This window comes from Poecilia mexicana, unplaced genomic scaffold (genome assembly GCF_051168715.1).
Source record: "Poecilia mexicana isolate PSO_F unplaced genomic scaffold, ASM5116871v1 scaffold_13, whole genome shotgun sequence".
Lineage (NCBI taxonomy): Eukaryota > Metazoa > Chordata > Actinopteri > Cyprinodontiformes > Poeciliidae > Poecilia > Poecilia mexicana.
In genome coordinates, this window is record NW_028263382.1 from 15,216,312 (window position 1) to 15,287,855 (window position 71,544).

Here is a 71,544-nt window from a genome sequence, read left to right on the forward strand (position 1 = left end):
ACTGCCCTGTGTCTCTGTCTGGTTGACACTGTGAAATCAGCATAAGAAAATAAATACTGCATGTGTAATGCAGAGGTATTTGGAAATATTATGGTACATAAACTGATTAACATTTAAACCTACTGCCAAGTTGGAAAAAATGCATGAGAAGTGTCATCACTTCTTCCCATTCCTGCAACTTAAGATGTGAAATAAAGTCAGATGTAATTATTTTTTAATTGGCACCTGTGCAGCAGGTACACTGATTTATGAAGATGATCTGAGATGGTTTATAACCAGCATCGTTGATAGTTTAGTCTACAGTTATTAAGATCCTAGTTTTTCCTGTTCACATATTTCATGACAGAGATTTGTGCCATAACCCACAAATGCAAACCTATATCTTCACTTCATTAGAGTTTTGCAAGACATTTCTAACTATGGCTACTGGTGTCACGATCTGTGTTTCTGTGTGTTTATTTTTGAGTTTTTTCTGTGTTCAGTCCTGTTCCCTGTGAGTCTGTCTTCCCGTTGATTGTTTCCCAGGTGTGTCTCATTCCCTTAATTACCTCGTGTGTATTTAAACTAGGGGTCACCAACTCCAGTCCAGGGGTCACCAACTCCAGTCCTCGAGGGCTACCATCCTGTAACTTTTAGATGCGTCTCTGATCAAACACACCTGGATCAAATAAACTGCTTGTTTCCAGCCTATTGCAGAGAGGAATGAATGCTGGTGAGAGAATTCAGACATTTTGGAGCAGAGGTGAATCTAAAAGTTGCAGGATGGTAGCCCTTGAGGACTGGAGTTGGTGACCCCTGATTTAAACCCACCAGTTGTCTGTTCAACATGTTCCAGAAGGACATTTATAACATTGAGTTTGAGGAGGATTTCTGTCATCTACACAACATGTTTTGCACTGATCCATTCATGCTGGACTTGATTCAAGAAATGCACGAAGAATTCCTCATGATGAAAGCGTTCCTCACCGGTTCTTGGTCGGGTCCTTCTGGAACATGTTGAACAGACAACTGGTGGGTTTAAATACACACGGGGTAATTAAGGGAATGAGACACACCTGGGAAACAATCAACGGGGAAGACAGACTCACAGGGAACAGGACTGAACACAGAAAAAACTCAAAAATAAACACACAGAAACACAGATCATGACAACTGGAAGTACCAGCCTTTCAACAGAACAAAATCTATTGAATTTAAAGGTAAATCTGTTATTGTAGTTTGCTTCAGTTCAAGACCCAATTGCAAATGTTCTCATAAAGGAGTGTGTCTCCTGGAGTATTTCTGCTTGTACGAGGAATGTTCTTCCTGTGGGGTCCCTTTGGTCTAAAGATGGGACAGGTCGCACTCTTGGTTACTTGTCTCTGTGTGTCAGTTCTGAGTTTCACAGCTTGTCCAGGGTGTGTGTCAGCTGTCAGACTATGACAGCATCCCTCCAGTCCTTTGTGATTCCTAATGCCACAAGGTGATATGGTTGGAAACCAAGAACATATTCTGAGTACCTCCAAAAAGAAATATTCCCTTCGGTTAGCCTGGGTAAAAGAATAAAAATGTTTGACTTCTGACTGTGTTCTTGCCAAAATTAATAGACTTTTTTTTGTTTACTCATCATTAGGAAGGATTTTCATCTCTAGAGAAGAGCTTGGAGGAAAAAGGGGAGGAAAGGCCTCAATGTACTTGCCTACCCAGGGGGCATAGTGAGTGCCCTGTAGAATTACATAAAAACTGATGATTTATTGACAAATAATCACATGACAAGATTAATTTCTTTCTTTGCTCCAAAACCAAGGAGATACACTGTATCCTCTGAACACTGTTAATGAATGACTGGGCTGCCGTATATGTACAGGATTATAGTTAAATATACACAGACAGATGGAAGAATCCATAAGACTGGTGACATAGTGAAAGATAAACTGGTGAAAACCCATCCCTGGTATGCTTTGCTTCATATAGAGGGTTTGGATCTTTGGTTTTTGAAAAACAATTGCTTGTTGGAGGTTGTGAACTCTGTTGAAATCTTACATTTTACCCAGTTGCTAATGTTTGTCTGTGACAAATGTAATGCTGCAGCTCAATTAAACTTACCAAAACTTTGTGGGGAGTAGAGACACAGCACTGGCAGTTTCACAACTTGATTACACAACCTAACACAAACCCTCAAAGCAATCCCCATCAAACTCTTTCTGGTTCTGATGATGCAGTTTGAAGCATCTATGAGAAACCCACTAAACTCACTGTTTTAATTCTACGGTGGCTGTTATTAGAATCGGTGCCCGCTCCTTGTAAAAATATCTCACACCTGTAGCTGGTTTTCATGTACAAAAAATTAAGGGCAATATTATGTATTTCCCATGTACAGGTTACTATTTTATAGATGAAGTAACTATGTCATTTTCAGTTATAAATATATTCTACATATATCAAACATGACTTAAAAAAATTTTGAATTAGGAATTTGACAGGTTAGATTTGGGCCTCTGTCTCTTAAAGAAGCTCCTGCTCTTTCTGACACTCCACCTTCTGTACATCATCACAACAGCACTCCTCCATTATGCCATTTTTAACCGTTCTTTGTAGCGTTGGACTGAGAAGCAGTTTCTATGATAAGTTTAGCAGATGTGCAGTTCCACCAGGTGGCTGCTGCCACTAGTCTGAAGGAGCCGAGAGGGGTTGGGGTGCTCTATGAGGCAGAAGCTCAGCTGGAGACTACAGCTCCATGGAGGACCTTTGTGGAATTAGGCTCCGCTTTTTTAGAGCAAACGTTTAGACTTCTCTGAATGGCTCCCACAGGCAATTAAAGGATTTCTTAAACAGGCATGATTCTGATGAGGGAATAACATTGAAGCTCAAAAACGTCGATTTTTACATAATATACTCCTTTAAATCCAAATCCATAGCTATTCTTCTGGGTGCCCAACTATTTTTGACAGTGATTCTAAAAAAAAACTCAAAGCATCCCGAGATATCTTTGAAGTGCAGAAAATAACCCTATTTTTAGCAGGTACTTGAAAAGCATAACTCTTCAGATCTGAGTGCAGCACATGAAATCTTAAAGGTGAGCGTTTTTCTGGATATCATGTTCACCTCTAAATATCTGTAAATTGTCTAGTGAGTAAAACCAGAACTCCTGGTGTGGATGAGATGTAAAGCCTCTGACCCATGAAATAATGTTCCCTCTGTTTTATTATCATTATGTTGTAGTGATGAATGCTAAGCACACTGATTTAACCATGGTGTCATAGATTTGACAACCAGAGGGAGCAGACCAAGGTCGGCCATGATGCTTGCCATGGTAATGAGACCGACTAAAACTTCATGTTTATGAAGGAGGCAGATGATGACGTGTGTGTTTGTGTGTTTCCACAGTAGTGGGGGAAATGTGAAGTTAAAGGGGACAATGGCGATGGAGGAGAATATGAATCCCATGTATGTGCCTGTTTCAGGAAGTGACGCCACGCAGCCAGCCATCTGTCCGCAGATTAATCCTGGCTGTGCTTAGAGATATTACCGGCTGGCTTATCACCGTGGCAACAAGCCTTCAATCCTAGTCGAGCGGAGCCACCATGTGACCTCGCATGAGAGGGGTGGATGGGGTTTGGACACTCGCAGGTTTCGAAATGGGAAACACCTACATGCCGTGTGTTTTGTGAATGCACTCACATCGTAGCAGCTGTGTGAACTGTGTGTTCCTAAAAACGGGAGGTCACAAAAAGCACACGACTGCACACACAGATACGGTTCCTGTCCTCCCTTCAGTGGCACGGTGGAAAGGTTTTAATCCCGCTGAAACGTTTCAGAGTCACCTACTGAGTTCAGAAATGTCATTACGCCAACCAGCTGTGCTGCACACATCTCTCTGCAAGTACTGCTTTCTGTCTGCTATATTTAGACCTGTATTAATACAAGCTGATGTCACCTGACTCCGTTTCCTTTTACACCACTGGATCTTTTCATTCTTTTTTTGTTTTTTTTACTTTTTTTAATCACATCACTCCTACACACTCACATTCTCTTCATAATTGTTAGCATTGTGCAGGAATTACCACAATCTCAAACATACACTGGTATAAAAATAATGCGTACACTGCCAGCTTAGCTCACTGAATTCCTTAAATCAATTTTATTTTATTGCAGCTGCATAACCTCACAATTAAAATGAAGAAAAACACAATCTTTAACTTGAGTACACTTCTTTAGTAATTGTTTCCAACAAAATTACAGCTGGAATCAGTACTTTGCTAGGACAGAAATATTATATGAAGTCTAAGACAGCCCTTGGAAGAATGTTCATCCTAGAGAACTATTCCTTGACTCATTTGAGTTTGTGTTTCCTGCCAAAAAGATGAAATGGTGACACATTTTCACCAAGGGTGTTTTCACACCTCGTAGTCTGGTAGACTTGGTTCAATTGCAACATTTTTGTTACATTTTCAGCTGGTTCGCATTCACACGGCACTGAGACAAACGACCCAAGTTCACGATTGTAGCACCCTTATTTCTTACTCGGTTTCTATAAATATAGCTTAAATTAAAGCGTCACCCATTCAAATTGCCTTCAAACCGCATCAGAGTTCACTTCAACCGGACCGAGACCTAGGTTTTCAGGCGGGTCAGAGTTCGCGTTTTCAGTCCGCATTAGAATTCAAATTTCCATTCACAATCCCCAAACATGTCGGACTTTCTAGAAAAACGAATTAGATTAAAGTAGAATAAACAGCCCTGTTGTGAATGCACCCTAAAAATCCATCTAATTTTCCATCTAAATTTTCACATATTTCAAGGAGTCCCTGATGCCATGCAGGGACTCAAGGCAAAACCCATGCAATATTCTTACCACTTAAACTATTTAAATTGTGCTGCTGCAAGAAAACATGCATTTATTTTAATCCTTTTGGAGCATTTTTACAAAGAGTACTGATAAAACTGGTTGCCACGTAAAGGTCATAAATCAGTAGACACAAGTTCACCTCAGGCTTGAAATAACATTCAAGGTTTTATTCAGGCTTTCCATACAGTATACCAGTCAGAAATATACAGTGGACCTTTAACAAAGGTCCGTTGCTTACATTATCCAATCTGCAGTCATGAACGTTAAATCTTTTTAATGAAGGTCACGAAGCGTGAGAGTGTTTGAGTGTGCAGTACATCGTTTGTGTGTTCAGTCCAAGTTTTACATCCAAGCAGATGTCGCAGATAAATGTAATTTCCAAGGGTTGAAATCTATCTCTTCTTTCACATATCCTAAATATTCATCTATCAGGATGCCAAATATTGGCCACATTTCACTTTGCTCCCCGGCTCTGCTCACATGTAACCATTCAGGCCTTCATCCCGCCGATATTCACAGTGTGACACAAAGGTACCGTGCTCCGGGGTTTGTGATGTCATGGTCAAAAAAGGTGAGATTTGACCTGAGGAATATTTAGGATCAGTGTCTCAAAAAGTCTAACCATTTGATTTTACAGAGGGTAAAAGCTGGATGGTGAGATCTGGGCAATGATTTAAAGTGCGCTCTCACAGCCTCTGCAGTTAGTGTAAAAAGACAAAGTAATCACAATTCATATGATGGCAGATTAGCCCAGAGGGTGGATTCCTGAATGCTGAAAGGGTTACAATTGAGCCTGTGAGCATCAGTATGCAGCGCCTTGCAAATATATTCATATCCAGGTAACGTATTTAACCATTCGACCTGTTGAACTTTTGACAATTATGTGCTAAAAAGTAGCACATACAAGTTAAGTGGAAGGAAAATGATTGGTGGTTTCTTAAAATTTCTTAATCACAACTAAAAATGTAAAAATTGTGGCATAAAGATTTACAAAAGGGAACAAGTGATTGAACTTAAATCTGTTGCATTAATTAGTTACAAGTAGCCAAATTGAGTTTATCTAAGTTGATCATTAATGCAGTTACAGTAAATATGACAAACTTCATTCAATTACTTGAGTAAATTATCACATTTTTCTAAGCTGGAGCTCCATTCTAGTTTTTCAGTGCAGATGGAAGAATCCTGTTGACGGATGATTATTGATTTTGCACATTTATCAAGTAGAGAAAAAACACAGTTGAAAGAGAGCCATAAGAAAGCAGCAAACATGGAAGAAGATTTTCTGACCACAGGAGACACTCTGAAGACACCATCCACACACTGAAACATGGTAGTGGCAGCATCATGGTGTGGTTGGTGGGGGGAAACAAGAGGACTTACTAGACTGTGAAAGATTTGAGTCTGGGGTGGAGATTCACCTTCTAGCAAGAAAAGTGACCTCAACTCTGCAATGGGACGCTTCAGATCACAGCATTATTGTGTTTAAGCTGAAACAGATTTTTCAGATTTTTCTTTGCAAAAACCTGTTCAAAACATATTCTACTCCTTCCACTTAACAAATATGCACTACTTTTGTCAGTCTATTACATAAAATCCCAGTAAAATGTGGTTTAACATAATAAAATGTGAAAAAGTTCACAAGGTAAGGGTAGTTGTGCAAGGCGCTGCATGTCAGGGCTGTAGAGGGGAGGTGGGAGCTTTTTGTCTGACAATATGATGAAATATAAAGCTCAATGTTTGTATAAAGAAGCTTTTTAAATGACCTTTTTTTCCCCATTAATCAAAGCACATAATAAAGCTTTTCACGTTAAACAAGATATCTAATTTCCCATTTAAATACGAAGAACTTTTCAATGTCCAAGCACAAATGATTGTGATTAATCTTGACTCACATTGTGCTCTTTCAAAATAATGTGACGAGTCAAGTTTGATTTAAATTTTTTTAATATGGCTTTTTAGTTTGGAATGAATAAGAAGCCCTTTGACGTTTAATGACGGGCGTTTCTTTAAAACTTGCTGGGAGCCCTTAGGATTGGCTACATAATGTGATTACTAAATTAATCTAAGGTCCTCCTGGCGGCAGCTTAAAGAGTAACGTAGAGGGAGTAGTACAATCCGTGTTAATGAATGAGACAGCTCATTATGCCGCATTCCTGAGGATTCAAATGGTTTGCTACTGTGCTGCAGTATAAATTAACCGAAGAGATGGATGAAAATTACATTACCTGCTGCAGGCTATAATGCAATAAGCCCACTGGTTAGTAACAGTCAAAATGAAAAAGCCTGATTGCTCTGTGTTTTTTTGTTTTTTAAGGAGGCTTCCATTGCTACATGACCTATATATTTGGGCAGTACTTAGCTGGACTGAAGGAAATGTGTCTCAGTGGGTCCAAGATCAAAAAAGCACCAGTGAGCAAAAGCTCAGGCTAGAGGACAGTTTACATGTGTGGGCTTAGTGCAAGATATCGTGAGAAGTGGAAACAGCATTTTGACAGATTAATACTGTTTTCTTTCCTGAGTCTGCTGTCTGTGAACAGTACTCTAACAATTTGTCCTTAGGGTACTTCACTGAGGATTTATTCTTTAACTAAAACTCTACAAACTCTAGGTAAAAATGCAGATTGTGCTCAAAGCGAAACCTTGGAATGTTCTAGTGTCTGACATCTACCAGTGCCAGCCATTTACCTTTACACTGACTATATATTGGTATGTACCCTGTGTTTTTACAGTAAGTCATTTCAGCAACTGGTTTATGAATATAGAACATCTTCTACTACTCTTTTAAAGTTATATATATATATATATATATCTATATATATATTTATGTGCAAATTCCACAAAGTAGAACATTAACTGTATGAATAAGTTATCTATGTTTTGTGGGAAAGATAGCTTTAACATCACTGTTTTGGTATATTCTGCCTGACTCTGCGATCTGAACAATCGGATGTTTAAAGTACAGCTCAGAGTCAGTTCGTCCCCTCACCAGTTTGCACCGACATGTTGCCATTTCATACCCATAACAGGTGTTTATATTTCTTTATACTGAAGTACTTAAAGACTTTAAAACAGTCATAAAATCCTAAAATCTCATATATAATTAAACTAATTTGTGTATTATTTTCAGAAAACTTTGTATTTGCATTTATTCTGATCACTGGTCACCCCAAATCAAACCAAAGTATTTCCTGCGTGACCTCCTGCAGGTAGATGATAGTCACTGGATTCATATAATCTCTTACTCATAAGACTATGAGTTTAATCTTAAGAATTAGATAGCAACACTTTGAACCTGGAAAAGTTGGGTACGAAATGAACAAAATAGAGAAGGGATCAAACGACCTGGAGCCTTAAAATATGCACTTGGCATGAAGACATAACAGCCTTGCTCCATAACTTGGACTATAAAAGTTTTTCCTTAAAGGTTCTGTAGAAGAAAACATAGAAACATGCTTACAATAGCCTTCACACATGCAGTCAAAAAAAGATCTTTGTAAATGAACTAAACTTTGCATATCACTTTGGCAAGGGAGAAAATAAAACATCTTTTTCTGCTATTATATTTCAACTCTCTACCCTTGATTTTACACAATTTAAAAAAAAAAATTGTTCATTTACATAGATAAAAAATATCTTTTTTTTTTTTTTTGATATGCCACTGCACAAAAAGAGCAACAGACAACAAAATGAACCCACAAGTCAAAAAAAGAGAAGCAAATGAGAATAAAAAGGTTGCATAATTGAATTCACATTGACAAATAGAAAAGCAGAGTGTTGGAGAGTAGTAGACTGTTGACGGGGAACTGCTTTTACAGTGAGAGTGACAAACTCCGCGGCTGTGTAACCACAGGAGGCTGGAGTCACTAATGAACGCTGGATAAACGTAAACCGAAGAAAAGCAGGACACATTTATGGCCCTCTGTCTCCTCACTCTAAGGATATGTTTGTGTTTCGGACCTGAATGAAACCAGACATAACCACAGAACCCAAGAGCACAAGTGAACTCTGTCTGCCAGCTCTTACATTCATACATATATATCTATATTTATGATTTTGTTTTTTTTTCTCCCAGGAGAAGTGCATGTTGAGCATGTGCATGTGTGCCATTCAGTAAGAAAAAAAAAGGACTCAGACTAGCTCTGACCTGGAGTCTGTGGAGATTAGATCAGGGTGGTACTGTGAAGACACTCTGCATATAGCACAGGACATTGGCTCGGCTTTTAAGCTCGAGGTCACGACGTAGGCTTTCGTTAGAAGCACTGTAAGTAATAGGTAACCCAACCTCTATTATTAGACATTCCAGCATGTCATGTCAGAGAAATTGTCCTTTCCTATTGCACACAGAGAGGATTGTACCGATGGCACTGAGCCCCATAAACATCCTCGGAGGAAACTAAATCTGGAGATAATCACCTGTAAGAATCCGGGAGATTATGACAGTGGTGAGGAATGGAGAATAGAGTCAATGGGGGGTGGGGATATCTGCAGCTGAATATTGGCAGAAACCAACTGTTGTCTTTCTGATACATGTAGGGCTACTTTGTTAGCAACATAAAGGAGTAGATCCTGAGAAGGATCTGTGTTAGCTTGAGCATAAAATATATACTTCAAATTTTGATTTCTTATTTAAATGTGTGCTTTATATAAATTGTGCTCTGTTGCTTGATAAATGTAAAGCGGCGGTCCCGCTTTGAGTTTTGGCTAAAATGTTCAGAAAACACTGTAATTTAGAGATGCTACAATTCAGGCTTTATGGGTCCTGATGCACACAACATCGAGTCTTTCTTTTTCGTTCTGGTGCTTTTTATCCTGTTTGTACATAAATCCCACAGGCACTACTCTGCTGCATTTTATGTGCATAATTTCAGGTAAATTTTTATTTACAACATTAATAATTCTCAGATTTATCCTTTCATGTCCATATTAATATATACTTATGGTGCAGCTAACTCTGCGAATTGGATTGAAGGGATAAGGGCACATATCGGCACCCAACAGACTTTAGAACTGAATTAGTTGTTCTTGTTGACTCTGTGGCTTTTTGAGGGAAAAATACTTTAAAAAATGATTTACAAAACTGTATATGTCTAAATAATAAAATTAATACAAGAGTTTAGTATTTTAGTGAAAAGAAATTAAGAACAGTTGACTTTTTAAAAATCATTTTAGAAACTTTTATGAGCAGTTAGCACCATTAGCCATTAGCTAAATGTCACAGTAGTATTTCTTTAATGTAATCGAGCAAATTTTTACATCTTTTTATGTAAATGAAACATAGTTTTGACATAGAGCTATCATAACATTTAGGAAATTGTTTTACTTAGTATAGCTTTAATTAAAAAAAATTAAAATCTGCAAAAAAAAAAAAAAAAAAAAAATCTGCAGCAACACAAGATCATGGTGGTTTCACTTCGCAATCGCTTCCAGAATTATCGGCCATGACTACGTATTTCATATTTAAGTGTTCATTTTAACATTTTGTTTTAAGATTTAGCTGTTTACATCTGATATCACTCACTTTCATTTCAACATGTTGACTTCTTTATCAATATATATTATATCAGAAAAAAATGATCTTACCCTGTCCCTGCTTGTAAAAAGTCTCTAACATGTGTTGAACATATTTAAATTGTATATTTTAACCCAGGCTGTGATGTATCAAGTAACTAGTGGAAAGCAAAATTAAAACGTGTCTAGTATCTTACATTTCTAAAGCGTTTGTTGGACTTTAAACGCACCACCATTTGAAGGAAGTAGGTCACATTACATGTTGAAATGTGAGGCTAAAGGGTATCCGCTGTGTTAAGATGGGATGCCGAAGCTCCGAGGGGAGAAGGTGATGACTTGAGCATTTGATTGACTCAGTCAGCGAAGGCTCGACCCTGAAGAGTGATAGAAGCACACCGTCCTGGCTGAAAACTTCTTTAGAATATAAAATGTAAGGTTCACTGAACTGTCTCTATATCTGGTTTCTTCAGCTCCCGCAGTGTTTGCTCTGCACTCTAAATTATGCATTTGCGCATATCTGTGAGGGCCCAGAAACACAATCATCATCCCAACAGGGGGTTCCCACAGTCTGCCACTCTTCCTCCTGTCTGCATTAAACAAGGTGCACCACTCTCTGTCATCTTTTTCCTTGTCTTTCATATCATTCCCTTAATTTTCTTTAACTCTGCATGCATGCTGAAATCCAGTCAGGGAAAAAAAAAAAAAAGAAGCTAAATTAAATCCACTGAGACTGAAAAACATCACGGTCCCTTAGAGAGAAGCTACATAACTGTTACACAGCTTGATCATTCAAGAAACACTGCTTCATGTAAACATGCCTTTATCAAATGGCTCACAGGCCTTAAGTGCCCTGAAGGTGGGCAGCTGATTTTAAGGAAGAAAAACGTCAAGGCTATGTGTTGGAAAAATACAAGTGCTGTTGATCTGCACTCACTTCAGATTTAGTCTGAAGAGTAGCAAAAAAAAAAAAAGTAAAAATCAGCTGCACATCCTCTCAGCATTTAATAACAAAAATTGCCAACTTGTCCCGTCCCACCCCCCATGCGATTCATGAATCAACCAGACCAGTGAGAAATGCTTCACATGGAAAAAAAAATGAAAAGAGACAAACAGTTTGTAGGTTTGAAATAAACTTCTCATCCAACCTGTCGCCAAAGATAAATAAATCTATTTGGATATGCTATGAATGAATAAATAATATAACCAGGTCGTACTCTAGGTAAGTGTTAGAGAATATCGAAGTATCTGGATGGCACCATTGTTTTTGAAAGCAAAAATGTAATTTTAAGTGTTGTGTTGTAAAAAAAAATAGTTTGAAGTTATAATAAGGTGATGAATTTCTCCTCCCCAATTAGTTCTCCTTCTCTCCTTTTTCTTCTTTTTTTTCTGCTAGCACGCCGAAATGCTGGAGGGAGGATTGTATGGTTTGTGCTTTAGGAGAGACTCAAACTAACCATCCGTCTGTCCATTTGTTCACTCTTCAAAGTTTATGCAGCAGGAAAGCAGCAGGGGTTATTTCTGTCACTCGCGTCCCTCCCTGCCCCCTGTCTCTATAGCTGCCAGCTGAGAGAGAGGGAGAGAGGGAGGTGGAGAGGAGGTGAAGAAAAGAGTGTTTATGGTAGCTAGTCGCTGTGTTTGTGTTGAAATCATCTTTTGCCAAGAGACAAAGCATAAACATCGTCAGTCTTTCTCTCTCGGTTTGGCCTGTGTCGATGTTCCAGCAGAGGCGAGACATAATGTTCGGAGGCAGCTCTGTTTCTCCTGGCTTCAGTCTGGCTCTGACGGAGAGAGGATCGGAAAGGAAAAATGCTTCCTCTCTTCACTCCTCACTTTTGTATTATATGTTTCTCACACAGCTTGATGATCCCCCCCCTCCCCTCGAGCAGCTTTAGGGTTTGTCAAGACCCTGACAGTTCTTCCGTTCCTCTTTTAATGATGTTGCCGTTCCTCCTCCTCGTCCCGTCCCCTGTCCTGCCCCCCCTCCCCCTTCCCTCAATTCTTTCAAGGGAAGCTGATGAAGTCCAGATGAAAAGCACCATCAGATGCATCACACACCTCAGTCATTTTCCAATTTCCCAAGAGAACATCATCACCATCTTCTTTCAAACCCTTTTTTTCCCCTCATTCTTCTCTCTCTGGCCCCATGAGGGTTGGATTTTTCTCATTACAGAGGATAGAAGGTAATTAGTTATAAAAGACAGACATATAAAATGGTAGGAATATCTTCTCATGAGACCATTGTGTTAATTAAGTCCATTCTGTGGAGAAAAACCTTTTGTCCTGGTTTGGACTATCATGTTCTTAGTCCTCTGCCTCCTTCTCTTGACTTTCAAAGCTGCAGAGCCAGACTTTTGGTCATTTTACATTCTGTTTTCTTCCACCATCACAGAAAACTGATTGCCTTGCTTGACACCAAATGCATTATCTATTTTCCCTCTTGATCAACCATCCCACCCCCCCTCTCGTTTTCCTTTTATTTTCAATGTTTTTGTCAGACATAGGCGGATTCGCTGGACTGAGTGCGTCCCAGGTTGGGCGGCTGGGACAGATGCGCCATGTCCTTCTTCCGGATCTCGCAGATCGACTTCCTGCGGGCCTGGACTCCCCTGATGGCGGCCTTGATCTTGCGCCAGCCCAGGTGGTTGAGCTCGGCCAGGTTGAGCACCACGCAGATACCGCTCACGGCAAACATGAAGACCAGGAACACCGTCTTTTCCGTGGGCCGGGACACGTAGCACTCCACCTCCTTGAGGCAGGGGTAGCGGTCGCACTCGAAAATCCCAGGCACGCTGAAGCCATAAAGGAAGTACTGGCCTGCCAGGAAGCCGATTTCCAGTGCATTTCGAAACACGACTTGAATGATGTAAAAGCGTGAGATTCCTTCCTGTCGCCGAACTTTGGAGCTCTTGCCGTGGGTGAGACCCCGAGGAGCGTTGGGGATCTCTTTCACCTCCAAGCAGTCGGGTTCCTCCTTTCCTCCCCCTCCATCGCCACCATGCTGGACTAGAATACCATTGATGTTGCGCAGCTTTCGCGCCCCGTCCCGTCCGCCGTAGTCCTTCTCCATTATGGGATAGAGGAAAGAGTAACGCCGGTCTCTTTGCTTGGCTGACTGGTGGACGGAGTAGGTGATGAAGCACAGGCTGGGAGTGCATACCAGTATGATCTGAAAGACCCAGTAGCGGATGTGGGAGATTGGGAAGGCTTTGTCATAGCAGGCTTGGTTGCAGCCTGGCTGCAGCGTGTTACATATGAACATAGTCTGTTCATCCTCGTACACCGTCTCTCCAACAATGGCCACAATCAGGATACGGAAGATCACCACAACCGTCAGCAAGATCCTAAGAGAAACACACACAGAGGAAGTTGTTGCAGTCAGATACATTTACTTCATTAGGAAGAACATTTTTCTGCAGAGGATCTTCACTTGGAGTTTGCAACCTGAAGGTCCGGAGCTGCAAGTGGCACATTGGACCTTTTACAGCGACTCTTCAAAACTTTGGCTAAAATCGGCTAATGATTTTAAATGCACATATATCTGTATATGTCTATACATCTATAATATATCTATACAAATGTGGGTAGTTTTAGAAGATTTTCAGAGTTTTAACACAACAAAACAACAAAAGTACCAGTAATACTTGTTTATGTTTTTATGCTTTGGAAATGTTTTTCTTACCATAATTTTCCATATATATTATTATCCAATATTTCTTTCTACAATTTTTATACTAAAAAATTAAAATGGAATGGTTTGATACAGTAATGTGATATTTATTGCTGTCTTTGAGACAAACTGCTTCTGAAATTTAACTCAAATTTCAGATTTCTACTATTAAGTATTAGTAGATATGGGTGTTACTATTCATTTGAATAAATAGAGACATGCATTAATTGTACTTCAGGGTGTGTGAGTGTGAGGTTGTTTTGTGTCAACTAGTCTTTTACTTCATGAAGGCAATTCAGTAAAGGCTGCAGAAGGGCAGATGCATTCAAATTAAAGACAAACTACATTTTGTTGTCATCAGCATAATAATTAAATGACATGCTTTACTTCCTGAACATCAACCTCAAATGCTGACGATGCAATAGGACCTAAGACCAACCTCTGGGATACACCAGGACAGGCAGGACCTGAAGAAGATGTAGTCTACTTTAGACTTTTAGACTACTGCACACATTCTTTTCCAGCATATCCCAAAGAGTCTCAGTGGAATTAAAGTCTGGACTCTTTGGTGGCCAATTCATGTGTGAAAATTGTGTCTTATGCTCCTCGAGGCGCGCACACTTTGAGCCAGATAAATTCTGCCATTATTTTTTTGGAATATGCCCCTTCAGTGAAGAAGAAATTCCTTGACTGAGTAACCTGGTCATTCAGTGTCTTCAGATGGTCAGCTGACCTCATTCTTTGGGCACACAGTGTTGCTTAACCTATCCTGACCAAATGCATCCCCAGATCATAGCACTGCACCCACAGGCTCCATAAGCACAAGGCATGATGGCAGCATCACTTCGTGCGCTCAGGATCAAGACTTGTTGAATCTGTGTGTTCTCTGGCAAAATGAATCCTTTTTTCAGAGAATTGTTTCCTAAGGCTACACAGCTGTTTAGTCACAGTTCCTTATTGTAACTCTTTTGGGATTTTTATTTTGCAATGTGAGATTAATTTCTTTTTCATCCACATTTCTACTGCAAAGATAAAAGTTCCCCATTATCCTTCCAGCTTTTATTAACGTCTTGAATCATTCCTTTTATGTTTTCTTTGCTTGATACAGTACATGCCCATAAATTGACCCCTCTGGAACAGACCATCTTTTCAATGATCACAGCATGTGTCTTTGACATGGTTGTTTAGTAAATTACAGCCTATTCACTGCAGCAGTTAGGGCTAAATAACTTGTTGAAAAATAATCACGCCTTCAGCCGAGGTCTTTTAAAGTATTCTGATTGCATGCCAGTTTGGTAGCTTATTGTGTAACATGGTCAGACCTGTTAAGTGTGTTATCATCCCCCATTTAATGATATACTTTTGTCCATAATGTCATAGAAACATACAAAAAAATGTAGTTTGTTCCATCTCTTATCTAAGAAATTAAGATAAAAACCACAAAACAACAAAAACCTCCTAGTCCAAAACCCATAAAATATACATTCATACATGATGACAAGCAGCTATAAGCAGAGCGTTGTACACTGCAACGTTTTCTTAACAGGAATAATATTTTATTTTTCAAATGGACCTTTAATTAAAACTTGTAAGCAGTTCATAGTTTATCTCAAGTAATTCTGTTAACATCTTAGTATAAATCCAGGTCAGCTTGCTGATTTGATTTGATTAGGAGACTAATCAAATCCAAACTCAAAATGTTATTTATGCTAATGATAAATAACATTAGCATAAATAACAACATTAGCATTATTTATTTACGTTATTTATGCTAATGTGTGAACTTTAACTCATTGCATGGGCAGGAGATGATGATTATTTACACAAGAAATGTAGGTTGGAGGCAATGCAGCACCTATAATCAAACACTTAGTGTTGCTCTTGGAATCTGTTTCTTTCTTATTAACCTTCTTAAACATTAAAGATTTGTTGTATCAACTTTCCCGACCACTCAGATCTTCTGGTTCTTGTCTGCTCTGCATCCACAGAGCCAGAACCAAACACGGAGAAGCAGCATTCAGTTTTAATACTCAACTAATCTGAAACATTGAACATTCAGTCTAAACACTGAATTCCTTTAAATCAAGGATAAAAACCCATTTGAAAGTTGGCTTTTATTCATAATAACTGGAACATTGATCAATAAATTTGATGTGTATTTTATGATGATTTTTTTCTTGATTATTTTGAGTTTTTATCTTACGAAATGTATGATTTTATGCTGGTTCCAAGGTGACAGTTTTATGTTTTTATAGGATAAAGCAATTTGAACTTTGAATACAAATAAACTTGACTTCATAAAAAAATTATTTGCATAGATCTGATAACAAACACCAGAATAAAATGCAAAGACATGGTGAGAATACCTATCTATAGGTAGAGGCCTACCTGTAGATTTACTGTAAAATCTCCCGTAAAAACAAAAATATTCACAAAGCAAACACAGGAAAACAAGGAGCATGAACCGTACACTCTGTATATGGAAGTGAAGGAGAAATCCTTGAAAAAGACGAAACAAATAAAACCCAAACTAATTAGATTGAGGGTCATTGTGTGACTCTGAACATACTTTTCCTGATAGGAATCAGCAGAGCTTCGAATCTCATTTATCAGTCTGAGAAAACACTCCAAATGAAGGACAGTTACCAGTATTTCAGCTTGCGTCATCCGTCCTCATAACTCTGTTATCTGACAAAAGGAAGAGTGTTTACAGGTAACAAGGAATGATGGCGTATCTGTTTTTCTAATTTTAGGGTTTTGAGCAACATTTAGCCCAGTTGGCATAGCAACCACAGTTTGGATTCATTAAAGTTGGAGCCTTAATTGACTCCAAAGACACCGCATGCATAAATACAGCACCACTTGTTGGCTGTTAGTTTTGCTGTGAAGAGGCTCTGCCTGCAGTCCCATGGCAACAAGTGAGTTTGAGGCGACTTGTTTGCAGATTAATTACTATTTCTACTGGGGAAGACAAAAAGATTATTGATGCCAAAATGGTTCACTTCAGTTCAGCTTGTGTGCGTGTGTGCATTTTGAGTCTACCGGAGCATAACCTGACATGTTCTGACTTGATGCATCTGCACATTTATGCTGCCATAATGTTAGTAGATGGGATACAGTTTTATCTTCCTTCTTTACTCTGTTACCTTTCCGGCAGACAACTTTCTCTTTGTTCTTTCCTTACTTTATTCATTTCTCATTCATTTTTCAAGTCTTATGCCGAGACAGCACTTCAGATAGGAGGCTTTTAGCAGTCCAATGAGCTTTCTGACTGTCTAATAATGTGACCAAGAATAGTGCAAGACTGCACACTGTACAACGACTCATTTAGTTTTAAACTTCTTGTGGGCGGGTATCTTTTAGCTGAGTCTTAAAGAAATTTGAAAGATTCTCTTTAACTAATCCCCACAATTAACATAAATGTATAGTTTGATCAGTCATTAAAACCGATTAACTTGAGCTGGCATTTTTACAATGACACATAAACCGTGAGCTCACCTGCCACTCTATTAGGTACAGCAGTCGTTATCTCAAATAGCTAATTAGTCAATCACATAACAGCTTTGAAGTGAGTTAAAAACATTTAGACTTGAAAACGACTTGAAATTCAAAAGATTTACTAGGACTGGCCGATGGATCGATAATAATATATATCTTAACAGACATGTGATCAATATCAACAGATAATACAGTAGATAGAATGTTCAATAAGTTCCCTGAACTCCAAGCAAAACCTGCAAAGCATTCTGGGGGATGTAGGCAGAGGAAAGGCTTTCAGCCACTCAGTTTCTCAAGGCCAGCTAAGCAAGGTTGGTGGCATCAATTAACTCACTCTTTGGTTACTTAGCAACAAGTAGCAAGTAGCTTGCTTAAGCGTCAGTTTCAAGCTTTGCTGACGTTCCTCTTAACTGCTTAAAAGTAAAAATCAAAGGAGTGAAAGCTGTGGATAACACAGGAAAGGCAACACCACACGTTTTGGTGGTATTTAAGATATTTAAAAAAATAATGAATCAATAATGACTGATATTTATCAGTTGATAATCTTATGATACATTTTTCAGTTTTATCTACCAGAACTTAGGACTTACAGTATATGACTGAAAACTGAATGCTTATAGCTGCCAGGTGGGTTGGTCCTAGTATGTCACAAACTGCTGATCTATTGGGATTTCCATCCACAATGTTCTCTCAGATCTAAAGTGTTTTTTTTTTTTTTTTTTAAAAACCTGAGATATCCATTAAAATCTAGAAATTGCCTTTAATCAGTGGTTCAGGTAGGATGTGGTAGTGTAATTATCTGGCGTATTTTGACGCCCTTTTAATCAACTAAGATTTACTAGTTGGTTTACATGCATCTCTTTACATCTCTATCCGTTCGTTAACACGACAGCACCCATCTTATGATTGCTACCGTCAGCAGGGTAATGCACCAATAAACTCCAACATTCTCCATGGTCACCAGATTTTAATCTAATGCAGCATCTCTGTGATTGTGGTGGAGTAGGAGACTCTGACACACAGATTCGCGGCAGAAAAATCTGCGGCAAAAGCAAGATGCTATCCTGACAGCAAAGAGCAAAACCTCTTAGAAATGTTTTTGACACCTGGCTGAATCTACCGCAGAGAAGAATTAAGGCAGTTCTGACGGTAAAAAAAAAAAAAGTGTAAAAGGGAAAAACAAAGTGAAGATTGGAAATTAATAATAGTAAGGACCACTTAAATTTCTGTGTAAATCCCACAGGAACTAGTCTGAGATGGAAGTGGAGTCCAACTCTGCTGCACCTCAGACGCTGCCAGATAATCATTAGATGGCATTTGGCTGTTTGAAGGGTAATCTACCAACAGCGCAGTGGCTTTGCCAGACTTGTGCGGCACAGATGTAAAGTCGAAGGGCAGAGTTAATCCGGTGGCGTGCAGCTCACATGTAACCCTCATCAAAAGCGGCAGCTCACCAGTGGCGGCTGCCGAAATGAAAAACAAAAACTTGTCATCACCAATCTGCCCACCTGTAATCACGGCATGGGGACCGTGGGGGCTGGGGAATGAAAGAATAAATGCTAAAAAAAAAAAAAAAATTGAAAAGGCTTTTGCCCTTGTTGTGACATCGTTAAGGAGCTTAGTGTGCAGAGAATTGACAATGCAGAACTCAGAGTGTATTGCTAGAAATGAGCACATGTGCAGAGAACCTACAGTACTGCATGGCCAGACACAAATCAGAGAAACAAAACATCAGTCATAAGAGCAAACCTCCAAAAAACTCAAAGATTAATTAGTTCCAAACTAGGATAAAAAGATTAGAAAGTTAACCAAAACCACCAGTGTTGCTCAGACATCCTGTCCTTAAACTAAAAAGAGAAACCTGCCAGTACTGGGACGGAGTCCGAGGGTTAGACAGAAAAACCAGCAATGTAAGAAAATCTAAACACAGGAAATTAATTATATCATAGCATCCCCATGCAAACCCAGTTCTGTGTAATCTATGGCCGGCCTAAAGGGAGTGTGTGTGTAGGTGGTGTGTGTGTGCTTTTTTTTAAAATCACATAGCTGTAGATTATCGTGCCGTCTGCGTGTCTCTCCAATCTTTTTTTAATTGTTTTTCAAAGAATATCCTGATGCGTCTCAGTAAATAAGAATATAAACAAAAAGTTGACTTATTTCACTAATTTACCCACTTTCAGAGTAAGCAAATTTAAAAGTGGGGTTGATGTATTACATAGAATAATTGCTTCCAACTGAACTGTTTTCTGCTCGGATCAGATCTTTAACTGGAAAGTTTGCAGCCAGCTGCGTCCCCTGCTCATATAATGAACACAATGTACTGTCATAGTGATTTTCTAACAGAAACATCTGCAGATTCTTGTTGCGTTACGATCTAATTTTTTTGTATTGCTTATCTTATCGACCTTTTACAAATTTCTTTTATTGTTGCTTTTTTTTGTCACTCATATCTCAGATGATCAAACAAATTAAAATTCCAGACAAAGTGAACCTGAGTAAATACAAAAAGTAGTTTTTAAATGAAGATTCTCTAAGAGGAACAAAGCCTTTCAAGCCTGCATGACTCTGTAGAAAAAAAGAACCTCCTTGCTTGTTAAATCAAGATTTACCAGTAATTAACTAAATTATTTAGTTCAGTTAATAATGACCAAGAAATTCCCTTGACAGAACCCATCTGACAACATGAAGCAGGTTATAAGATCTTCAACAACGTCCTGTCCCTGGGGAAATTTAGGAACAGAAGAGAAACAATTATTAGTCTGGAATGGGTCACCAGGATATTTCTAAGAGATTAGGTCTCCGGTGAAGCAAAGTGAAAACAGTTATCCGCCATCGGAGAAAACATAGAAAAGTTGTAAACCCTCCCAGAAGTGGAAGCATTCTCCAGTTCAGGTCAGAGTTCATGATTCACCAGTAAGAAAGAGGCTGAGCTGAAACGGCGTTCAACATCAAAACCACTGCTGACCAAGAAGAACATAACAAATGCTAATTTCTTTTTGGTAATGTATTTTGTCAACTGAGGAGAAGGAACTTGGCGGGTGTGTCCACCTGTACGGCAACTGCCTGCATTACGTACCACAATCCTGCAGTGTTGGAGTTTGGCATGCTGAGTGTTAGACCATTTGAATCAGCTGAGTCGAAGCTGCAGCACCAAAACAGGCGGGACACTGATCCAGGAGGACTGGAGCTCTACACCCAGAGCGTAAATCAATTCATTGCTTTATGAGTTTACATATTCACTGGTTCTGTTCTGTATGCTTGTTTTCTGGTTTAGCTTGTTTTACCTCCCTGTTAACCTTCTCTCAGCCATGCTGCAATCATCAACCTGTTATCGTTGCATTTTTTTTTTTTTTTTTTTTGTAATTTCTCATTATGATTAAAATACTTTGCCAGTTTGTCTCTGCACATGACATGGCTTACTGTAGCTTAATTGATGAAACCATAAATTCTGCTCTCTATTAGAAAATCTTTTTCCTGATCTTAAGTCCAAATGTCACTGAGGTTATTCAACAGGATAAATGAAACAAATTAAACAAAATGAAGGGTTTGGAGTGGCCAAGCCAAAGTTTGTACTAAAATCCAGTTAAGATTGTGACTCAATATTAAAATACTTTGCCAGTTTGTCTTTTGAAAACTCCAAAGTGTCTGAAATAAAATTATTCTACAAAGTAAAGTGAGCCAGTTATTTTCCACTACGACTCAGTTTTCACAAACATTTAATGGCAACTGTTGACACGAGAGTGGCCGCAGCAGTAATTAGGTTTAGACTGACTGCACTTTTCACAAAGAGTAGGTGGCTTTGGAAAGCTACCCATTATAAATGAATCCATAAATGGAAATTTGCATTCTGTATCTACTCGGCTTATCTTTGATTGATATTAAAATTTGTGCAATGATATGAAATATGCAAAAACAAATTTATAAGGAGGGAAATACTTGTTACTAAACTGTATTTTTTGCTGGCATCCTTTTGTTCAATGATCCTAAATCATGAGAAAAAAAAAACAGATTTAGGATCAGAAAGTAATGTTAAAAATCTATCAAAAGTCCTAAATGTAGTTGTAAAGTCTGACCAATCCATTTTTATAAATATACTTGAAAGGAGTGACACACAATTTATATTTAGCACACGTCTCCACACCCTCACACGCTCCGTTCACAGCAGACAGCGTTTGTTGTTCCCGCTCACTAATGTGTTGCCTTTGTTAGCACACAAGCGGCGGTGATTATGCGGAAACACTATGCCAACTCGAAAAACGCCTCCTCTCCTCCAACTGACCCGCCAGCTTTTGTCTTCTTCATTATCCGACGACAAAGATCTTGCCCCACCGTGCTCAAAGCTGGTATTACGGACACACGAGCCATTGTGGGAGAATTAAACGAGCACAGTGATGTGAAGAGATAATGATAGTTGTGGAATCTGACAGGAGAAATCCCCCAGTGTTTCCCTCGCATTTGCATGCAGAGAGGAACCCAAATCATGCCAAAAACATTGCCTTGCTTAGTTCCCGAAAAAAGTTTAGATGCAATTCACAGATCTATTACCTCGACTATGCTTTATTTTTTTAACAAAGAAACCTTGGACGCCTTTTGCTTAGCAGCTAGCGAGAAAAAGGTGAAGCAAAACGTGTGGCGAGAGCAGAGTGTTTCTCAGCATGTAGAGATGCCACGAAATGTAATGGTTATGGTTTAATGAGGCAAAGCATATTGAAAAGTTACACACTTATTGTGGTAGTGTCCTCAAGAGACACATAGTGTCCACACTGAAGAAGCTCAGCGTTCTTTAGAGCACAGGGACAAGGGTTGAGATGGTCACCATGAGCCCAAATACAATAATCAATGAAGAAATGACACCAGGATCGGCTGGAGAACTTGAACGATAAAGAGGAGGCAAAGGGCGCAGATACACGGCGTGAAGAATGAGGTTGAGGAGTGAAGGATGCGAGAGTGTGGAGATTATGACAAATAAGAGAGCAAATGAAAAAGATGGGTGATGGGAGAGCTGCTATCCTCCCCCCTACCCCCGTTCACTTCAATCCCCTCCACTCAGCTCCCTTCTGCTAGTCGCCACGGCAACAGGCAAGGGGCAGAAAACGAAAATGAGGATAGCGAAGTGTGCCAACGAGGAGCTAAGTCAACTAAAGAGCAGCGGCGGATTTGTTGCAGCAGTCACAGCGTGGCAGAGGTGTCTCAGAGAGGGTCACGCTAATTTGTTTCAAAAGCCCAAAGAGCTCGATGAAATTACACGGGCTAATCGATCAGCTGTGTGGACTTCTCTGAAGATGGGATTTAGTTTGGGGGAACCAGAACACACTCACCCCCTTTTAGAGATCCACCAAAAAAAGCAATATTTATTTATTTATTTATTTTTCAGTGTCAAACACATTTATTTTAAAAAAGATCAACTTTAAATGTCTGGTTCCACCAACAAACTTTCACCTGAAGTGAGTTTTGTGCAGCCGAAAGAGTCACTCCAGGTTCAGGATATATAAACAAGCTCCGTGTTATCGGTAACCTGCTAATCCTTTTTAGAACCTCAGCTTTTGTTGCTGTCACTTTCCATTCCATCACTGCCTCATTGCTGGCGGTCTCTGCCATTAAATAATTAAACCTCTTTCATTCAGCCTCTACTTTCCGTCTCTGTGATAATTACCAAGCGAGCCTCTCATGTTGCATCTCTTTTACAGCCACACTTGTGTATCTTCCTCACTTAGCCTCACTTAATCAAGCTGAATTAACAGTTCACTGTGCAACCAGGCTTATGTATAACTATTAAACATTTTATCATACCAATAAAACATGCTTTAGAGAAAAAAACTAGGGTTACTTTGGATTTCTGAGTTATTATCAATAAGGGTTAGTGGGGAATCAATGATCATTTATTTTTTAACTCATTTTTATGCTCTTCCAAATTAGCATTAAATAAATATGTTTTAGCCACCTGGCATTTTTTTCATGCCATTGCTTAAAGACACAGCAGTGAAATGTTACACCTTAACCCTTAAACAGACTGAGACGTTGTTGTAACCTGAGAAAATGCTCTAACATAAATTGATACAAATCTATTTCCAAACTGAAGATGGACTAATTACGGCCTTTTTTCATCCCTTTTTAGCTACTTATCTTGCAATATTAATACACAGAAGGGTAATTAGATATTTCAACATTTCATCTAAGTTAAAACTCAGCCTCGTTGGATCATGCTCATCCATATTTCATTTTTTTTCCTACTCACTTTTCCGCTTTGGTTTTTGCTGTTGGATCAGGAATGATTTATTGTAGGACATAACAATCAAACATTTTGTGATTTATCACACCACTATCAACCTCTTCTCAATATTTGGTATATATTTGACATCTTAACTCTTTGCTTTATGACTAAAAATCAGGAATGGGCAGAGTGGATATTGTTCTTTAAAGTACAATATAGTGTAAACCTGAGTTTTTATCTCCCAAAAAGCTCACTGATAATTAAAAAACCTCAAATCCAAACTAATCCTTCAGTGATTGACCAAAATGCTGAAGAAATGTTGGAAAACTTAAACTTCTTTTCTTTTTTTAACAACAGAAGGTTCAACAGATTAAAAATGGTTTTAAAGAGAACATTAAAGCCCAAAATTATCCGTACACCTGGCAAAATGTAAATGTAAGACCCTAAATTGTCGGAGAAGATGCCAACTTTAGCATTTTTACGTAGCAGCTTTTCATTTCATGCCATCATTAGATTTTTCCATCTCCATATTTAGTTAATCCAACCTTCACAGCCCCGTCGTGGCTTTAGTCTCTTTCCTTCTGTTTTTTCTCTCTCTCACTGTTTTCCCCCTCAGTCCTTCATCTGTCCCAACTGCAACACACCAACAGTGCTGACATATCTAATCCTGTCAGATCAAATATGGAGTGACACTTGTCATTCCCTCTCTTTATCTGTCAGTCTGTGTGTTCCTGTGCCAAGATTTATCAATAGATCGTTTCTTGCAGGGCACTGGGGATCAAACTGAATCAAGCCTCGCACAGGAGGTAACTCTCTCTCTCATGCACACTCATACACACCCACGCACGCACGCGCGCGCACACACACACACACACACACACACACACACACACACACACACACACAACCTGAAGGGGTGTTCCGGTGCTTCAGGCCAGTGACAGAAGGAGTGAGGAGGCTGCACTCTTCCCTGCTGAAAGACCTTTATCCGTCTCACAACACACATACAGACCCTTCTCAGTCATGCCCAAACAAAATAAAAAAACATTACTCCATTTTTTTGAAGAGGATCACGCTGCCAAAAGTGACTAAATCTATAAAAACCTTTCCTTTAAGATGACAAACTGAACAAACCAGCCAGTGTTAATAGGTTTAATTGGGAATATGAAGGCTTAAATGGCATTTTTCCCTTTTTGCTGATCTTTTAAGAGAAAATCAATGCAAAATTCATTCACTAATGAGCAGCTGCACATTCACTGTCAGCCTGTGCTTAAGCTAACAACCAATTTTTGGGGACAGAAAGTTCCTTTGGGTCCAAACCACTGCTTATGCAGCTCAAGAGTGTTTGAATTTACAGAATAAAATTGGATGCATTTTCTACTCAACAGTAACCCAATAACAAGTTGTAAAACTTCTCCTCGCTGCTGTCTTCATTATGATTATCCTCAGCAAGAAGAACAAAGTACTTCTCTGTATTGTATACATTTCACACACTGACTCGTGTGACGTGTGAGAACTGCAAACAAACAATTTATTTCTGCCCCTTATTTAATGGGGCATGTTGATTTTTTTATTGAACTTAAAAACTCCCACTTCCAAATTTAAATGGAATCTGAACTTTAAATCTTTGTTGTTGGTTTGGTTTCACTATTACAAATTTAAAACAATCTAAATTTATTTTTAAATAAAAAACAAAATATAGCTTATTTGCATTTTAACATAACTGACACGTATGGTGGTGCAGTCGGTCCAGCCAGGAGTTTTTCTACTTTTAGTTTGTTCTCCCATGCGTGCGTGGGTTCTCCCCAGGTACTCTGACTTCTTCCCATTGTGCAAAAAAACATCCACGTTACCCTGAAGTGGTCTCTGAAGTATTATGGCAATGTGTAAAAAATAACCAAGAACTATTTTAAGAAGATATTACTAGTGGGGGCTACAGCATGTTGGTCTTGATGACTTCATTCTGTTCTTTGCTTTAGTCTAACAACAACAACAACAAAAGCATCTCTGTAAAGAAAACACTATTTCATAAATGGAAAATTTATGAATGGAAAATGTCAAGGCTACTTTCACCACGCTCTCATCAGTGCACTGAAATATTGGTTGTTTTCATAGGTGCAGGAATCTAAATGTCCCTTCCGCCAATAAGTATATTTGTAAAAACTACTACAATTTATGCAGTGAGTGGGCAGTGAGCTAAATATAAATCTGTGTAGGAAAAAGATACTTTTCTTCTGTTCTGTAAACATGGTTTCAACAAACCTGACTGTAATTTATGACTTTATCCATCAGCTTTTCCAGTGCAGACACAAAGACATCAGCTTTTTAATCATGCTGGTGTTGTTAACTTAAGCGTTTTACCGTTTTTGTAATGTACATCTATTTTTTTGTTTGTCTGTTACACCAACAAGTGAAATTGGAAACAGATGAAGAATTTTTTTCTCTTTCACGACAGAATGGGTTGGCCTCGTTTTATTTTTTCCTTTCAGTGCAAAAGCACAAGTGCACAAAGGTCTCCATGACAATCACAGACACTGCAGCTACCTTGGCAACATGTATGGCAGTAAAATAACAGGGAATATAAAATCTAAATCTGGGTTTTATGCATCTTTTCTAAGGGACTGTTCCCTGTGTGTTGACAGAAATAGTGAATTACAGGTAATTGCAGCATCGGCTGGACCTGCCTTTAGGAGCACTGGCTTTCTGGGTGAAATAAAAGGTTTGTGGAAGAAGAAAGAGCAGCAAGAGAGACGGACAGGACAGACGGACAGGGTGCATTCCTCCGGCAGGAGGGGGAGAGGACTGGTCAAAGGAGGGAACTACAGAAAGAGAAAAAAGATGGCTGTAATCCGGATTAAATCAGCGGGTTTTGGACAATCCCGAGCTTGGGTCGGCACGCCCGTGCCAGCTCCCCACCCACACACCCACTACAGCTTTCCTGTGCCAAGCTCCAGCCCAAATCAGCTGCTCTGGCACATGCGGGGAGCTTCCATGACACACAAGCCACACAGGGAACATCCCAGACACACTCAATCCGAAGAAAAATCCTTCTTTTATTTGCTTTAAAATGTTAAGTCCCAGCCACTGTGAATATTGCATATAATTTAATTCTATTCTGTTCAGATTTTGTCTATCTGTACTCTTCTGACTCTGCTGGGTAACTGGGTTCTCAATCCGTCAGAGATTTATATTGTAGTTTTCTGTATTTGTAATGCAGGGACTGAATAAATTAAAAATCTAATTATTGCAAGGTGCTTACTGCCCATATTTTTTCCTGGTTTTCACATTTCAGTCGATGCAGAACGATCAAACAGACTTGAAACAGTTTAGATGAGAAAGAAAATCCTGTGTTTGCTGACAGTTTTGGTGTTACGCAACAGAAATGTGCAGGACGGTTATTTTTATTCGACATCACGATCATGTTGTTTGTGCCAGCTAATTAGAGGTAATGTTTTAGGAAGACCAAACATTTACCTGACAAGACAGATGGCTTGTTACAGGAAACCATCTGGGGAGCCATTGATGGGAACTCTTGTACCCAAAAGGAAAAATATACTTTTTTGTGAAGCAAAGAGCATCATCTAAAAAAGGAAAGGGTAAAAAAACAAACATGACATATGTATCTCCCTAACTTAGCTGGATGGTCACAGAGAGCAGAGAACGGTAACTATGGAGGAGCTGCAGAGATTAACACTGATCTGTTGGACAACAATTAGTTAAGCATGTCACATATCAGATTTTTATAGGGAATTGACAAGAAGAAATCCAGAAAATCTCATTGTAACAGACCAAAAATCATCAGGATGCTGACCCTACACAACAACCGATCTCCAATATAAAACACAGTGGTGGCATCATCATGCTGTGGGGAAGCAGGAAAAGGGAAGATGTTCTGAGCTGAATACAGTGGAAGAAAACCTGCTGAAGGCTTAAAAAGTCTCAAAACTGGGGCAGAGCTTCACCTTCCGACCCTAAATATGCAGCTGAAGCTTCGGTCAAAACATGTTCATGTGGTAGAACGGCCCAGCCAAAGTCTAGATTTGAATACAACTGAATCTGTGGGAGGCCTTAAAAACTGATGTTCTCCTTCCGATCTGACTGATCTGTTGTGCAAAGAATGGCCAAAAAGTCTCTAAAGGGCTGAAGTATCAGAAACAGGTGTTTCAACAAAGTGTGACTGCTTTTCCTTCCTTTTAATAAAGTACAAGGTTTCAGGTTTAACATGAAACAATGTCAAGAAGTTCAAGGAGCCTGAATATCTCTGCTCAGTACTGCATGCATTTGAAAAATCTGACAGAAATGTCTGGTTTCTGTAGTAAATAGCAGCCAGTCCTACTGCTGCCGTTCTGCAGGTTGTGAAATCTAAATTTATCCTTTTTACATCACTGATCTGTCTACCATCTACAGTCCTTTTGTCATAATTGGCTGCGAGAGTAGTGTGAATGCAGCATATTGCTGAGAGCAAGTGTCTTCCCAGAAGCTTGGCTTCACTTGGCTTAATTGAAGAATCTGCAAAAGAGACTGTGTGTGCGTGTGTGTGTGCGTGTGTGTGCGTGCACTGAAAAGTGTGAACGCATTGTCAGAGTCGGATCTGGTTGCTCATGTGATCCGCCGCGAACAACGGCGACTGTGACAGTTTTGGCAACACGTATTTGTGTGTGAGGAAGAGCGTCTGTGTGTGCGTCCCGGCCCTTTGAGATGTGTGTGTATATATAGTAACCGTGCTGCACGCTCGCTTACGCACATGTTTGTATATTTGGGCGACCATCTGGTCATGAGAGGCGCGCGCCCTGTGTGTGTGCGTGTGTGGGTGTGTGTGTGTGTGCATATGTGTGAGAAGGCAATGAGTCAGAAGGCTTTGTACAGTATTTCAGTCCTGCTGGTGATGGTGTGCGCAATACTGGCTTCTTCTTTAAGTTGAGTCAATCTCACGGTGCAGAAGTTGATACTGCCACCGAGGAGCTGCGGACCACAAACTGAGCCGCTCTCACACTCTGCCCCTGTTCATTAGAGACCTCTCAGCTAAGTGTTGAGATGGCGAGATGGGATTTGCGGGGGAACAGAGAATAAATCAGCAGCAAACGAGCATCCTTTTAATCTTCAAAGTGAAAGACGGAACGAGATAAAGTAGTGTGGAGGCAGTACAATAAAAAAAAACAAAAGAGGAGCTCATTTATCTGAACACCAGCAGACAAACAAGATGATCAGTCAGACAAAGCAAGGAGCATCAGCTTTATGAAGCCTGCACAGAAATGCTGTAAGTCATGTGTAATGAAAGCGGATTGTCTAAATAAAGCTCACTGCCACGAGCGCACACAAACGGACCCAAGTGAGAAAAACTTCAAAAGCCACAGCTTTGCTTTCTTTTCCTCCCCCAAATTAAGATCAAAGAAGGCTATTTGTTTTTATTTTAGGCTTCATATTTTATGTAACTTCGTTTGCTTCTCTCTTTTTTTGTTGTTGTACATTTTAAGCTCGGCTTGACTGTAAAGTATTTTCTCATCATTAAAATATGGCCTCACAGTGTTTTGTTGGAATTGTTTGCTTTTATACTCTAAAAATGATTTTGGCACAGCCCTGCGGGAGTCTTTGTTCCACTGGTATGTAATGCTGGAGCACATAGATGGTGCTTCACTTGGAAAAACACAGTTAGAGGTCAGTCCAGGTGAAAGTCATCAAACTTCCTTCCTGCAACAGGAACAGTACAATTATGTTGTACTGTTCCTGTTGAGAGAGTAGGATTGGGAAACAGGATGTTTCCCAATCCTGTTTCACTTGACAGAGGTGGTAAGAGTTTTCATCTGTGAGAAGAAGGGCCACTTTTTGTATCGCCAACTTTATGTGTATGTTGAAGCATGGTGGCGGTGGCATCATGCTGCGGGAAAGATACCCAGCAGCAGTGAAAATAGACTTGTCACAGTGCTGGTCACATGTATTTGCAACCCTGTTGAATTGTGTAAATAGCCTTAAAACTGAACCAGAAAGTTATAATTGATTTAAAATCACCAGGGACACAATTATTTTCACGCCTGTTGCTAATACTTTCTACAACCCCTGTTTGCCAAATGAACAGCACTTAGTTTTCTATTCACAAAGTCAGAGGATGATGTAGAAATAAAAGTTCCCAGGCGGCAACAGGCCCACAGCATCACAGATCAACCACTGTACCTCACAGTTGGCGTGAGGAGCTTTTTATACAACTCACCTGAAAAGTGTTTGTTGCCAAAACGTTTACACTGTAACACATAAGGCCCCAGGAGAGTTTGACATGTTTATTTTTGTGATGGTAGGACATCATCACAAACAGCTAGTAGCTCCGCATGCAGGTAGTGTCTAATGATTCCACACTTTGGTGCAGATCTCTGAGTTTTTCTATCTCCTGTACTAATATGCTGAGCATGTTGGCAAGATGAATGTAGGTCACCGTGTTGGCTTGAGAATCGCAGCCAAAAGAAATAAGTCATGTCTTATTTCACCCCAGGAAAACAGAAATTCGTTGATTATTAATTATAAGTCCCCAAAACCTCTGATCACCTTAATACAGTATGAATGTAAAAATGCTTCAGCTAAAGGTGTTGTTGGGGTGATTTTTTTTTTTCAAATATAAAAAATAACTGTATTTAAAAGTCCATTATTATCAGATATTTTAATCTTACAAATAAGAGTTTGATTTCAAATAAGCTTGTGTTCTGCCTTGCTATTTTAGCACAGATTTTCTACTGCTCTCTACGAATATTTGGTTTTAATTTCACCTCCCAGTATCATTGTAACATTGACTAACAGTAAACCTATAAATGCTGCTGAGTCACTCTGCTGGAAGGTGAACTCTGACCTCATCTCCTGCCCTAAATCTCTCTGCATTTACGTGGAATTAATGTAAAAAAAAAAACCCCCAAAAAAAACAGCAATACAATGTTTTTGCACATGAAAACTTGAAAACAGATTAAATTACACTCGGGTGGACTTTATTTTCTAATTTGGTGACTTCAGAAGGCAAGTGAGTTTCACACCATAAAATAGGGGGCTGAATATGCTTGAATTCATCCACACCTTTATTTGTAAAAAGAAAAACTAAAGATAAAATATGAGATTTGTGGTTGTAACTGTATGCGAAATCTGACTACAGACACAGCTTAAATGCAAAACTTTACTGCCGATGAAAGGCGAGCTTAAGGATAACCGTTTCCTTTCCATAACTGTGTCTGAAAAACACATTTGTGCAAATATTATCTCAACTATAAGCTGCTAATGTGTGGCCACAGATGGAAGCAACGAAGATAAGCGTATGCGGAAAGAAATTAGAGCGCAAGCTGAATAATTATTTGAGTTTACTCTCTTTCTCCTCCTGAGTTACAGCTTCTCTAACAGTCCCCATGGATGCCGACTGTAATACTTCAGTCATGAAAAGCTACACAGCAGCTCCTTCCTGCTCCCGGGACTCATTTCCTGGATCTTTGTGTGTCTAGCATCGGAGCCAGAGAGGATCAATCCCACTCTGAGCAGTGACATAAGCACTACAGCACATTTATAAGGCATCTTTAATAAAACACTCATCCTCAGTTTTAGAATGAATTTGCCAGATCCTGTGCATAACTTAAGTTTTAATAGCAGGTGTCGTCTGCATGGTGGTTTTAAAATCTGAGAAGCTGCAGGAGCGACATGCATCTACCTCCCATCGGTGACTCATAATCTCCCAATGGAACATGTGAGGTCATTGTAATAACAGCAGCGCTGAGAAAGCGGTGACTTTACAGCCGGCAGCGTATCGAGAATCGCCACAATATGAATGGAGGAAGTGTGAAAGCAGAGGTAGGGAGGGATGGAGTGAGCTGATGTTGGATGTTTCACTTATTGTGTCTTCTGAACAATTTCTCTCGGCGGTGGGGGGGTTCTGCCTGAAGAGAGGAGACAAGACAGCTCCTTTCTTCTTTTCTTGAAATCTAACAAACACAAGATGAGGCCAAGCTCAGGATGAACACAGCCACCCATCATGGCTGTGCAGGGTTAGGAGGGGCTTCTCAAGGGACGGCTAAATAAAAGCTTGATGAGCTAAAGGTCACATAATGTCAGAGATGTAACCTGCCACCAAACACAGGCTCAATGAGCAGCATGTAAACACCACAGCGACTGGTGAACATCCGCTTTAGCTCCTACTGAAATTCTGTAGAAAAGGCATTTTTCCAGAAACATTATTTCATGGAATCCGATGTGACAGAATAACACAAATCACTGCTTAACTGTATATTTTTATAGAATTGGAAAATCTGAAAAGTGTGGCATGCCTGTGTATTTACCCCCCTTTACTACAATACGCCTAAATGAAGTTCAGTCCAACTAAGTGCCTTCAGGAGTCAGCTAGGAGTCAGCTAATTAATAGAACCAGTTTGTGTAATTTAACCTCAGTATAGGTGCAGCTGTTCTGTGAAGGTCAGTCTTTTTAGAGAACATCTGTGAACAAACAACATCATGAAGATGAAAGTACGCAGCAGACGGGTCAGGGAGAAAGATGTGGAGAAGTTTAAAATATGTTTAGGGTATGAAACTACAGTGGTGTGAAAAAGTGTTTGCCCCCTTCCTGATTTCCTATTTTTTGCATATTTGTCACACTTCATTGTTTCAGGACATCAAACCAATTTAAATATTAAGATAACGCATATAAACACAAGATGCAACTTTTAAATGAATGTGTTTATAAGGAATAAAAAAATTCAAATCTAACGACGCTCTGTCATTACTCTCTTCCTCCTTGTTAAAACAAAACTTAACTCTGCTTTAATGCACCTTCGTTTAATATTTCTAGCCACCAGGACGATTCATCCAAAAGATTACAACAGACCCCACAACAACACCCAAAGAACTGCAGGCCTTACTTGCCTCAGTTAAGGTCAGAGGTCATGGATTCCCTATTAGGCCTGGAGTCCCAAGACCAAAACCACTCCTGAGTAAAAAGTAACATTAAGATTTTTCAGAACAAAGTTTGATGATCCCCAATGCTGTCAGGGGAACATTCTGAAGTTGTCCTCTTAGGAAGGTGTGTGTAAGATTACATCTGGCATAAAAGTAACACTGCATTTCAGGAAAAGAACATTATGCCAGCAGTAAAATATGGTGGTGGTAGTGAGATGGCCTGGCGTTGCTTTGCAGCTTCCAGATCTGGAAGACTTGCTGTAATAAATAGAAACATGAATTCTGCTTTTGACTGAAAAATCCTCAAGGAGAATGTCTGGCCATCTGTTTTCGACCTCAAGCTGAAACCAAGTTCACTTCTGAATGGCAAAAGGCAAACAAACTTTGGAGTGGCCTAGTCAAAGTCCTGACCCGAGTCCTTTTGAGATGCTGTAGCATGACCTTTAGAAAGCCATTTATGATTAAAAACCCTCCAATGCAGCTGAATTAGAAAAATTCTAACATTTAATTGACTTTATGATCTGAAACACTAAAGTGTGACAAACATGCCAAGAAAATAGGAATCAAGAGGGGGGGGGGAACGTTTTTATAACATTATAAATACCAAGCTGTGAGAGTTTCACAACCTATCATCCTAACGTAGAAAAAAAAAGATCATGGTCCAAGAGCAACTTTATGAAGCCTTGACAAACAAATAAGGAGCTATGAGGCCCATGGTTATTCTGGAGGAGCTGCAGCAATCCAAGTCAATTCAACTTAGTTAAGTTGAAATTATTTTTAAAGCTCCAGTTCATGGGGAGCTGGGAATCTGTTGACAGAACTAGTTCTGCTTGTGCATGCATATGAAAGAAGCTGCTTTGGTCAGATGTCACCAAACTGTTCACACTGTGACACATGACAGATCTGCGAAGCTGGCATAGACCCACCACAAAAGACCTGCAGCTGTAATTGCAGTGAAAAGTGGCTTTACAGTATGTAAGGGCACCGAATCCACACCACACCTTTCAAATTCCTATTTGTTCAAATCATTTTCCACCTCACAATTACACCCCACTTCATGTTTGTGTGTGCAGCTAAAACTTGATCAAATGTGGAATTTGTTTTTTATCATTATGAATATTTTTTAAGGGAATACTGTGATAGCTAAACTGTGAAATTGAGCTCCATGAAACCATTTGGATTTTATTAGCAAATGATGACAAGTCTGCAGAAACCTTCTATCATCTGTTCTATTTTAGTAACTCTAAATTTACTGCTTTAAATGAAGTGAAGCTGCACAAACTATTTTAAATGCACATCCATCCCTCATGAGCCGTTTTAGGGCTTCAGTGCACATCAAACAAAGTCTTTGTCAGATCATGTAAGAGTGTCTGAAAACCCTGTTCATCAGTGCACTTTGAGCAGTGCGTTTTCTGATTCTTATAAATATGAGATGAACTCAGTGGTCTGAATCCTCAAAACTAAAAACAACAACAAAAAAGAAGAGCCTCAGAAAACATCTCACTATTACTGAGAGTGAAACAAGGCAGAAGTGCTTTCAGAAACGTGCTGCCTTGTTTATTATAAACACCCAAATATGCATAATTATATTTTTTGAATCCATATTTGACTAACTGGGGGATTACTTTGTATTTTCTTTCAATGAAAAGATGTCCCTGTAGTCATGTCATATGTTGAAGCAAGTTGAACAGTCATAGTCTCGCATAACTGTGACTTATCAGCAGCAACGATGTGGTAGAGCCAAAATAACTTTGGTTTTCTGCCATGGAGGATGCTCCACGCTCCTGCGAGTTCTCTGTTTCTGTTCCACAGAAATCCACAAGAGAACAAAAGATGTGTCAGGCAGCCAAAAAATAAGAGGAGTCAGAAAAGGCAGACAAACGCTGAGGTTCAGCCTCTAAGAGAGAAACAGAGTCAGAGCTTGTGATTATTAGACAATAAAAAAATTGAGTTGTTGTACTATAAAGGGTTGATTTCTAATAGGGAGATAAATGCAGGATGTAAAAGCTGGTTGATTATAATTGGTTGGTTATAATTAGTAACGTTCTGGTCCAACTCAGAACATTCTTGTACCTGTCCATGTATCACACGTTTGTCAGGTTGGCAATAAAATATCTGTGCAGGCCAGTGTAGTATATATTAAATGATATTGATTTTATTAACTTTTATGGGTTGATGAATATTCTTAAACGAATAAGATCAGGATCAGAGGAAGAAAATCCTGATAAAATAATCTAGAGATATTTTATTGACTTGAAATCTGCAGAAGAGTAGTAGCCAAAAATATCAGAGTGGATCCTTCTAGAGTCTTGCAACATTTCCCTGATAAGAAACAACGCAAGAACATTTTTCACTGCCAACTTCTTTCAAGAATTATGGCCAATTTTGTTGTCCACAGATTGCAAAACAGTATTTTAGCACACAACTTTATTGTTGTATTGAATCAATACTTTCATCCTTACAATAGTGTTCGCAGTCAAAGACTCTGTCGCTTTCAAGGAAAGTAAATATCGTTAAATGGCAGGATTTAAATGGGACGTAGTCAGAAAATGAATTTACACTGTACACCCATCCATCTGTCCATGCAGGGTCCCTAAGGGTTGGTCCCTATCTACAGCATTAGAAGACAAATAAAACACTCACACTCCTAATCCAAGTTTATAGAAACCCATTAACCAAGTATGCATGTTTCTGGACTGCAGGAGGAAGACAGAGTACCCTGAGAGAAGCTACAAAAGGATATGGAGTACATGCCAGCTCCATGCAGATAGACAGGCAGATTAAAACCCAGGTCCATTTTGTTCTGTCAACTGTCAGACAATAATCCTTAGTTTTATCTCGTCTATTTCAGCAGTCTGAGACTCCAGTGACTCTCCCGCAACGTTTGGATGCATTTCTGCTCAAATACACCTGAATCGGCAAAGACCTGGTCATTAACCATTCATTTGATTCAGGGTTTTTGGAGAGGGAATGCCTCTAAATATTACAGGACAGTGGCACTCGAGGACTGAACCTCGATTTATTTAATAAATACCATTTAAATGTAGTAATTCTGATTGTGAATCACATTTCATAGTGATGAGAGTGTTGAAACATTGGACGTCTCAATGAGAAAGCTACAGAGAGAGTAATTATTCAAGCTGCCGTTACAACCAGGTTTTATTTTAACAGACTGAAAAGTCAATCAGGTACTGTGAGATTTAATCACTTGCTTTACATTCAGGATAGTGCGCCCCAGGAGCTCATCTGTTGTACTTTTGGATGGGTTTAGAGACTGTCATTAAGTCTTGTGGCCATCTTCTATCAAACCCATCTTTCTGTCCCATTACTGGAGATCAATATGAGAGAGTGGGAGGTTAGACCTGCCTGTTTTTATGGCCCCTGTTTAAGCAGTGGCAGCACATAAATGGGAATTTGACCTGGGGAGCTGAGCTGCAGAGGCGGCACTGAATCATGTGTTGATAGTAGTTAAGGGCAGAGTTCTTCATCATTGTTAATCCTCACCGGCTGTCTGGACCAACAGCCTCAGCCACCAGAGAGTCCATCAGCTCACCCACTGCTTGTAACAGCAAAGGATTCATCTCTGCTGGCAGCTTAATACCCAAACACAGGCAGCCAACGCAACCTATCCACATTTCCATGGGATATGACCAAAGAAGGGAATCTTTGGAGCCCTCTGCCATTGTACACAAAGGAGTTTTACCTTTACCCTAATGTGTCTGTGTGTGTGTGTGTGACTCGTGTGTGATGAATGACTCAGACACACAGGCTGCTGGTGTGTTTTGCTCATGAGAACACACACTGGCATCGCCTCGGGGACAGCAACCTGTTCAGCGCCTTCCAGAATTTGACGACACCCTTGCTGACCAATCACACGCCTGAAAGTCACAGCGGGCTTTGATCCAATGGGTTTTCGTCTCTCAAATGTGTATTTATGGAAATCCTCGTCAGTGATAGCAGCCCAGATTAGAGGTCAGATGTCAGGAAGGCATGCTACTGCAGGAACATGAGAATGTTCACTCAAAAATAACAGCAACCGAAAGTTAAAAAAAAAAAACCTTTTCATATTTCCACTCCAAGTGATCGAAGTGCATCAAATAATCAAATTTTAGTAAATAAAGCCACATGTTCCTATCTATCCAGCTCCATAACCATAAGGGAATAAAAAGTTTGTGTTTTAAAAGAGAATAAACATATTTAAAAACTAAACGTAGCCTAAAACAATCATTGTAGTTTTGTTCGTCGCTGTTCTCACACCTCACATAAGTTATACAGAATGAATCACTTTAGTTTAATTAGATGAATAAATATTTTAGGTATTGAAATAAAGATGAGTGAATGTAGTCCAGATTCCTTCAAAAGCAACAATGACTTGGTGAATGTCAGATGTTTATTACCATCTATCTGAATACCTGGAGGTTAAGTGATAATTTATTTCAAAATATTGACAAATTTCATTCTTCTGAAGATCACGAGTAGTCAAAATTTGATGGCAACTCAGGGTTCCTCTCTTAAAAACTTGATTGTGTGAAGATGTAAAAAAGCTTCCAACCGATAAGGAAGACCATCAAATTGTGTAACATGCAGGACCGATAAAGGGGATATTTGGTGAAAAATAAAACCTAGTTTTATCATAGAAGAACAAAAAAAAAGCCAACAGATGCTACAGGAAAGCCTTTGTGACAATATTACTGTAATTCTATCAGTTTGTATCCAAGTATTTCCCGTCTCTGCACAGCAGACTGGATCTGTGTGAAGAAGATTTTTCATGGCAGCAGATGCTCTGCTCGGGTCGTGACACCCAGCACCATCTCGTGACGAGACAGCCCTATTGGCTTCTCACCAACGGGGCGACTAACGCGTGTGTCTGCTTACTTCACTTCACCTCACTTCACTCTGAATAACCGCTCTTTTCTGCTGTCTGACACCTGCTCCTTATTCTCCCGTTTCTTGCTCGTCTCGTCCATTTTTTACTTTGCAGCTGAAATAAATCCTTCTCAGATGTCAACATTTTCAGGAGCTTCTTGACCTTGGCAACCTCCCTTCTCCGTCTCTCCTCTTTCTCACTCTCACTCAGACCCTGCAGCAATTATGACTATCCAGGTTGATGAGCAACAGAGCATTTCTAGTGTGCCGTGGATGAGTGGAAGTAAACGCTGACCGTTTATTTATCATAACAACACGGGAAACATCTCTGACAAGCTGCTGCCGACTTGGCATTGGGTGGGAAAACTGGAGCAAAAACTGTTCCATTTTATGGGTTTCACTGCTCTGACTTTAAAGTCAAATAAAAAAAATACAGAACAACATCTAACTATATTTAGTAAAAAAAATAAACAAAGAAAATCTGGTTATTCTTATTGACTCAAAATGGTCATCATTTTTATAGTAATGTTATTAATATACAAATTCAATTCAAGCTTATTTAATCAAGGACAGCACAGTAAACAAAGTTACATGATAAAAACAAAGCAAGCGTTTTGTACGAAGGTTTTCTAGCTACAGGCTCATTTGTAAACTCAGTCCTTGGCTGGCTTTTTAAAAGAAAGATTCCCGTCGCACACGCACATACACACACACATACACACACACACGCACACGCACACATACACACACACATGTTTGTGTTGCTATCTTTGTGGGGACTTTCCATTGACTTCCATTCATTTCTACAGCCTAAACCTTACCTTTACCCTTTTCCTAACCCTACCCATCACATACCTAACCCTATCCCTAACCAAAACTCAATTCATACCTTAGCCCTAACTCTGACCCCTGACCCAAAAACAAGGTTTCCCCTTGTGGGGACCAGGCTCCGGTCCCCACGAGGAGCGATTGGTCCCCACAACGTAGTATATGTCAGGAAAATCGTCCCCACAAGGTATTACAAACAAACGCACACACACACACACACACATGCACACGCACACACAACATATGCTGTATTACTTACAACAACAAATACATAAAAATGCATATTAAAGATAACTAATTTTCCATAACAAAGTAGGTTGGTATACATTAGCGTTCACATGTTAATTTTTGTTTCAGCCATGGTTTGACGTGGGAACTAAAATCTCTAAGATCCGCTAACATTTGTATTGCTGATGGTAAACTGTTCCAGATATGACGTCCTCTAAGTAAGAAGGAACCTTGACCATTTTGTATTTTGCAGGTTTGCAGTCCGCATTAACTGGACCTCTAGCTACAACACCTGCTAGATTTAACAGTAGTGTTTAACTAAATGATTGTTACGCCTTTGCTGCAGCTTTACTACACTGTAAACTGATCGGGAGCTCTCCTTTGGAGATATTTCCAGTCAACAGAGTTGTCAGAATTGTTAGGGAAGAACACCATTATCTTCTTAAAGCCAGCTGACTGGCAGAGTGTAGCAAAAGGTGACATACTGATCAGTTTCTTGGCTGGAGAAAGCTGGTCAATGTGACACCATGGCTGTGCTCTGGTCCCTCTGGCCTCCTATCAAACAGATTTAAGCCGCAGAAACAATGAGGCGGTAAATCCCCCTGGCAACCGCCTCATGCTCGATGGTTTAATAATCTTTCACGAACTCTCAAAATAACTTTAGGTTCATAACAAGCCTCAGAATTCACACCGAGGACGAAAATAATCCTGTATATTTGAAAACTCCCATAACCAGAGGAAATCAGTGGCTTTGGGGAACTGATTTAAACTACAAAGTCAGCTTCTTGTGAACTTAAGCTGAACCTGTGGTGTCATAGACGTCCTTAAAACACCTTCTGCAATAAGTCATTTGCTCAGTGTAACAGTTTCATTATATTAACTTGGTGGATTTTCCTCTGAAGCTAAAACGTTCATGAATAATTGCCGGAACGATTTATACAGACTAAAATACAAGACATCTCTGCATGCAGCAGGATGCATAAATCATAGCTGCAGTGACCGTGCATTGACTCATTTTTTTAGCTCCAGAAAATGACTTCATTTGATAAACTGGGGGGAAAAAAAGGTGGGGGTTGGGATGGATGCTCTAATAAACTGTGACAAGATGCATGTTCAACACGGAGGCTTCGAAAGCTGCTGAGGAACCAGATAGAAAACACACAGAGCTTCCGCTATGAGAAATGAAACGTGCGAAATCAGGCGCGTTGAGCGTCTCAGAGGAGATGTCTTCACACTGCTCTGTGTCCCCTGACATTCAGAGCCTGTCTGTGGACTAATACTGTCTCTTACGGACGCATAAAACATCCCATCAAATCACTTGGAGGATTTAACGAGGCTAAAGCCACAATCAGAGACTCTGAACCAGGAATCACTGACCAGCACCAAAGGATGACTCGTTCTCTGTAACTCACATTGTGATAGAAATCAGAGTGGTTCATTTTGAAGCCCTCACTCGTACCTGGTGCTCTGCTAACCACTCACCTTCCAATCATAGTAGAGTGCTGCTGCACAGCAGCCTCCAGAAGGCGCTCTAGGATGGTCCATTCTCCCATGGTCAGAGCTAGAAGGCATCCACTGGGCCGAGGAAATCAGGAGTGACACCCCAGTGGGCTTCCCAGCCAGCGGGAGAACAAGCAGCGCCGGTGATAAAGTGCTCAAAGTCCACTTGTTGTGCAGAGATGAGGTAGCGAGTGGCTTCCGGTGGATCTCCAGGTGTGAAGGAGCCTGAAAAGTCAGCGACACATCACTTGTGTTCTGCCTTTCTTCAGAAACACACACTCTTGCAGCTCTTCCCCGCTCCTAGATGGTAGGACGGTGCGAGTCGCACACGCACACACACAAACACACACACACACACACACAGTCCTAATATCTATGTAATCCGCTGCCAACTCACTTTACACGTGAGTGTGTTTCCCCCCCACCCCTCTCCTTCCTCTCTGCTTCTGCTCTGGCGACTCCTGGTCTCCGTTCACTTCCCAAACATCTGCCTGGCCATATGTTCCCTCACACACACCTGGATTAGAGGAGAGCGCAGCTTTCATCTACTCCTGCTCAGTTTGAAGAAGCAGCAGCGGTGCGTGCAGGCGGACATCCATCACCAACACTCCGCCCTTTCACGCTCGTTCTTTGACAGCATCTTGAAGTAGTAAGTTTGGTCAGGCTCGGCTCCACGCGTTCATGTGAGCTGGGCTGCCGGAGGATCTGCTTCCCTGCTTGTGATTCTCTCCTCCATTCTCTTCGTCGCGTTTCTTTTCCCGGGCTTCTCTTGATCTTGCGCTTTATTCTATTTCTTTTCTCAAGGGTTTCCCTTCTGTTCGCCCTCCCTCCTGTTGCGCCTTCGTACTCTCCCGGTTTGGTTCAGGAACAGCAGGACTCAAGCATCGTGTTCCTCCTCAGGCTCCTTCCTCACACTCAGAGACTTGCATGCTTCTCTGGCTCTCGCGGCGGCTCTCCCCTCCCGTCTCAGCGCGCAGCATGCAGAGAGGCAGTTCTGCTTTCTTCTCTTTCCTTCATCTTGCTTTTTCTCCCCCTCCTTTTCCCCTCTTGGTTTCTCTCCGTTTGCCTTCACCTGCCTCCGTCTCCCTCTTCCTCTCTGAGCCAGGAGGCAGCCAGACCGAGCGTGTGTCTAGAGGATTAGAGAGGAATCATTTCTCTGCTCCTCCCCCCTCTCGCTCCCTCTCACTCACTCTCCATCACCATGTTTATCCCCCCTCCTCTTCCCCTCTCTGTCCTCTTTATCTGTCTCTGCTCCACCACCATCAACAGCACAAAACAAGGTTTTTTTTGCTCCTCTCTCTCGTAGCAAACAGTTCCCTGCTCCCTCCATCTATGGTTTTGTCATCCTCTTTGCTTTGCATACCGAGCACCTGCTGGAAGTGACAGGCCGATCATTGCTGCTTACTCACACTCTCTCATTCACACGGAGCCGTGAGAGGCAGCGCTGTGCCGAGGCTATGCAAGGATACTGAGGGAGTGTGTGTCAGAGTCAGAACGTGAAGGAATCAGGGTGTGTGTGTGTGTGTACACCATGGAAAGTTAGTTAGTGGCAGTCATTAAAATGAGCGTAAATTATGCAGGAAAATACAATCATGCATGAATACACTTCGAGGTATCATTAAGTCAGTCTGCCAATTAATATAACAATGAAATGACACTTAGTCAATAAAAACTCATTACATAGCGAGCACTTTGCACAAAGTCATACTGTCCGCATCAGTTGAGGCCACGATACGCGTTTCTGTTCAAAACAGATGTAGCTTCTAAAGAAAACCGATATTTAGGCTCCTACTACAATGTTCTGAATAACTAGGCCCGGCAAAAACCGAGTTTAGCTAGAATACATTTGATTAATAACAACAGTGGTGACAAAGGCTGATTTTTTATTTTTTTTGTAAAGGCAGCTACTTTATCATACAAATTGTAAGAAAATAATAAATTTTTGGCCTCAGCACTTTCTGAAATAAAAGAGAAACAAATAGAAAACAATAAGGATCTTAAACTGCAACTTTACTGATATTTTAGTTGCTGGTTTTGTTAAGAAAACTGGAGGCTTATTTCCATCAGAGTCCTTCTATATGATTAGTTTTTAACATTTGAATGTTTTTGATCTGAAACCAAGAGACTGGAGCATTTTCTGAATATTTATCTTCATAATCTGCGAAAACGTTTGACAAACAAAAGAAAGAAAACTCATATGTAAAAGTTAAATTATGCTTAATCCCAGAATAATTTATATCTTAAGCAGTTTTAGGTCATTTTATAATTTTACCAGCATGTTTCTTCTGACTCAGTTTTCTGACTTGAGTCTCTTTGGGGGAAGATATATTAATAATTAGGGTTATGACAAGAAGGACTTCCAACCTCAAATAGCTTTTTGCCAAAGATCGGCACACAAGTAGAAACATGCAAAAATCTGATCAAACCTATGAGAGGGGTTTAATTTGTGTGATGCAGCTGTGTTCAAGAAATAATCCGTAAATATTTGAATTTGACTGATGATTATTTTAGAAATGAATACTCCTTTCAAATTGTTTATTATCTTTTAAAGAAACCCCCCGCCTTTCTATCAGAAACCAAATTCTTGGTTCAATAAAAAATATTTTTCATTCCGCATCTACCATTGGTGTGAGTAATTTAGGTCTTAAACTGTACATTGTTACCAAATGTGGAAAAAATTAATGAAATAGCAGTGTGCTAGAACAGAATCTGGGGCTCAAATTGAGGAATGTACCCTGAAGAAACATCAACTAGGAAATAATGACTTAAAGACCACAGAAAACACAAGTCTACACAATACATGGCAGCTCTATTATATTTACTGCCAAATTAAGCGCTATTAGCAATGGCATGTCTACTTGTCAACACATTTTTTAGGTCCTACTAAGTAGGTGTAATTTTCTCCAATAATAAAAAAAAACCTACTAATGAAGTATCAAAGCTTGAATAAATGTTTTTCTGCTTGTAGTTTAATCACACACTAATCATTTGCGCAGAAGGGCCTAATTATGTTGAAGGTTATCTTGTGTTTGGGACGTCAGGATTGTTTTGTCCCGCAGCACAAAGCTCATTGTGTTCACTTGCCGTTGCATGTGCCGCACTACGCAATATGTAGGTGAGAAGGTGAGGGAGGAGAGATAACAATAAGGCTGCAGCTTTAAAGCGCCTATTAAGCTTACACGCTGAACAGTTTCCTTTTACAAACGCAGAGGTCACAGTCACACTCATTGTTCTTCTCTGTGCTGCTCTGCTGACTGTTTTGTTGTGGCTTCCTTCGTCACTCGCGGCTCCTCAGACCGGAGGGGTAGTAATCTATTCTGTAATGAGCGACTGCACACGCACGTAATCCAGCCTGCCCCATGCCAAGACAATCTGGCTGTACCGTGCCTCACACGTGAGGAGAGGAAGGCAAAACAGAGTGAGGAATAAAGCGAGACGGGGGGAGAAAGTAAAAACACAAACATCTTTCCTGCAACAAGACACTAGGATATTTAATCAAACCTATGTCCTTCTAAGGGGATGGACGTCTCTGTCAAAAATTATGTTTTTCATTATCTAGGAGCTTTTGTTGGTTATGATAATACTTTCAAAGACTTTCACATGAACATCCTGAAATATTGCTGCTGGGGTTATATCCTGATTCCCAGGCAAAGCCAGGAGGAAGTTAGATCTATCTGTGGATGCATCAAACTGGATGATCTGCCTCATCCAGATTATACAAACACTTAAATCATCTGCTTGTATTTGTTGGAAAAGGCCACACATGAACATCTGCAGACACCACAGACCCATATTTGGTATTATCCTGTTTAGATCCAGTCTGGCCACTGCCTTCCCACGCAGTTCCACTCAGTTCTCATATCCCCTCATTGCTCTGTCAGGGATTTCTCCCATTGAGCTCAATTTCTCTGGTAGAGTTCTATCCTGGCCAATCAGCAAACGGAAGGAAGAATTGTGAATGTTGATTTTCTGCGCTGTTTTGGAATTGTAGCCTGACTGTAGCTTTAGCAATGGCAGTGGGGGAAGTGAGCTAAGCCATTCAGTCCATGTTGGCCACGCTTCCAAATATAGAACAATTAAAGTTGGTGCAAGACCAACGTATAATACATTTTATTGCTGGCAAACATGTTGTGGCTCTACTTCCCACAAGGTTGCAATCTACAGCAAGTTTCATTGAGCTGACACATAACATACACCACAGCCAAACTTTAGCGATTGGGTAAAATTTAAAACTTCAACAGAGTCCATGCCTCCAATAGCTGATAATCTGGACTCTAGACCAGTGGTCTCAAACTCCAGTCCTCGAGGGCTGATGTCTTGCAACTTTTAGATGTCTCTGTGCTTCAGCACACCAGGCTCCAATATCCACTCATTATCAGAGCTTTTCAGAACTTGACTGCATGCTAGTGAGGCCGTATTACAAATATAATTAAAATTTGAAGAACAAGAGACACATCTAAAAGTTGCAGGACTCTGACCCTCGAGGAATGCAAGTTGAGTCCACAGGTCTAGACTCTCTGTATGAAGAAAACTGTAAAACAAGTGGCTGATTTTTACCAGCTTAGTTTACTTTAGATCCATCTCTGAAAACTAATTTATTTTGGATTGTAAATCATAGTCCACTGGTAATATTCCCTCAGAAATGAATTATTGTAGGTTAAAAGGTTCAAATCTGAAGAGTTAGAAGATAGTTTAGAAAAGTTTTAACATTAAAAGCCTTTCAACCCCTGACTCCCTGAATTTATCTGCAGTTATAAAATATAAATTGTTTTTTCAAGTAGCTTCTAAGTTACCTACTGATTGATTTGGAAATGAAGAAAACATATCAATGTTAATATTTAGTGGACATATTTCTGATCACCAGATGGCAGCAAAGTGCGTCAATACAATCCTTGGTTTGTGCATAATATGCATCAACAGGCATGAATGGTTTATACACACACCGACTTTGCCAGTGTTGTGGTCTGAGGTTTATTTGTGGCAGTAGTCTGTCTAAAGGGAATTCAATATAAAAGAGTAAAAAAAAATGGAAACATATGTCCAACCAACAACAGTTTTTAAAAAATACTTGTTTGGTCATGCGTTATGATTTTCAAGCTGCAGGTCTGCTTTGGTATCAAAAGGTTTCAGGATCCACGATTCATCCCAGTAAGAGGCTCTGCACCACCTCAGCAGATGTTTTGATGTAGATGAGCAGCAGCTGTTCTGGTTAGATGATGAAGCTCTTCAGTTTATCTCTAAGGCTGAATCCATGCGCCCTGAAGGGAGCTTGTTTAAACCAGCTCTATTTGCGATCTGATTCTCTCAGCCGTGATCCATATTTAATGAAACAAAATGACATCAGACTTGTGTAGTGCTTTTCAGGACCCCCACAGACACTTTTACAACGTAGGCTGGAATGAAGAAAGATTGGTAAATCAGTCATGCTACTTTTTTGGCTCGGCTCTTTCTTCACCAGAAGTGATGCCCCAACCAATCCATCTTCCGCTCCATCTGCAAAAACACCAATTCTTACAGAGTATTTTTAACTAGGCTCTACACTTGAAATAAGACAAAAGTAACTTTTCAGGAAGATATATTAGTTTGTCATTCTTGAATATAGATATAAAGCACTAGTTTCAGTGGCATTTTTTTTCATCAGGAAAAAATGTCCTACTTAAAGTGAAAAAAAAAATCTTCCAATGAAGCTAATGCTTTCCCCGCCCCCATCTATAGAGAAGAATTACTGACAAGCCTATACATCTTGCTGAAAAGTTACTTTTAGTTAGTTTTGCCTCATTTCAAGAGTACTAATACATTTGGAGTAGAAACTAGAGTGAAATACTTTGTAAGATTTAGTGTTTTTGCTGTTTAAGTACCAAATACTGGAAACTGGGTTTAAAAACAGTAGTTAATCAACCATCAGGTAATGTGCTCCACAAGTCAGTAGATTTTATCACAAAGCTTTAGATGCCATGCAGTGTTAGGTAGAGGTTGGAAAACATTACAGGGCACTAATCAATTAACCAAGGCATTGTGCATTTGATTTTAAAGTTCTTTAGCTGTTACAGATTGTTTGATATCATATTACATTACTCATCAGTCTCTTAGGTTCCATCTACAGTGAAACACTCTGCAATAAATCCTGTTAAAGTCGTGGCTTGGAGTTCCTTGGGGACAATCTGCAGCTTTATGAGTCAGCAGGTTAATTCATCAGCAGGTAATTGGTGCAGAAATGCTGCTAAGCCACAAAATGGGATGAGGTCCAATATGGGGTATGTACTTTATTGAGTGGCAGAAGATCAAGTGCTTTAACCTGCTTCATTTGTCAGGGGGGCTTATGGGACTTCGAAGGTAAAAAGACTAGATTTTTACTCTGATTAATGGATAAGAAGCTTTGGCACAGCTCCAGGCACCATGGGACCATCAGGACGCTGGAGGCAATTACGGTTTTAAGCTGGCAGGTTGGGACCAATTATCACCTGCCAACCTTTACAAACCATCTGTCTAGTTACGGAAAATAATAAAACCAGTAAAGACTTTAATTGAAGTTCATTAACTTAGATGTATATATACATACATGCATATAAGAAAAGTATCGAGTTATTGGGTGGTGGGTTTGCAGTTTTGCCACACACTTCTTATTTTCCTATTTGTTCATTGATGGTTTTGCTGGATTTCTGCTGAGATTAAAATACTCAGTTGCACCAATACTCAGTTATGGGTTTTAGACCAAACTGGTGAGATAGATATGTCCACTTCAGATTATTTTTTTGTTGTTGTAATAACATTTGAAAGTAGCTCAACCTTTTCCTTCTCATTATAAATCAATGTGTTGATCCATCACATAAAATCCCAATAAAACATGTTTTTGTTTATAATGTAGGTTTATTCCTGATCCAAGAACTTTAGATTTTGTGGATGTATTTGCAGCTTAAAGTTCCTTAATTTGTTTACCTTCTGTTAAGAAAAACCTAAATGTGTATCCATCTTTCTCACCAAGAATCTTGGTGTGGAAATAAAACCTCTGTGGTTTCAAAAGATGCATCACCAAAGAAAAACAACTAGAAATGGCAGGGAAGATAATGGATGAAAGCTGCAAACCTTAACAGCTGCAAGCAGACAGATGTGAATTAAAAGAACATTGTGAAAACTTTGCACTCAAAGGGCTTATATTATGCAACACTGCAGAGTTGATAAAGTTAACTGAAAGTTATGAAATGTTCACGCAAGACAAAAAACACTCGCACATTCTTCCGTTTTTCATATTTTATTGAACTTTGATTATGTGATCTCCTTAAACGCTCTCTTCTCCACATATTTCACCTTGAGTTTCCTCTTGAACCTGAAAGAGATGAAGATGTGTATTTTACATCTTTTAAATCTACAATCCAAAAGGCTGAATATACTGCAAAAGTGAAGCTAAGGGCCTTACTTGGCTCTTTCTCTGGGTTCAATAAGGTTCCTCTTCTGGAAACTCTTGAAGCGATCCTTTAGGATGCTGCCCTCTGGCTGCAGAGTTATGACATAACAAGAAGTGAAACAAAGTCCAGAAACAAATCAGTGTCACAATGTTGCAAGTACGCACAATTCCTTCCTGAAAATCTTGAAATCTTATTCGTGGAAATGGCTGATTAAGGTTTCAGCAAAGTAATTGCAGCAGAAGATAACAGGAAAAAAGTAGAAAGAGTTCCAGCTGACAAAGTGGGTCGTCGTTGTATTACAGATCAGGACAGAGCTTAGAATAAGACAGGAGATAATACACCAAGGAAAAAAAGCTAAACTCATCGTAGAATAACAGTGTCCTGAAGAAAGGTCAAGATGGAGTATGAAGAAATGAGCAGTGTTGGTAGAAAAAGTACCTTGAGCTGCCTCAAGGAGCCAGCCAGCTCGTCACTTAACTGCACGTCCAAATCTGGAGCCTGGAATCTGTCAGAAAAAAGATCACATATGAGATACAACGTGGAAACTAACACTACATGTAAACAGACTACCAAAGGCTTCCCACTGAAACATGGCAAGCTCTAAATTACTGGGAAAACTGCATATGTAGAAACAAACCCAAGTTGACAACACGGTGACAAACTCTTAGTATACTAGCATGGCAAAATAACATCTATGCAAGTCATTTTTGAAGAGCCATTTAGGCTTCAGAGGAACATTATGTACAACATGTCAATGCAGTTGGACTCATTTTTGTATGGTTTTGAAGTGCTTCTGCACCAGTGAACGTGAAAAGCAAAAATCAGTTTAAGATCAAGTACTTTAGTTTCCCCAGACGTCTGGGCTGAGCTTTCTGAGCCTCCTGCTTGGCTCTGCGCTGCATTTGTTTGCTCTTGGTCTTCTCTTCCTGTTGTCTGATGGAAGCCTTGATGGAGCGCAGCTGGAAGAGCTGCTGCTGCTGCTCCGTCTGTCGTCTGCTGGTCAGCCGCTGCTGCTCCTGGAATGGGGTGGAGAAGAAAAGCAGAAGGATTAGCTGGGAGGTGAAGAGGGTGACTAAAAGCTCCAGGTTTTAATCTTCTAAACTGATATTAAGCTGAGTTCCAAGATTAATCCAGAGTGCCTCCGAAGGCAGAATGCAACTGAATCACTTTGTTCTCCTAAAATCTGTGTAAGTACACAGAGGAAAGTAAGAAAATGTTTTCCACAAGTCTTATAAAGAGATTACAACTTGAATGATTGTTAGTTTCAAGCTTTAAGAAATGCTCTGGTGTTCTGGAGTCGACATTCCACTGAACTAATATCTTCTAGTCGACAGACTTTGATCTTCAGAACTGCAACGTTTTCTCCGTTACAACTCAGAGATTCTCAACAGGAAACGTTTCTGCAGCTCCAGAATGGAAAATACGTTTTTCTTTGATCTAGAGATCAGTTAAAATGTAAGAAGGTAAACAGAAAAGAGCTCAGAAGATCAAGAAGTATCTTCTGGTCTTGGTATGAAATAATAAACTGAACCATCTGCAGACCGTCCCGGACGCCGTCAGGATTGGGTGAATTTTGTGCGCTCTTAGTGCAAAAGAGAAGCAAACGAGAATATAAAGATAAACCAACTAGATATACGATAAGCCATCTTAGGTGCAGAACATTTAAACTTTACAGGCAAATCTGAATGTTTGGGGTTAATATTTTTACCTCCTTGCACCATGGAAATTAGTGCTGCAACAGCCTAATAACGCAACTTAACCAGAACTACAAATCATGGAACAAGTTAATCCTACAACACCTTTTAAAAACAAACAATGAATGACCAAACGTTTAAGACCTAGAATTAAACATGTACATTTGAGCATATTTAGGAATTTTTATGCCATAAATGTAAAACTTAACAAAAGAGCCCAGGAAATATCCTTTACCCTCAAACTTTCCCTTTACCGTTTTCATTTTTTCTAAAAAATTCCACCTTTTACATTTTAACCATATTCATCGACTCAAAAAGTGTGTAAATGTGGAGTGAATTTAAAATAATTCAGGAAATCAATAGCCAAAGGGTTTCCGTATTTACAATTATTCAACTTTTAAAAATATAAAAAGATGCTGAGGTTCACCAGAACATTGGGTGCTTTTACGAGGTGTATGAACATTTTTCTCTATATTTTTAAAGAAGAAACAACAACAAAAAAATCTAATTTTAGAAAATAAACTGCTGCTGCCAAAATGGTGTGCACACTGAATATCTACTTTCTCGTTTGTGACATTTCACTCTCACATCAATCATAAATCACTCTACTTACAGATCAAGCATTAGTGTGTGATGTACCTTAAGTTTTTCTGCCTTCTCTTTCTTTATCTGTTTCTCGGTTTTTTTCTGAGTCACAGCGATGGCCGCCAGCGCTGCTTCCTCATCTTCCTTTGAAGGAGCCGACTCTTCGACATTATTCTCCTCCTCCTCCTCCTCCACTAAACCTTCCACTTGCTCACGAAGATTTGTCTCCTAAAAAACAAAAACATTTCAAAATAAATAAGTGAAATTTCAGTGAATGTAAAAGCCACTGCTAGGAAGAAGATTATAATAGAAACCTCTGTAGCTTTGTCCTCTTTATTGATGGCCAGCTGCCTCTCCAACTTGTCCTCTTGCTTTTTTTTCTGGACCTCCACCTGATGGGCTTCCTGGAGCAACGCCTGGGTTTAAAGGACAACAACCAGATGGTTTGGTTTAAATCAGCAGTGAAGCAGACATAACATCATACTGGTTATAATTTGACTTTCCAAACAAAGAAAATGTTGCATAATGAAATACGAGAAGAACAGCTTTCTCTGTCCAAGTCAAGTTGGCTGTAAAATTTCTCAGGTCTAACAAAGAAAAATATCAAATGTTGGTGCTGCTAGGATAGTCCTGAACAACAATTGTGCTGCTGTCATTTTAAATATTAACCACAGTCTAGGTAGGTTTAAGATTACATTGGTCTTGCGAAAGTATTCAAACTCCTGCTTCAACTGCACCAAAACAAAGTAGCAAACAATTACTCAAAGAAAATGATGCACGGTTTTCAAAATAAAAAAAATAGGGAACTGCAGCTCAGGAGGTTGTCCAGAAGAAAGCCATGAGAAATGTAGTGGACACACAGCAAACATGTAAACAGACTGTGTTAAAGTTTTAGCAGGAACATTGAAACTGGTCATAGTTGATGAGAGATGAACAGAGTTAAATCCAGGAAAATCCTGGAAACACGTTAGAAGCTTCAAAAGACTCAGAACAATGACAACCATCCTAGTTGTTCTAACTTTAAAATATGAAAAGGTACAAAGGGTGTAAATACTTTGATACCACTTTAATAACATACAAGTTGCCTGAGAAGTCATAAACTTTGTGTTTTGAGTTACCTGGTGGGAAAAGAAGTCCGGGTTGTAGGATCCACCCGGAGCGATCACCTCCACAGCAGGAAGAACGGACGGCTTCTCATTCAGCTTCTCTGGACGCTGGTGAAGAACGCCATCGTCAACATTCACGCACATGTGACTAATATATCAGATAAACTAAAGACAAACGACTAAAACAAACTATGGTTAGTCTCACCTTAACCAGCTTCTTCCCAGTCTGTTGCAGATACCAGGGATCAGCTGAAACTTTGGCTGCAAAAGGAGAAAAGTTAATGTTGCATTGCAGCAATTCTATACAATTCAAGTCAATAATAAGTCAACTGATGGTATGTAGGCCCTGACAGTACAGGGGTGTGACTGGAAACAGACGGGGGCCCAGTACATGTCCAGTTTGCACCCCTGTTGCTTCAGCTGCCATTCAAACTTTTGATTCCTAAAAAATCTTTAGATTGTTTTCTGTCCTCAGATCCCAGAGGAATGTTCACACAACACTCATCTGAGCTCCAGGTTGGTCTTCACATTCCCACAAAGGAAATACTGCGAGCGCAAGGATGGGATCATCATTGGACACACACACACTCTCTCTCTCTCTCTCTCTCTCTGTCTAACACACACACGCACACGCACACGCACTCAACTCACGTTCTTGTCCCCATATGTCGTAATAGTCTCGGTCTGGGTTGTTGTTGGCCTCTGTCACAGCTTTCTTCACGGTCTTGTCGACGGGCCGTCTGTTCAGCAGCCGTTTCTGTTTCCGTGGCACCACGCCTTTGGCTGCCAGCTGCTCGGCCTTCTGGGCAATCCGACGGAGTTTCTTGGCATTTGGTTGCTGGTAGGCCAGAATACTGACAGGGGAGGAAGAGGACGGGTTTAGCTGACTCTGCGATGCTGGAGGATGGAGTGAAGACGGCGTAAACGCAGCAGCATGACGAGCTACGAGGCGGGTGCGTTTCTAAGCCCTCAGATCCCAAGAGACTGTTCACACAACAGACTCCTGAGCTTTCTGACTGCTGTCTTCACATTTCCGAAAGGAAATACTGGAAGTGCAAGGATGAGATCATCACAGGACACACACATCTCAGGTCTCTAACATTGAAGTAGTTTGCTTAAAATAAGCTGAAAATGTTTGATTTATAAAGGGCTGGTTCATAAGAAATCTATATAAATCCTTTCCAGTCTGCTGAGTGATGGGACTGAAAAAATGTTCACTGTCATTTAATTCAACTTATACAACACACCACTATAAGTTACATTTTAATTTCTAATGTAATAGTAGTTTCACTTCCCTATTTGTCAAAACAAGAACACTTATCTTAAACATCAATACCCTTTATGAAAGTGTGTACTTTTGATTCAGTGGTGCTGTATGATTCCATTTGTCTGTCAATTTCAGGTTGGTACAAATAATTTTTAGTACTTTTAGTATCAGCAAAGCTAACATTTAATCAGATAGTGAAAGCTTATGCTAGCCAGGAGGGTTAATACTTTACTGTTGCAGGTAGAGAAGCTTTAGTAATCTTTTTAATGTTCCCCTCAAACATCAGAGAAGTAGAATTAGCTTGTAGCTCTAGCTCAGCTAGAATCAGGCTTCCTTCTGCAATTTTATGCTCTTTTAAAACTTCTTATTTAAGTCCACAGGAGTCTCATCCCAGATCAAAGGGCACACAGACGGTACGAACAAATATTTGATATGTTTAACAGTGAGCCGTAGCCCCTAATGTAAATCTAAATCTGGAAAAAGAAAGAAAAATATATATATTTTAATTGATTTATAAAAGCTCATTGACAGGCATTGTAATTCCAGAGGTGAGTGGACATAACTAGCTGTTTAAAGGAGAACAGGGCGATTATATTGCACAATCAAGTACTATACATCACTTTCCTGCAGTTGTAAAAAAAAAAAATTGTATATAGCAAAGGTGACTTGAAAGAAATTTGAATTCGTAATTTGATGTCTTTAAATTGGGGTTCTGCCTCTTTAAGAACCTCCTACTCTCTCCAACACTCGGACATCAGCACATCTTCACCACAATGCTTTTCGTCATTAATAATGTTCTTAGCTCAAAAAAGTCTATTTTACATAATATCCTCCTTTAAATGAGATTGGATGAAGAGAACATGTTAGAGTTAGGTGTAAATTAGGCTCCCTGTTCAGGTAAAAGACTGAAATATCTACTTTAATTCTAAGATTTACACAGTTTGCAGGTATCCTGTGTTTTTGGGCTGTACTTTTTTTCTTTCCAAAAACATTTTGATTTTATTTTTTTAATAAATTGTAGTGAGGCAGAATCACATGTATGTGGTTTTACACACTTGAAGGAAGTTAACCTTCCATCAAAACACTTTATTTGTAAGGAGAAAATGGTTTCTTTTAATCACAGCTGATTGATACTTACTCTTTAGGAGGAGGAACCAGAGAATCTGGCTGAAGGATGAGGTCTATCCTCAAAGGACGTGAAGCTTTCCCTCTTCTCTTCTTCCCTTCATCAGCTTGTGGAGTTTCAGCTAAAAAAAAAACACACACACAAACAAACAAACAAAAACACATTAAATAGCGAATTAAAACTCAGAAACAAGTCATTTCCAACAGAGTTATTGGCCTAGGTCACATACTGTTGTAGCTTGAAAGACAATTTACCCTGTGGTTGTGGTTTCTCTGGCTGTCCAAGATCCAAAAAAAACAAGCTGTCATCTGTTTTCTCAGATAGCAGACCCCTGAATGAGAAAACTTATCACATTAAGACACGTTTAAAGCCTCAATATCTTCATAGAATCACAACAATTATTTGTCAACACGCTAGGCTGTAAGGTAAGTAGCTCAAAAAGGCACATGCAAAAGAGAAAACGCAAAAATTAAACATAAAGAGTTGACACAGTTTCCGAGGAACTTAAAGCCTCGGTTTTTCTTCCTCACCCGGTGGTTCTCTCCTGGTGCCTGATGTCCTCTAAAAACTCATCTACGTCATTAACATCGCTGTATTTGTTCCAGTTCTTCTTTTTATTCTTGTTCACTCGTTTTCTCCGGCTACCAACAGACGCTGTCGTATCCGAAGGGGACTTAAAACTTAAAAATCCCGACTGGGAGGCAGCCACGCGTTTGAGCCTCCTGCGAGCCGCCATTTTGAAAGAATAGAAAAACAAAGAAAAGCGTGACGTTTCGTCTTTTTTAAGGGCGGTGTGAAACCCGTGGCGCCATCTGCAGGATTGATGGTTTAACAGTTGATTTTTATCTAAAATATATATTTTTAAATATAATAATCATAATTTACTAAATAATTGTAACATTTTAAATCAAATTAGATGTAATAAATTATAGAAATACATGCAAAATTATAAGAATTTAGAATGTTTTCACAAGTTTAAAATGTATTTTAATACAAATATAATAACATATTTAAAATGTAGTAAATTGAAAAACCTATTGCCATGTATTCAATAGTTACTCATATTCTTAAGATTGTGTTCAGATAATTTATTTTCTTCTCATTTTAATTATGTGACTTCTGATAAAGTTTCCATAAAAAATAACTTTTTAATTCTAAAAAAAAAAACAACAACAACTACTAAATTAATCGATTGTAGTGACTGGTAAAAACTTGTTGGACTACATTGCCTGCCTGTAATTGTTTACCATGTTGCAGCATGTGTGTAACATGTTACTGCCAAATGCATGATGGGAAATGAGTCCCTTCTTGCTTTCCTATGTTCATTTTCTTTTTTTTCCCTCCCCGCATATTATTGCGAGAACAACGCTTAGAGACTGAAGAATAAATTCGCATTTTGAAGCCGAAATCTGTCTCTGACTCCCCAAAGGTAAGCCTCACTGTTTGAATAAAAGTCCATTCTCACATTTAATGTCGTGTTAATCCCAAAATAACGCGGTTTTGTCGTTTATTTTCGGTGAAAAAAAGAAAACGCAGAGCTGTTGAGCTATTATGTGCCTGCTCGGGGAGTCAAGGGACCTGAGCAGCTCTTGTGATCTTGGTTGAATTTGACTCGAAAATGCGCCTAAACTGAGGGGCCATCTGACAAAATATTGTCCACCAACTGGTCCCCTGACATGTCTAGTTCCGTCTTCGAAAATTATTTCCCACTTATATGTTGAAGTTTTCTTGTTCTTCCGTCGTTTTTATCGTCTGCTTTTTTCGTTCGCGACGATTTTTTTCCCTTCCCCTTTACAATCTTCTAGGCAGCAGCCAGCCATCGTCTATGCGTACGCTTGTTTCTCAGCACCGGGCAGCCGGCGAAGGCGGGATGGGCTGGTTTTCCGTTAAAATAGCTCATTCTGTGTAAAATAGACAAGGCGTGTGAGCAACCGGTGAGCCCACTATGAAGAAGCGAACGAACCCACGCTCAGTACGTAGAGGGTGGGCTTTACATGGTGAACGTTGCGTTGTGAGTGGTGGAAAGGGTCACAACGTCCCACCCATCGACATAAAAATCTTAATCTAATTGGTTCAGCCAATAGAGAGATCGGATCTGATTGGACATGTTTGCTGTCAACATGTCCGCACTTCAATTACATAAGCTACTGACGATATTACTTAAAAACAAGCTTCAGGTGCAGACTTTAAATAAAAACATATTCCGATTCCGTTAAAGCCTGTTATGTAAAGTTCTATAAATAAAAAAAAAGAAAAGAAAAACAGCGAGCTAACCGTAAAAATGGAGCTCCACAGTGCTCACATATTGTACCATAAAAGAGTGGACTTGTTTATTTGAGTCAAACTTTATTTTCTTCTGATGATCAGTAACACCCATGGCTCGTACCAAGCAGACCGCCCGTAAGTCCACTGGAGGTAAAGCTCCACGTAAGCAGCTGGCCACAAAGGCAGCTCGTAAGAGTGCCCCTTCCACTGGTGGGGTCAAGAAGCCCCATCGTTACAGGTGAGTGTAATAAAAAAGTATATTTTATTTAGTTTATGAATTAAAAGGCATATTTTTTTTAAATGGTGTTCTTCTGTATGTTTATTTATGCTATTTTTCCAGGCCTGGTACTGTGGCTCTGCGTGAGATCCGTCGTTATCAGAAGTCCACTGAGCTGCTGATCCGTAAGTTGCCCTTCCAGCGTCTGGTGAGAGAGATCGCCCAGGACTTCAAGACCGACCTGCGTTTCCAGAGCGCGGCCATTGGAGCCCTGCAGGTCAGCGGTGCTTACTGTGGAAAACTTCCTTCACCTGTTATCATTTTTTATTTTTTTTTTAAATCCTGTAATCAAATACTAAAGAGATTTTTGGTGATCTGCAGGAGGCCAGCGAGGCTTACCTTGTGGGTCTCTTTGAGGACACCAACCTGTGCGCCATCCACGCCAAGCGTGTCACCATCATGCCCAAAGACATCCAGCTGGCACGTCGCATCCGTGGAGAGCGTGCCTAAAAACGTTTCCTGACCTATGATATTCTGTCCTCTCATTTTCCTTCTTCTATACCTAGTAGTTTGGTTTGAGGTTCTATATATAAATATCTATATCATATGATTGTGATAACCGTAATTGTGTGATTATGTCTTCTGTGGTGCTACTAGTAGCAGATTTTCCATAGCAGTATCATCAACTATGTTTCAAACTTTTAATCTTAGTTCCAGTTAGTAAAAACACAGGAATGAATACCTTGTTACCTCGACAAATAAGGTGTTTTTTGGGGGAAATAAATAAATGTTTTATCTGAAAGGGGCATAGGAATTAGCATTAAGGTGGACATTTTCATTCGAGTGCGGTTGACTAAAGTTATCTTATTTTTTTCCCTGTTTAAATAGAAATTAGTTGTACTAGTATTGATTCTTTTTTTTTTTTAAACAATAATGGTGTATTTCTACTGTTGCTGTTCAGTGTATCAAAATAGAAAAAAATTGATTCTGGTTGTCAATTAGAAACGTCATGTTGTGATGACACTGCATGGTTCAGCAGACTACAAGCGGCATAGATGTAGCAGACCTGTGTTGATCATGTTTTAATTTGCAGACAAGTTGATTATGTCTGGGTATTGTTTTTGTTCCTCTCTCAGGTTGATACAATAACCTAATTTTTGTGCTTATGATTTATGTATTCGGTCATTTTTATGAGCAAAATATTTGTACTCTGGACTTCACATTCAAGCATAATAAAGAGTTTCTTGTGGTTGATAGAGCAGAGTCTGAAGATCTTTTAGATATTGTATAGTTACAGTGGGTCAAGACATTGCAGTTTCATGAAATTCAGATATGAAAACAAATGTAGGAAATTATCTTATTTCTTTTATTTGAAACAGAATACTAACATTTCTACTACTGGAAACATAATGCAAATTATTACAGTTACTGTCCTATCTTTATCATGTTGTTTTGATACATAAGCTGCACACGGTAAAATGTAGTTTCCAATTAACATGCTTGATGTGCAAAATATTAACTACGTACCATTATTTAATAGCTACTTTAGGAGTATAACAAGCAAATAATCAGTGAGAGAGAGCCTGTTGGAGCTTCACCTGCAGTAATGTACCAAGCTTAAAAACAAGGACAGTCGTGGCTTTGTTTTTTATGTTCTGTTTGTCTTGACCAGATATATTTTTCTAAAAAGCTGAATTTGGCATATTTGTAAACTAGGAAAAGTTCAGCGGTTTTCTTTCAGCCAGCTGACCAGCATTGTGCGACGTGTGGGAGGGGGAGCATTGTGTTATCCCGTGATCCATCCAGCAAGAGAAAACCGGTATCTACAGCACACCTGGCATTTCAAATGAAATATTTTAAAAAGAATGTATATGAATTTGAAAAGTAGTTTAATATTTTCTTTTCTCCCAACCATAAATAATTTCTAGTAGCCAAATATAATAGAAAACAGCTAAGTACTATGAAACATCTGCAGAAAAATACATTAAAAAAGTAAATCATTTATTTACTGCTTATTTCCAACAAGCAGTCTCGCTTATAAAAGTTACTTTCATTACAAAAAGGTCACCGTAAGTCGAAGTTATTAAAGTAAACATCCGGAGCTGCGTTTTTCCTCCTTCAGTCTGATTGATGTAAATCGTTTTATGCGGTGTCGTGTTAAAACCATAATTTCTCATTTAGTCGCTTACGGTCACCTCCATGTTCAACGCAAAAATGGTTTCAAAATGTCAAAGAGCAGCGGCACTGCCATAAATTCAGTTCATCTGATCAATATCCAAAGTCCCGCTTTATTAGGCACATAAAATAATCCAGAAAGTAGAGTGTGACCCCGGAGTGGCCCCGCTGTGTCAAACCGTGATGATCGCGGAGATGTATGAGCAGTGACGCAGCGGCCATTTTCCCGCTGGACGCTGCTTCCCATTGTGGATAGGAAGAACAAAACAGTCAAGCGAAACATTACTGACGACTTACACTCACTTTCACTACAGGTAAGTCATTCAAAACGTGTCCTTCTACAAATGTAAATAAATTACATATTTTTTTAAAGTTGTATTTTTTAAAATTCGTGGTTTTATTGTTGTGAAAAAGCGTTCGTTTCGTCGTGCGGGTAATAACAGTCAGCGACGGTGAAATGCAGTCTTTTCTGCAGCTGCTTGGAAGAAGGGGGAATTCACTTTCAAATTATGCGCCGATTCAGCTCGGTTCTACGCCGCTATTACGGACCATTCAGCTCACCCATACGTATCAATGCCTTCTTTGAAATGTCTTCTGACTTGTTGTTCTATTGAGTAATACGATGGATGTAAGGTTATTGGTAAAAATGAACTTGTTTATGTGCTACTCCCTCGCTTCTATGCCCTCGGTCTTTATGTCGTTTGCGCATCAAACCGCCGCCATCATCAGAGCGGGGTGGGCGGAGTTAGTATCAGTGGCAAGTGGTTGTCGAACCCGCCTACTTTTATGAACTCTGCTCAGTGATTGGTTCATAACTTCTTTTTTTGTAATTTCTTTTTCTAGCCAATAGAAACACAGTTTGTGATTGACGTTTATTATGCTGATAATAATCAGGATTGCCTTGTTTGTTTACTTAAAGAAAGGTAAGAACTTATTCAAGTAGCGACTGAAGTTTTAATTTGTTTATTAAATGCTTAGGAATATCCATTAGACTTAAAATGATGAGTGTTTAGGAAGTTTCGTATTCACTAGTAAATGTTTACGCAAAAATGAGATCAACAAAATCAATAAAATAAAGATCTTTTATCACATTAGGACTAGTTTTACCACAACACCATCTAATTTATTTCTCTTAGTTTTATATGATAAACAAGACAAAAGTAATGTTTTTAAATTACAATCAAAATTCACCATTTCTCTGTGAATTTTCAAATGAACCTTTTTTTAATCAAAGTGTCCTTTTAATCAAAGTATTTACCAAAGGTTTTATTTCTTTAAGAAACGCTTCTTGGGCCTTTTTCTGAAGATTTATGTTGTTCTGTTCTGTAGTAATCGTAGAGAAAAGTTCAAATTCTTATAAAACCTTCTGCTATTTTCCATCTGTCCTCTTCAGAGGTGATCAGTAACCGCCATGGCTCGTACCAAGCAGACCGCCCGTAAGTCCACTGGAGGAAAAGCCCCACGTAAGCAGCTGGCCACAAAGGCAGCCCGTAAGAGTGCCCCTTCCACTGGTGGGGTCAAGAAGCCCCATCGTTACAGGTGACACTGACAAGACAGCTTTAAGATTCGTAAATTTCCTGGTTTATAACAAATCTAGGTTCAACTATTTTTTTTCTTCATATGTTACATGAAGGCCTGGTACTGTGGCTCTGCGTGAGATCCGTCGTTATCAGAAGTCCACTGAGCTGCTGATCCGTAAGCTGCCCTTCCAGCGTCTGGTGAGAGAGATCGCCCAGGACTTCAAGACCGACCTGCGTTTCCAGAGCGCGGCCATTGGAGCCCTGCAGGTCAGTATTGACATATTAGGGTTGAAGAGATTGGAAAACTATATAATTTGCTGCTTTTAATATTATACAAATATTAAATTAAAATTGAAAGTCTAACAAAAAATGAAAATGTTTTATGGTATAACAAGAGGTCAATAAAAATGCTATTAATTTTTCAACGTTAAGTTAACATTTAGAAAACTGAGAAAGAAAAAAATCTGCAAAGCCGGGAACTTAAAACTTGTAATGGTGAAAAGTGAGTTATGTACCTATTCATATTACGCAGTATTAGTATGGTAAATTAATAATTGTATGGCAAAGTTTTCCATAAATGTGAAAACATTCCTACCTACTTGCACTGTATATTGGAGTTATGCATTTGTTCAATCACTTCATGTAATAGCTAGACCTGTCGCGATAAACGATAAATCAATTAATCGCATGATAAATTAAACCTATCGACCTCATTTTAATTATCGGCTTTATCGTCTCTTCCTGTCCTTTTTTCTTTCTGTTGCTGACACTGAATGAAAAAAGGCTCAACTCCGGTGCTCTTCCTTAGTGTAATGTCCAGCGCACACTACACGAGTTGTTGGCAGATTGTCAGCCCATTTTCAAAACCTGACAGAAATCCTAGGTATAACGGTTCGATCGGGTTTGTCGTGCCGTGTGGTGTCCAGCCACATGGGCACAAAATAATGGCTACAAGTCCAGTTAACTAATTTTAAAATCAGGCATTAATCAATGCTTTACTAGAATCAGCGTAAAGTCCTGACTGAATGAAAATCATTCTAACCTATTTAGTCACGTTAACAAAGAACAGCTGAAAACCTACCGGGTTTATCAGCTGCGGTAGCAATTTGGCTCCAACTCCTCTCTTTGTCATTTCTATATTCTTTGCACAAAATGTTGAATAAATATTAATGTTGTTTCCATATATCATCTCCAATGTCCGCTGGACTTCGGGTTGCGCCATGTCAGCTGTTTCGGATTGCCCTCCGTAATTTCCCCTCAGAAAGCGCAGAGGAGAATCCGCGCTTTCTGATTGGCTACCTGTCACATTCAACGGGCTCCATTGACGCTTACAGTCGGGGAAAACCCCTGATTTAGATCAGAGCGGCCACGACGATCTACGTAACACACCGCACACTACAGGATGATCGGTTACGAAATCACCAGCGACAATCTTAGATCAGCCAACGATCTAAGATTGTCATAAGGAGAAAATAGGGACGAAAAAAATTGTGTAGTGTGAACATTAGCATTAGGTAGTCGGATGTGCCCATCTTCTATTTAAATCTAGTGATTGCTGAAGGGCAATATAGTATACAGATTTCATATCTGCACTCTTTTGGTTGGATGCAGTATTTATTTCCACTTTGGCTTTATGTTATTTAGTTTTTATTCAAGTACGTTTTTTGTTAATGGAGACTGAGAATCCTTTTTATTTTTGTTTTTTGGTTGTTTTGTTTAGTTTATTAGTTCTAATGTTATGTGTTCTTTTGAAAATAAAGTGTATCTATGTATGGCAGGAAATCACATGCATTATTAGTCATTTCCATTAAATCAGTGTCAAAAGGTCTTGAAACAATAGTATTGTTTATCGCAATAATTTTTTAGACAGTCGCTCGGCAAAATTTGTTATCGTGACAGGCCTAGTAATAGCTGCTATATTTAAAACATAATGAAGTTATACAAAAGACTCAGTGTTGAAATTAAACAGAATTTGGTTCAGATTTGTATTAGTTTAAGGATGAGTGCATTCATGCAAAAAACATGGCATGTTAACAGCTGTGTGTATGCTTTTGAGGACCACAGTATTGTTAACATTAAGGATTCAGTTACTATTTTGACATATTTCGACTGTACAAATGATTTGTGTCCCACTCCTGTCCTGCAGGAGGCCAGTGAGGCTTACCTTGTGGGTCTGTTTGAGGACACCAACCTGTGCGCCATCCACGCCAAGCGTGTCACCATCATGCCCAAAGACATCCAGCTGGCACGTCGCATCCGCGGAGAGCGTGCCTAAAACACTTTCTCTTCGTCTTCACCTCTGTTCCTTCCCTTCCTGCCTTTACTATTCTGTCTTTCCGTCCCTCCGACCTTCACAAGCCACCTCACCCCCTCTTTCCCCTCTCCCTTCCCTGTGTTAGTAGTGTGTAGAGGAAAGCTGATTATATTATAATGAAAGTGTATAGTTGTGTTTTCTTAGTGCTCTCGGCAGCAGACTTCTAGGGTACTCTATTTTTGTGCATGTACCAACTCTGGGATGACGAGTCCGGATCAAGCACACATTCCCTTGTTTTGTCCTGCCTGTGATTGTGAGGGAGAAAACAGTTTGTGGCCGCAATACGGACAACCACAGATTGTGAAAATGCAACTGAGGAAGGCTGGAACAGGTGGGGAGGACAGGTCTGTTTCTGCTGGGGGGTCCGGTCTCCGCAGCAGGGTGCTAGAAGAACTCACTCTTTCCTCTTCCCCTGCTTTCTGCCTTCCTCCAGCTCCACCCAGACACCGGCAGAAACAGGGGGGTGTTGGCTGAGTGTTGGCTCTCATCACCTCAGAAGCTTGTATACAGTCCATTTTTGCTTACCATATTGATCACAGATGTTCTCTGTCATGTCAAGATTTTCTTTTGATTATTTTTTTTTTCTTTCTTTTTGCTCAGATTAGTTGTTGACAACTGAGATGGGGGGATGATTCAGAATAAAAGGCAGAACAAGGAGGCAGATTTATTATTTTTTCACTGAAAATTATTCTCCTGACCTGTTCTGACGCCACGGCCTGATCCTTGTCCTATAGGACTTCATTTCCTAACAAACTGAAATTTCTTATCTCGCCTATTTGTTTTTGTGGTGTTCACATTGGTTATGTACCTAAAGCCAAAGCAGAACGTGTCGGATATCTTTTGTAGCAATTGTTCACGTAAAATAGAACACCTTTGTAAATCAAAGGTTTGCGGATGTTCTCTAAAACCAAAATCTGTCACAGAGTATAATTGATGTTTTTTAGAAAAACAGAGAAAAAAATCAACAAAATGTATCTTTGATTCATGTGAAACAGATAATAATGCTAACCTTTTTTTTCTGTATACGTCCCCCTGTGCAGAACTCTTTTCCCCTTTGGATCAGTTGATCATGTTTCTCAGGTCACATTATTTTTATTTGTTTTTTTTTTTGTTCAGTTTTGATTCTTCCTCTTATTTTGTTATTTTTCTTTCCTTTTTTTAATTTTAAAAATGTTTGAATAAACAATGTTTGTAATTTCCAGATTTGTCATATAAGGTGGTAATAAATGGATGTTACACACATGCTTCTGTGTCAAAAGTGTCACCTTATCCTAAAATATATTGACAAAATGAACATTATTTATGCCAAAGAATAAACAAAGTTCAGATTTTTATGAGGCAGACAGTGTTTGACATAGCTACTGAAAAAGCTAGAAATATGTTTGATATTTTACAACTTGGTCTCTCTTGGTAACATGTCTTCTCCAGTTCTACCTCTTGGTGGCAGTGAAGCACAGTTTACACATTTTGAACTCTTTGGGAGATCCATCAATTGCAAAGATTTACAATTGTGGTTCATTTGTCGGGGGGAAATAAAGTATTAAAAATATGAAAACGGCAAGGATTTAAGAAAAAAATATTTATTTGGACTTTTTTGTATTTTTAGTATATCATGTTGACATATTAGTAAAATTTCTCAGACTTGTAGCTAGCGAATCCTTAAGTGTCAACTACACTTCTTATTTTTCATCAGTTACACCAGTAACATGAAGACAAAAACCCAATGAGATGTCAGATGCTAGCACTGTAATTAACATCCTTCTCTGGGTCGACATCATTCCCCTCAAAAGTGTTTCATTTGATCCTTCTACTTCCTTGATTAAAATGGATAAAGCCGTGCCCCCGGCTATATTCATTTCAATGAAATGGGCGCACATAGACACACATGCAGCCATGTTGGCATGGCCTCAGAAACACTCATTACAATGGAGCACATAGAAAAACAAACATCTAATCAAACACCAGCCTTTAATCCTGTTGTTTTCAATGGGCACCATGTGCAAACACAACAGCAACCTGAAATCTGTAAAATTACAGCGTAGCGTTGTCTCACTTCTGAACACACTCAAAAAAATAATTTTAATTAGCTGAAATAATTTGCCACTGTGAGCCTTTATGTTGCTCTTTAAAAGTTAAATTGTCACAAATTCTGCCTTAGGTAGCCAAATTGTTTTTGTTTTAGTATTTTATATGCCATTTTAGCTGGATGGCAAAAGCAAATGAGATGGATTAGCAGGGCTTGACAAAAGCTGATGGTGTCATCAGGACATTCTACTTTAGGATATCATCTCTGCTGTCTGAAAATGCAGTTGTTAGCATGTCATGACCGTCATACAGTCTTTAGTCAGAGGCATCTTTATATTAGCTGTAATACTGACTGCTATTGGAGATCCTTCCTGTCCACAGTATCACCATTCATAATGACACTTTGAAGATATTTGGATGATATGAGTGACAACATTTCGTTTCCCTTTGGGGTAAATAAAGTATTTTAAATTGAATGAAATTAACTGGTTTAGCCACAAGTCCTAATAATTTAAGCTTGCTAGAAATTTTGCAAGAATTATTGGGAAATTAGTATATAAACCTTTTCTCTTCTAGTATAATTTAATAGAATAGATCAGTTTAGAACAGATTGACAGATTAGAATCTTGTTACTAATGTTTATATATTTTCACAAACTAGCTCTTTTTTATGGTCCTCTAAATATGGAGAATAAACCAGGAGCAAAACGATCCTAAAGTTGTCTGGAATCTATTAATATAGTTCTGTAGCTTCATTGTAAAAAGTGAATTGTGGAAATATTTTTTGGTTAATTCAATAGATCTGATGTATAATTTCCATCCATTTTCAAATCAGAATCCTTAGAAATAGGTAAAGCGGCTAGTTCAATTGTTTTTACAATGTAACTATTCATCTAAATATGTTAAATTCTGAGAAATTTTACATATTTAATAGGATTTTTAAAAAATCCAAGTACTCTCTTCTGTAATATTGAAACAGTTGGGTATAAAACTGTAAATAATATTAAACCTGAAATTTATTTTTATCAAACTGCTACTTAAACCACCACATACTGGCATGACAGCCTCAGGGTGAAGAAGCCTGCTAGCAAGATTGTGTTAGTATTTAGTTGTGACTAAAGTAGCTAAAGCTGTATACAAACTTAAATTCTTGATACATGGCTAAACACTTTCTCAACAAAATGTCAAATGACAGTTTTAACCCGTACTAAGTTTAAATATCTATTTATTAAACAACATGATGTTAAACGTGTTCAAAAAGCATTTGCTACTAAAAAAGTAGCTCATGTTGTTGCATTCGCAGGCTAATAAGGTTTGTTAAAATCTCATTATTTTTAATGACTAATATTCAAACAGCTTGGTTATTTTCAGGAAACTCCTGGAAGGAAATATGTTGCTGATTGATTAATTCCTGCACATTAAAACTGTAGCATTAGTTTTAAAAAAAAATGCTACTACTTAACAGTGGAAAAAGGGTGAATGGTAAATAACTATTATTACAAATGCAGAATAACTAAAAAATTATATTAACGCTGCTTAAGCCTAAATTTACAAGGTCCCCATTTGTATTTCAGGCCAAAATTATTCTTAAAATCACAATTAATAGTTTCTTCTGCAAAATGTTGATGAAGTTAATGAGGACTTACTATGATGAATATATTCCATCAATGTTGTGGCTTTTCAGAATACACTTTCTGTTGGAGTTTTGGTTGATGATTAACAATATATGGATCCTCAAGTCTCTTAACTATCCCAGCATGAGTCCACTGCATTTAATTCACACATTAAGCTTTTATTTAGCAGAAGCCTTTCTGCCATGTTGATGAAGGAGCATCTCGTGAGGCTGAAGTCACAGATTACCAGCATGGTGCCCCATTTACAGCGCGTCTAATGGACTCTGCTGCTCGTCCATCCAAAGATGTATAGTATATTTGTTTTGTTCTCTAATTGTGTGTCTTTGTTCATGTGTGTTTGTGTGCCCGCGTGTGTTTGTGTACAAAAGCGCGTTCACCTTCCCCAAGGTCTGCGTAGTGCCGCTCCATCTGTGGCACTCAGGGGATTACAGCCAATCTGTCTGTCTGCTGCTCAAAGTGCTGACCGTCAGACCAGCAGCAGATTAACACAGTGCTGGGATTGGGATGGTGGGGGGGAGGGGAGGCGTGGGGGGGGAGGGGAGGCGTGGACTGGATGCTGAGGAGGAGGAGGAGGAGGAGAGAGATGTGTGTGTTGGGAGGTGGGCAGGGGGTAGGCTGAGAGGGCAACCCTAGATTAATACACACCTGGTGGAGTGTATGCATGTGTACATTGTACGTCTTAATGAATGTTGGGCGTGGGTGCGGGGGGACTTCACAGTGAAGAGGGACAGAAGGAGAGGGAGGACAGATGTACACGGAAGAGGATGGGGGTCAAAGCTGAGACACATCTTGGTTGCTGAAGTTGTTGTAGTTGCTGTATTTTTGCTTTTGAGGTGGAAATTAATAAAGAAGCAAAGTCCCAACTTAACTTAAAATCACAAACCAATGGTCGGACTTTGTTTTAGGGAGCAAAATTCCTGGTATTGGTAAATCTTCCAGATTAAGTCCCAGAACTTCACACTGCCACCAACTTTAACTCTGATTGTGAATTTTTTTTCTGTTCACAGGGTGAAAACCTTCCAAAAGGTTCTGCTGTTTTCCCCATCAGTCCACCAAATATTTTGTTTGGCAAATGTGAGACAGGTTTTTGGTCAGTTGTGCTTTTGGCCTTGAAGCTCTCCCAGCTATCCCATTATGGCTCTGTTTCTCTTTTTTATTGTTAAATAATGAACCGTGACCTTAATGGAGGCATGAGATCCCTCCGTTAAGATCAGATGTTGTTCTGAATTGGTTTGTGACCTCCTAGTCGAGCTATTGATTCACTCTTGGAGTAATTTCAAAGGCCAGCCACTCCTGGGAAGGTTTTCCACTGTTTTTATGTTTTCCTTACTTTCAGACACCAGCTCCACTGTGGTTTGTTGGTGTCTCAAAACCTTAGAAATTTCTTCTTTTTTTCCCCTACAATTCCCAGACTAATCGAGAAGTCAATGACTTTGTTTCTCTTCTGCCTGCTTCATGTCGTCAGACAGATTTTATTTCAAGGATTCAAGTATTTCTTAATTTTAGAGGTCTGACAAACATCAGGTTGAGTCCAGAAATTGTGTTTATTAATAATTTAACACTAGATAAACTGATTTTTGTGTTTATTTGCTTCACATACGACTGATCTGAAACACTGAAGTGTTACAAAAAGCAAAAACAGAAAGGGGTCAATTTTCTTTTTTTGGCTACACTGTATCTGGGTTATCAACATCAAAACACGATCAGGCTCACCTTCATCTGACGGTGGGTTGTGAGAGGAGCAGGTATAACTGGTGTGTCTGGTAGCGTGTGTGTGTGTGTGTGTGTGTGTGCGTGTGTGTGGTCATGGTTCTCTGAGTTCAAACTGGATAAATGTAGTGAGCTCAAAGAGGCATGGCGGGTAGGGGGGGACTGAAGGATTTGACCATGTGGGGGGGTCAGGAGTTGCTCCTATGGATTAACCATGCATGTTCAGCCATTAGAACAACCTGCAGGAAAACAGCAGGGATCAGAGCTGCCACACACACTTTAGCCAGAAGTGGAGCTCCTCGTTTTAGCTGAGGGAGAATGAAAGAGCTGGACCACAAGCTGAGAACTATCAGGTCAGCACAACTTCACACAGAAACATGTGAATAAGTTCATGACAGATGATAGGCTTTTGGTAGCCAGGATGGCGATTGCTTTCATCATTCTGTCAAGAAAATAATCACACAAATAATCAGGAGCAGACTTTCTTTGCAATTTGCCAGAGTCCCGTTAAATCGCCTTGCAAGAGTTTTCCTTCCTTCCACAAACTTTAATGCAGATTTCATGTGATTGTTCACCACAAAGCTGCATGTAATTGTTAGACAGGGAAAGATACACGTTTGCATTCTTTTTCACAAACCCCCCCCCCCCCAAAAAAAAACATCTACTTGTATTGTCTGAATCTATAGGCTAATCCAGCTTTTTCTGTAATTACGGCCGGAAATCTGCAGATTCAAGTTTTAGATTTTGACTAGACCCTTCTAACACATGAGCATGCTTTTGATTTCAAAGAATAACCAGCATCAGTCTTAACCTTCTTGCAACAAGCGTGAATCACAGCTCTTCTGTGTCTTCTTCGCTGAAAAAACACAAATAACCTTCACTTATGTGGCGCCCGCTCTGTCGCTGAACCGCCACTGTGTGTTTTTACAGGCCATGTGCTTCTCCAGTCACACAGCTAACAGATGAAAGCAGGGCGGAGAGAGCCATCAGACACATGTATGCTGGTTTGTTACAGCGCCCTCTGATGATCAGCTTAGGTATTACAGAAGATACAGTTAGGGAGTTGCAATGCTGATTATCTTTCTATCTATAATTTATCCATACCTCTGGCAGACTCAGAGTAAAAGCTGAAAAAAAAAATCCTTTTTAGGGTTTAAGGATGGCGAGCTTCTGACATCTGGCTGGGGCCACGAGAACCTGAAATTCACTCCATACTGTTCTGGTAGGAGACTGATGGTCTATGTTTCCCCCTCCATCTCACCATACCGACACACAATCCATGATTTATCTCTTCTCCGTTGAAAACAAACTGTGCTTGGACATTTTCCCCCTAAATGAGACTATGCTGACCAGTGGGGAAATTTAGGACTTTTGTTGGATAGTTGAAAATATTGTGCACATTCATATGGAAGATTTACTGTAGTACTGTGTATATATATTTTGTACTTATTTTTTGGGTTATATGTATGTTTTGTGTTTTGTGGGGTTCACTTTAATTTTTCTTCTTTAAAATACATGATATTGAAAGCAGCTACTCTTTTGTATTGTTTTTATTGATTACTGACGACATCTAGTCCTCTAGTACATTAAACTGTGCTACAAAAGGAGTATCAAATTTGATACATTTAAAAAAACAAGAGTTTATTCATGAGTTGTCAGTCAGACATCAAAACGATCATATTTAGTGCAAATAAATAAACTTCTTGTCTTTTTAAATGCATAAAATCCAATTGTTGCCTTTCAAAGTTGAAGTATCAGCTGTTCCTCTTGCAAACAAACATTATTGATTAATTTTGCAACAAATACTCCAGGGCCCTGGGAACCATGTTACAGTTCATAGTACAAAGAAAATATAATGAATGAGAAAATATAAATGAAACTTGTTGGCATTTACTACTAAATTGAAATGAGTCATTCTTTTAACAGGATAATGCTCTGAGACGCCTGACCAAAATCTATACAGGAACAAAAATCAGCCTCCTTTCATCACTACTTCTGTCCTCAGGCCTCAATCTTACTTTGAAAATCAAAACACAGTAGATTTCTTTATTCTCCAAAGAATAAACATTATGGAATTCAAAGCTGGATTTTTTGCACAGTTATCAGTGGAGTTCTAGATAAGAAACAGAGAAGAATAGAGGTAAGATCTATCTATCTATCTATCTATCTATCTATCTATCTATCTATCTATCTATCTATCTATCTATCTATCTATCTATCTATCTATCTATCTATCTATCTATCTATCTATCTATCTATCTATCTATCTATCTATCTATCTATCTATCTATCTATCTATCTATCTATCTATCTATCTATCTATCTATCTATCTATCTATCTATCTATCTATCTATCTATCTATCTATCTATCTATCTATCTATCTATCTATCTATCTATCTATCTATCTATCTATCTATCTATCTATCTGTCTGTCTGTCTGTCTGTCTGTCTGTCTGTCTGTCTCTATCCAGTGTGTGTTTGAGAGAGACTGTGCAGTATTATTAGTTTATTACCCCTACATAAAACAACATACATATTTTCACATTTTAAATAAGCATAAAATGTATTATTTACAATGCAGTATACCAGTGTAGAAAAGCAGATGTGCAATAAAAGCAGATGCAAGTAAAATAAACCATGCAAATTCCTGTGTTTATTAACACAGCTTTTTCTGTTAATGTTGTAAATGTTATGTATGTATTTGGCTTGAGAACATACATTCTACATTTGAAAAGTAAACAATGATATATATATATATATTTTTAGAACATGTCTAAAATAAAATTGCTTTTATAGACAAGCTGTAGGTATTTCTAAAGTATCAGGCAGCCTGTTGGTCACAAACAAACTTGTTGTTGATGTGCTTATAGCAGACAAACAGGGAGTTTGTCAGTGATGAAACAAACATGTTTTCTTATTGTTACCATTTGTGCGTACGTGTGTGTGTGTGTGTATGTCGACATCAGTGTGCGTCCAAATAACATTTTGTAACTTAATGGACCCCCTCTCTCCCTCCGCTCACCACCGTGCTCCCCCTCTCCCCTCAGCTTGTGATTGGTCTGGCGGCTCCAGTTTTGGAGATTAGGCCATGTTTCCCCACTTTTCGTCCCCATGTTCCAGTCTTTCTCTCTCTCTTTTTCTCTCTCTTTCTCTCTCTCTCTCTCTCTCTCTCTCTCTCTCTCTCTCTCCCTCCTCTTTTCTGTTTCCCTCTGCCTTTCTTGCTCGCGTCACATGATCCGTTACATCACGGGATTGAGGTCAGAGCTGGATTAGGGCGAGCTACGTGAGCAAGCGAGTGAGTGAGGTAGCGCTGGAATTACTGAAAGTGAAGGAGGAAGGATGGAGTTGGGAGGGCGGATGTTCAGATCATTCAGCGAGAGCAATGGCGGAACAGGACGGAGCTCAGCAAGGGGAGAGGATGATGAAGAAGATCTGAACGTGATGTGAGAAAATAAAATGAGAAATTAGAAGAAAGAAAAACGAATTCAGTTTCTGTATGACAGATAAGGAAACCAGCAGGGAACATACATGTGGTGGAATGAAAGGGTCAAAGGTCAATGGCTCAGACAGAGAGTCAGACCATGCTGTTAGTCTGTCAACAGTCCTGCAATGAGAAAAAAAACAAATTATACAACATGACCTATTAGATTAAAGTTTGTATTTGTTTTTGTAAACTATTTATTTCTCTTCTTACTTTGGAACATTTATGATGAGGATCGTTTATCTGATGATCATAACTAAAAGACAAGAAAAAAATGGCCATGTGTTGTTATTTCAACCCAGACTCATTAAAAGTGTTTGCAGGAAAAATTTGTAGAAAAAGTTGCAAAATGATGTTTGTCTTTTAATTGTAGTAACCATGTGCTCCTACATTTAAAAGGCAAATATTATCATTCACTGCAAATGTTATTAATTTCTATGCCCGACAGTGAGGACTGCCTATAAAAGTGAGCAAGAAAGAAAGAGCAAAATTAAAGGTTGCAGTAGAGTTATGATGTCACATATGGTGCCCAGAACCCAGGCATCAGTGCAAAATACAATGGAAAGAATCAAAATTTTTACTTTCACCTCCGCCGTAAGGTTCATGACGTAATGATTGTGGTGATGGAAGTCAGGAGAAATTAAGTCACTTGGAGACCTAGCAGACTGGCACTCCACCCAGGAACTTAAAAAGTACTCTGCGGCCATCCCCATCAGTGATTCTCTACTTGCAACAAAAATAATAATTCAAGACTGAAAAAGTTCTGGAAACATTCAGAGCGACATGACATTTTATAACACAATAAAGTAACTATGTTACCTCTGTTTTTTTTTTCAAAGTCAAAATATCAAAGCGAAGAAATTCAAACAGAAGCTACTGATTAATTTAAATAACAGCAAACTATTTTACCTCAAGTTCAATGTTTTGACTATACACATGCAGCAGCTGCAAAGTTAATCAGCTTTATGCTTTATATTTAT

General features: G+C 39.3%; 4 protein-coding genes across 4 annotated transcripts; 2 read left to right on the forward strand and 2 right to left on the reverse strand.

The window, feature by feature from the left end:
- Window positions 1–4,974: 4,974 nt before the first annotated feature.
- gjd1b (gap junction protein delta 1b) lies at window positions 4,975–36,200 on the reverse strand. The gene is made up of 2 exons (XM_088012116.1): window positions 36,124–36,200; window positions 4,975–13,677 (listed from the first exon to the last, which is right to left on the reverse strand). The coding sequence occupies exons 1-2, from the start codon at window positions 36,198–36,200 to the stop codon at window positions 12,828–12,830; spliced, it is 927 nt and encodes a 308-aa protein (XP_087868242.1). The 3' UTR covers window positions 4,975–12,827.
- Window positions 36,201–47,271: 11,071 nt separating this feature from the next.
- Window positions 47,272–54,035, reverse strand: nop53 (NOP53 ribosome biogenesis factor). Its single transcript, XM_014980820.2, has 12 exons — window positions 53,753–54,035; window positions 53,477–53,553; window positions 53,235–53,343; window positions 51,481–51,683; window positions 51,035–51,090; window positions 50,842–50,937; window positions 50,038–50,139; window positions 49,778–49,951; window positions 48,285–48,460; window positions 47,883–47,949; window positions 47,456–47,532; window positions 47,272–47,365 (listed from the first exon to the last, which is right to left on the reverse strand). Exons 1-12 carry the CDS (start codon window positions 53,956–53,958, stop codon window positions 47,305–47,307), a joined length of 1,404 nt encoding a protein of 467 aa, XP_014836306.2. The 5' UTR covers window positions 53,959–54,035; the 3' UTR covers window positions 47,272–47,304.
- Window positions 54,036–54,513: 478 nt separating this feature from the next.
- LOC106914196 (histone H3.3A) lies at window positions 54,514–56,962 on the forward strand. The gene is made up of 4 exons (XM_014980822.2): window positions 54,514–54,651; window positions 55,590–55,725; window positions 55,828–55,981; window positions 56,086–56,962. The coding sequence occupies exons 2-4, from the start codon at window positions 55,598–55,600 to the stop codon at window positions 56,212–56,214; spliced, it is 411 nt and encodes a 136-aa protein (XP_014836308.1). The 5' UTR covers window positions 54,514–54,651; window positions 55,590–55,597; the 3' UTR covers window positions 56,215–56,962.
- A 1,090-nt stretch (window positions 56,963–58,052) lies between these two features.
- LOC106914195 (histone H3.3A) lies at window positions 58,053–62,957 on the forward strand. Its single transcript, XM_088011750.1, has 4 exons — window positions 58,053–58,193; window positions 59,273–59,418; window positions 59,513–59,666; window positions 61,546–62,957. The coding sequence occupies exons 2-4, from the start codon at window positions 59,291–59,293 to the stop codon at window positions 61,672–61,674; spliced, it is 411 nt and encodes a 136-aa protein (XP_087867876.1). The 5' UTR covers window positions 58,053–58,193; window positions 59,273–59,290; the 3' UTR covers window positions 61,675–62,957.
- The last annotated feature ends 8,587 nt before the right edge of the window (window positions 62,958–71,544 follow it).

What these genes read in the sequence shown, in the direction of transcription:
- gjd1b (XM_088012116.1), bottom strand. Translation starts at nt 36,200, where the DNA reads ATGAATCCTTTGCTGTTACAAGCAGTGGGTGAGCTGATGGACTCTCTG. An exon ending in GCTGTTGGTCCAGACAGCCG is followed by an intron (nt 13,678 to 36,123) that starts GTGAGGATTAAC and finishes TGTTTCTCTTAG; the next exon opens with GATCTTGCTGACGGTTGTGG.
- nop53 (XM_014980820.2), bottom strand. Translation starts at nt 53,958, where the DNA reads ATGGCGGCTCGCAGGAGGCTCAAACGCGTGGCTGCCTCCCAGTCGGGA. An exon ending in AGAAGGCAGAAAAACTTAAG is followed by an intron (nt 48,461 to 49,777) that starts GTACATCACACA and finishes ACCCCATTCCAG; the next exon opens with GAGCAGCAGCGGCTGACCAG. An exon ending in GCTCCTTGAGGCAGCTCAAG is followed by an intron (nt 47,533 to 47,882) that starts GTACTTTTTCTA and finishes ATAACTCTGCAG; the next exon opens with CCAGAGGGCAGCATCCTAAA.
- LOC106914196 (XM_014980822.2), top strand. Translation starts at nt 55,598, where the DNA reads ATGGCTCGTACCAAGCAGACCGCCCGTAAGTCCACTGGAGGTAAAGCT. An exon ending in AAGAAGCCCCATCGTTACAG is followed by an intron (nt 55,726 to 55,827) that starts GTGAGTGTAATA and finishes CTATTTTTCCAG; the next exon opens with GCCTGGTACTGTGGCTCTGC. An exon ending in CGGCCATTGGAGCCCTGCAG is followed by an intron (nt 55,982 to 56,085) that starts GTCAGCGGTGCT and finishes GGTGATCTGCAG; the next exon opens with GAGGCCAGCGAGGCTTACCT.
- LOC106914195 (XM_088011750.1), top strand. Translation starts at nt 59,291, where the DNA reads ATGGCTCGTACCAAGCAGACCGCCCGTAAGTCCACTGGAGGAAAAGCC. An exon ending in AAGAAGCCCCATCGTTACAG is followed by an intron (nt 59,419 to 59,512) that starts GTGACACTGACA and finishes TGTTACATGAAG; the next exon opens with GCCTGGTACTGTGGCTCTGC. An exon ending in CGGCCATTGGAGCCCTGCAG is followed by an intron (nt 59,667 to 61,545) that starts GTCAGTATTGAC and finishes CCTGTCCTGCAG; the next exon opens with GAGGCCAGTGAGGCTTACCT.